General features: G+C 44.1%; 2 protein-coding genes, 1 non-coding gene and 1 pseudogene across 5 annotated transcripts; 3 read left to right on the top strand and 1 right to left on the bottom strand.

Moving 5' to 3' along the window:
• Nucleotides 1–18,789: 18,789 nt before the first annotated feature.
• LOC111590975 (U2 spliceosomal RNA) lies at nt 18,790–18,990 on the bottom strand. The gene has a single exon (XR_004856750.1). It is a non-coding gene; the product is annotated as a U2 spliceosomal RNA (small nuclear RNA).
• A 4,961-nt stretch (nt 18,991–23,951) lies between these two features.
• On the top strand, nt 23,952–27,892 carry LOC100216620 (Ribonuclease H2 subunit B). 2 transcript variants are annotated; one of them, XM_008669100.4, is made up of 10 exons: nt 23,952–24,218; nt 24,652–24,708; nt 24,868–24,969; nt 25,319–25,395; nt 25,481–25,604; nt 25,844–25,908; nt 26,422–26,491; nt 27,159–27,234; nt 27,322–27,418; nt 27,484–27,892. In XM_008669100.4, exons 1-10 carry the CDS (start codon nt 24,107–24,109, stop codon nt 27,622–27,624), a joined length of 921 nt encoding a protein of 306 aa, XP_008667322.1. In that variant the 5' UTR covers nt 23,952–24,106; the 3' UTR covers nt 27,625–27,892. The 2 variants fall into 2 exon arrangements, with proteins under 2 accessions (XP_008667322.1, NP_001136505.1); NM_001143033.1 differs by having other exon boundaries at nt 24,008–24,218; nt 27,496–27,854.
• Nucleotides 27,893–28,153: 261 nt separating this feature from the next.
• Nucleotides 28,154–37,907, top strand: LOC103648572 (uncharacterized; annotated as a pseudogene).
• A 4,983-nt stretch (nt 37,908–42,890) lies between these two features.
• LOC100284348 (Bowman-Birk type bran trypsin inhibitor) lies at nt 42,891–44,002 on the top strand. 2 transcript variants are annotated; one of them, NM_001157243.2, is made up of 2 exons: nt 42,891–42,950; nt 43,127–43,982. In NM_001157243.2, the coding sequence occupies exon 2, from the start codon at nt 43,166–43,168 to the stop codon at nt 43,703–43,705; it is 540 nt and encodes a 179-aa protein (NP_001150715.1). In that variant the 5' UTR covers nt 42,891–42,950; nt 43,127–43,165; the 3' UTR covers nt 43,706–43,982. The 2 variants fall into 2 exon arrangements, with proteins under 2 accessions (NP_001150715.1, NP_001371084.1); NM_001384155.1 differs by lacking the exon at nt 42,891–42,950 and having other exon boundaries at nt 43,076–44,002.
• The last annotated feature ends 19,001 nt before the right edge of the window (nt 44,003–63,003 follow it).

The following is a 63,003-nucleotide window of genomic DNA, read 5'->3' as shown; positions in this document are numbered from 1 at the left end:
ATTGAGTAGGGTATACCTCATGGTCAAAATCTGAGCTCTATTCTTGCAAAAAGGTAGCCGTTGAGATAGTGATTGAAAATGCTAGAGAGTTGCTTGTGTTGGGGACCTTCGGAGTCCGAAGGTCCTCAAAAACAAGGATTTAACAGTATTTCTGTAGTGCAATGTGTGAACAGGTACCCTCGGACTAAAGTCGGCATTGCAGTAGACTGGAATAATACGAAGCTTGCTACAGAGCCGAAGGTGTTGAGCAGGAAAGCTTCGGCGTGGTTGCAGAAAATGAAACCGACTTAAAGATGAAAAGGCTATTCAGACCTTGATACATTACCATAGAATTATTATCAAATGTAAAGGGCATGAATGTAATTTTATATGGGTTGCGTCCCGTGCCTATAAATAGGTGAACAGTACTCCCGTACCGTTCACGCTGACTTGGCATTTGCTTTCTACGTCTCGCTTGTACTATCATTTCCTTTCGATTGAAGGTACACTTATAATTCAATGATATTTTTGTTTATGTTCAGTAATAATAAATGATTGTTCATGTTTTCTCTTACATTCTTTATATTTTATCCTTCGTCATTGTTTGATGAATTTATGAAGGTATGTCTTTCATAACCTTCGTCCACAAGTTATTATATCCTAAGGGAAATAATGCTTCGGAGGACGAAGGACGTCAACAATTAACATTTTCTATGTTGCCTTGTTCTTAACTCTTAGCACTTGAGAACAAGTCCCCAACATTGGCGCCCACCTCCGGTGAACTCACTTCCATTTCTTGAGCTTTTCAACATCTTCGACAAGCATTACCTTCGTCATGCCGCCGAAGAAAGCTTCAGCACCAGGGGCTGGCACGCTGCAGCCGCTGGACCCTAATCAAGACGTCCTTTCTCTTAGAGAGGCACGAAGCCAGAAGAGGAAGGCTACCAGTCCAACACCTCCGGAGGATGATCTAGATCAGGAGATTCAAAATCTGGAAATCCTTCAGCAACAGGTTCAACGCAAGAAAGAAAAGATGGCCAGGGTAGCTGAACTGCAGAGGCAGATAGACGAAGCCTCTGAAGAAGTTCGTCATCTTGCTCAGGACGAGCAACATCGAAGGCCTCAGCATCAAGATCTTCATCAGGAGGGTTTTCCCAACGAAGATGATTGGTATGACAATTTCCATCATGGGAATTTTGTTTTTGATGATGCTTCTCCTCTGTCCGCTGAGCTGCAGGCTACACCTTGGCCCCCGTCCTACAAGCCGCCTCAGCTCCCTGTATTCGATGGCCATTCAGACCCGAAGCAGTTTTTGATGAGCTACGAAGCAACAGTTTCTTCGTATGGTGGCAATGCTTCAGTCATGGCCAAATCTTTCGTTATGGCTGTCAGAAGTGTTGCTCAAACCTGGTATTCCTCCCTTCGACCAGGCACGATCACTTCATGGCAGAAGCTGAAGGATTTGTTGTTAACCAGCTTTCAAGGATTTCAGACGAAGCCGGTCACTGCTCAGGCTCTGTTCCAGTGCACTCAGGACCACGAAGAATACCTTCAGGCATATGTCCGAAGGTTCTTGCGTCTGAGGGCACAGGCACCAGCGGTGCCCAATGAAATTGTCATCGAGGCCATGATCAAGGGGCTTCGGCCAGGTCCGTCAGCTCAGTACTTCGCCAGGAAGCCTCCTCAAACTTTGGAGAAGCTTCTCCAGAAAATGGATGAATACATTCGGGCCGACAATGATTTTCGCCAAAGAAGGGAGGAGGCTTTCAGGTTTTCTGAAATGACCAGGGGCTTCGGAGGGAGGTTTTACCCGAGGCATGTGCGATCAATTCACAATTCTACACAAAATGATGACAGAGGAAGCCAACAGCAAAAGCCACAATACTCCTCACAGGCTTCTGGACAACAGCAAAGCTCCTTCCGGCCACCAGCTCCAAGAGGCAGAGGCGCCAGGGGCTTCGGAGGAAGATTTGGCGATCAACCGAGAAGAATCTTTTGCTTATTCTGCGGTGAGAACAAAGGCCATACTACCAGGATGTGCCATGTTACTATACAGAAGCAAAAGGAAATAGCTGAAGCAGCAGCACAACAAGCCCAGCCGAAGCAGGTCATGCATACAGCTTCGTATCATTCGCCCTACATCCCAGAATATGTGGGCAACCATCCTGCAGTCTCTGCTGCTTCGGCGAGTCAGCCTCAAGCTTCCTGGCAACAGCCTCCGCCTCCACCTCCGTTGCAACAAGGCCAGCAGCCAGAAGGGAGCCAATATGCTCCGCACCAAAGGGACTTCAGAGAACAGTCCGAAGCTCGCACGGTCAATAGCACAGTGCCAGAATCAAAGCACATCTATTGACAAATATCCTACCTTAATAGCAATCTTTTTCATTCAGTTTTATTTTCTGTAATAAAGGACATTGTTTAGGTTTCATGTAATTAGTTTCGTTGATTCCTACAAGAAAAATATGTTTTCTCCATAGGCTTGTGATAATAAAAAGGACCTTCGGACTGTCGAAAATTCTTCGAAACAACAAAAAGTCGTTCTGCGGAACGCAGAGTAAGTTTGACGAAGTCACAAAAAGTCGTTCCGAAGCAAGCGCAGTGTAAGTTTTCTGCTCCAAAGTCGTTCCAAAAGGAATGCAGAGCATACAGCGAAAAGTCAACGCTGATACCGCCTAAGTAAAAGGCGAAGAAGCTCCAAAGACGTTCCTAAGGGAATGCAGAGCTTATACCGCCTAAGTAAAAGGCGAAGAAGCTCCAAAGACGTTCCTAAGGGAATGCAGAGCTTACAGCGAAAAGTCAACGCTGATTCCGCTGAAGTAAAAGGCGAAGAAGCTCCTAAGGGAGGCTTATAGCGAAAAGACAATGCTGATTCACAAAAAGATTGTGTTTTATCGCGCAAATATGCGTGTATCTTCGGAATATCACCTTACATAGCATAACATCATCACATCATCCTTGCATAACATAAGCATCATACATCATAATGCATGTGGCATAAGAAAGAGATATGACATTAATCTTCGGAAAAACGCTTTGAAAAAGGGGCAAATCATGCCAAGTCATAAGGAGAAACAATATTGATTTCTGAAGTATAGCCTTGAAGATTGTTTCTACGAAGCTTCAGCACTTTTCCATGATACTTCGGATATTGTTGTGATAAATGGTAATTCTTCTTCACGAAGCATGAAAAGAAGGGAAGGTGTTTTTTCGCCAAAGACTCAAAAACGGTATGTATGTAAAGTTTCATGCATCGTAAAGAATTGAATAACAAAAATAGATATATTACATTCAGGGTTACAAAATGTTACATTATATTACATTTCAGAAGTTTTTTACAAAAATGCTTAATCCTCTCTCAAAACGACTTCTGCAGCTTCATTCAGGAGCCGATTCACGACTTTGTCCATAATATCTTCGGCCATCTTTTTAATTTCGTCGTCCCCCTTCGGCTGGGGGTCCGAAGGCGCTTTAGTCGGATCTGAAGCAGGACACGGCTACATTGCTATTACAAATCGCAAGCAGATCTTAAAGCCTAAAGATTACAACACGATAAAAACCATTATTTAGTACCTAGTTGATCTTCGGCTTCTGTGCTCTTGTCAGCAGCCTCAGCTACTGCTCTAGCATCGTGAATGCCCTTCTCACTTCTTCGAATAATTTCTCCGGCCATTTCTCGACCACCATTATCCCAGATATCGGTAAAAAACTTTCCACCAATTATGCTAGCTTCGGCCGTAGGATCTCTTGTATCTTCAAAGGACAAGGCAGCTTCGGACTGTGCTAGAATTTTTACATGTTCACAGCCCTTCTTCTCTAAGATAGTGGCAATCCCTCTGACGCCAGAGAAGGCACATATATCTCCTCGGCTATTTAAAATTTCTTCGAAGGCTTCAGCTTCGTGGTCAATCCATTCAATGACACCTTCGGGATTGCCTCTCGAAAAGTTTTCCTCACTTGAGAATGCGTCGACCTTGGCGAAGCTAGCCTTTAATTTTTTAACACAATCTATAGATTTGTTGTAGCATCTATTTTTGGATGAACGAAGCTCTTCAACAGTCACTTCTAGGTGATCTGCCCATTGATCGCTGAGTTCACGCTTTGTTTCTTGAAGTATACGTTCTTCTTTGGCTCTGGCCAGTTGTTTCCGAAGGTCTTCAATTTCGCGTTTCTGAGCTTCAGCTTGACTTTTAAAAGCAGCTTCGTTCTCCTTTATTTTATCTATCAATGAGTATAATATTTTGTCTTTTTCGAGACCTTCGTTCCTCAGTTCAATCACTTCGGAACGAAGGTTGCTCAGGGCTATAGTACATCCTTCGTCCTCAGCATCTTTCTGTGCCCTGAGGGCATTGCTGAGTATCAGGCCCTGCAAACAGGAATATGTCTGTGTCAATAGTTTTAAACAAACGAAAAATTTTTTGAACTCAACAAAAAACACGAGAATTCCATTTCTCGCACCTTTAAACTGTTGTAAGCTAGGCTGTCAGCCAGATCGTTCTTTGACAACACCGAAAGTCCGTCTTCTAAAGTTGGGAATCCGAAGCTTCAAAGCTAAAAGCTTAGCAAAACACAGTGCACAAGAGCTAAAAATTGAGTGAGCGGGAGTGGTTGGCCAGAAAACGTGCAAAATGAGTTTGCGGTATGGCCGTACATATACGCTCGGTGCGTTGAAAATTGAAAGACCCCACTTGTCATTGAATGTTGCTATTCTAGCAAAGGGAAGGTGTTTTTTCGGACCTTCGGCGTAAAAGCCTTCATCCATATCGCAATCTAAATTTATTATTTCAAACAAATTAATATTGCGAGGGGCTACTGTTGGGGACCTTCGGAGTCCGAAGGTCCTCAAAAACAAGGATTTAACAGTATTTCTGTAGTGCAATGTGTGAACAGGTACCCTCGGACTAAAGTCGGCATTGCAGTAGACTGGAATAATACGAAGCTTGCTACAGAGCTGAAGGTGTTGAGCAGGAAAGCTTCGGCGTGGTTGCAGAAAATGAAACCGACTTAAAGATGAAAAGGCTATTCAGACCTTGATACATTACCATAGAATTATTATCAAATGTAAAGGGCATGAATGTAATTTTGTATGGGTTGCGTCCCGTGCCTATAAATAGGTGAACAGTACCCCCGTACCGTTCACGCTGACTTGGCATTTGCTTTCTACGTCACGCTTGTACTATCATTTCCTTTCGATTGAAGGTACACTTATAATTCAATGATATTTTTGTTTATGTTCAGTAATAATAAATGATTGTTCATGTTTTCTCTTACATTCTTTATATTTTATCCTTCGTCATTGTTTGATGAATTTATGAAGGTATGTCTTTCATAACCTTCGTCCACAAGTTATTATATCCTAAGGGAAATAATGCTTCGGAGGACGAAGGACGTCAACAATTAACATTTTCTATGTTGCCTTGTTCTTAACTCTTAGCACTTGAGAACAAGTCCCCAACAGCTTGTATGTGATGGAAAATTCTTTCATGTTAGATGTGCAAATCATATATTGAATCTAGTTGCTAGAGATGGATTATCATGCCTTGGAAATGTCATTGGAAACATTAGACAATTTGTAACAATTATCAAAAGGTCACCTTTGCAGTTGGAGGCATTTGAGAAATGTGCTAAAGAATGTGGTCTAGACCCTAAAAAGGCTCTTTCCTTGGATGTTGCCACTAGATGGAACTCTACATATATCATGATTAGAGATGTCATTTACTATAAGAATGTTTTTGATCGTCTGGCTAAAAAAGATAAGGACAAATATGGTCACATCAATCCTTCAAGCACTGATTGGTTGAATGCAACAAATATTAGCAAGTGTTTGAAAAAATTCTATGATGTCACATTGCTTTTTTTCTGGCACTTCATATCCTACTGCAAATCATTTCTTTCGGAAGTTTTCTGAGATTAAGATGGCTATTGCAAGATGGTGTGATAGTAGTGATCTGGTAATTTGCACAATGGCATTTTCTATGAGACACAAGTTTGATAAATATTGGGAAATGAACAATTTAGCTTTGGCAGTGGGAGCATTTCTTGATCCTAGATACAAACATAGGATGATTGAGCTATATATGTCTAAGATGTATGGCAGTGATAAAGTCGAGTTAGAGAAATTGGTATTCATGAATGTTATCAATGAATTATTTGCATATTATTCAGCAGTCATCAATGCAAAATCAACTACAAAAGGTTCTAGTTCAAGAGAGAGTGAGTTTGTTCCACATAAAAATACTTGTTTGGTGGATGAGGAGGAGGATGAGGTTGATATTGATGAGTTGTATGCAACAACAAGCAATGACAAGAAGGTGTCAGAGTTAGATTTGTACATGAGCGAGGACCTAGTGAAGGTCAATGACAATGAAGCAACGTTTGATATCCTATCATGGTGGAAAGGGCAAGTCACAAATTTTCCTATTCTTTCTACCCTTGCTCGTGATGTGTTGTCTATGCAAGTGTCTACTGTTGCTTCAGAGTCTGCATTTAGTTCGGGTGGACGCATTGTTGATGCATTCCGTTCAAGACTCAAACCAGAAATTATTGAGGCATTGGTTTGTTGTAAAGATTGGAAGATTGCTTCGAAGAAAGGTATTGTTATATTTATAGCTTTATGATTCACATCATCATTCATTACTAATAATATGTTTTCTATTAATTTCATATTTGGAGATTGAAATTAAAACCTTAAGTGAAGCTATGAATGACGTTGACTTGGAGGATGATGCTGCAATTGGAACTTGAGAAGTTAAAGTTCAAGTTACCATGGATGATGTTGAACTTGTTACTTATTGTTGTAATATTGTGGAGCGGAGGCTTGCTGGTTGTTTGGTTGTTGCAACTATATTTTCTTATTTGCACTTCTTCACTTGAACATGTTAATTAATGTCAACTATCTACTATCTGTTATATATTTGTGGATTTGTGGATTATGCCTAAATAGGGGATATGCTGCCGAATTTTTTTAATATTAGTAAATTTGAACTGCATGATGTTAATTTTATAGGTTTCTTTTCCTACATTTGATCTATCATATACATGCTTATGTATTGCTTAATTTATATGTTTGTTGGATGGTTGGGCAATTAATGTCATCGGTACGAACTATCCGACAACTATCCGGTACCTACCCGCGTAGTATCCGTTATCCGTTTCTTACCCGCCCGGATTATTACCCGGTCCCGTCCTGTATCCGTCCCGAATCTTAACTATCCGTATCCGGTCCCGTATCCGAAAAAAATGCATTAGGGTAGGATACGGGATAGCCCTCTATCCGGCTGTATTCGTCCCGTTTTCATCCCTAGCAGGGGACATGAACCCATGTGTAGGTCCACCCTCGGACTCAGTGGCTTAGGCCCTGCCCAGTTAGGTCGGATTGAGACCATAAACTATTCTAGACAATCAATATCAGTACTAATAAAATTATCATTCTAGCCGGAACAGTTCCAGAGTAAACGAACAAGCTCACTTTGAACAGTTCCAGAGTAAACGAACAACCTCACTTTGGAGTGACAGTGAAAGGGCGCCATTTGGTGTGTGACAAGATAACATCATCTTCTAGCCGATCGGATCACTGGGCCAGTCTGAAAATTCTACTCGTTATATGAAAATTTTGTCACGAGCAATTTCATAACGAATTTAAACAATACGCCAATTTTAGCATGGGCAATTCCATAACGAATTTAAGCAATTATGTGCCTAAAGGTGTTTTGTTTTCCTACCGAACTGTAATATGAAATTCTTTTGCACTGACCATGATTTTTTTATGCCTATACATGTGGTGCAAATATCCTTCTTCAATTTTAAAGTTTCTGTTTTCATTTTTTAGGACACTAAGAGCGTGTTTGGCATGACTCTGGTCCACTATAGAGCAACTTCATTTCAAAACTCTGGGTGAAATAACTCTACTCTAGAGTTTAAATTGTTTTCTCATAACCAGCGGCAGTGGCAGTGACGGGTAAATAACTCCAGACTCCACATCTGGGTTGTTTTAAGAGTTTTCGGAGCAGCATAAGAGGTAGTCTAAAAAATGTACTACAGCCCTAAAAACTCCATGAATTTTGTAACTCTAGAGTCATGGTGTTTGGCAGGCTCTTACCAGCTCCTCCTTAGAGTTCTGCTCTAAAACCATGCCAAACATGCCCTAACACTCACGAAGCATCACCATCTCTAAGCTTTGTCTTCCTCCTCTGACCTCACTCCCACCACTGAGCGGGTTGTGAGACAAAAATGATACGAGAGGGGGAACTAATCTTCCTACTCCATCACTATGTTAGTGTTTCTTTTTCTTCCTCCTTTGTGGCTCTACCTTACGGTTGATAGTGGCACATGCTAGACCGGCAATTGGTGACCACGTGACAGCATGGTGGACACATGCGGTAGCGCCACGGAAGATGACGACCACAAATTGATTCGACTTTTTTTCCTAGTCATCTAGGGATAGAGGCTCGATGTACATCGATGCAAGGTTGTCATTAGACCAATAACAACAACATTCCCTCTATGGAGGTGTTAGTAGATAACATCATTTCCTTAATACTAAGGTCTTGTAAGTGAAAACCTTATCTATGATACACAATCTAAGATGATGTTGTAGCATCGTGCCTGTAACACCCAAATTTCATTTTTGAATATGGGAGAAAAGATCTCCAAAGGTTATGAATAAATATAATAATAAAAATAATTATTAGACAAATACAGATATGTGAATCCCATGCTGGGACTTCTCATTTGTGAATTAAAACTTGAACTTAAGTTTAAAATCAGATTTGAATTCAAATTGTAGGAAGAAAAATAGAAAACAACAAAGAAAATAGAAACCAGAAAACTCCTTCTCAGCTTTTGGGCCGAATTGCTCTGGCCCATGTACTCCTGCGGTCACGGCTCCTTCCTCCTTCTCCTGTATCGCGCGCGCGCCTGGTGACTTCCATGCGGGTCCCAGTCGCCAGCCACCCAGGTCTTTCCACCAGCGCCGTGTAGTCTCTGTTGCGTGGGCCAACGTGTCAGCTCTCACCTTCCTCCCCACGCGCGCCGGCTCTGCGGAACTCCAACGAACCGCGCGCGGAATCCGGGGTACGGGGAGGTTGTTGCGGGCGTCTCCTACCTCTTGGCTGCGACTCGAACTCATGGCTGGCAACGGAATCCGCGGATCTCGCGCGGCCGTGAACGCAGGGTCTTTGTCCTCGTTCGTCGCTGGCGGAGCTCAACAAACCAGGGAGTAAAATCCGCGCGGGGATCTCGCTGCTGCTCCGCTCGGACTTCCTTGCCCCCTATAAGGCCCGCCTGAACAGCCATGGGGCTCGACCGCGGAGGTGGTCCGTCTTCTATCGCGAGCCGGGCAGGGCGCCGTTGCAGGGGCTTTGATTTTGGTCGGGTAGCTTCGCAGCGTCGCTTGGTTGATGTGCGCGCCCTCACCTGGCGGAACCTGTGGCTGGGGCAAGCGAATTTCCTCGCCGTCGTCAACACTCCGCCGCGGTCGGCACTTCACCGTGGCCAGCCCGCTTGGACCTCGACGCCGGTAAGTACATTGATCCAATGGGTTTGCTCGATGCTCTACACCGTCTAGTGATTGTCATTCTAAGCTGAGGGCCTCGGTGTGGGCCACGCGCTTCGCGCCGGCGACGTCGCGCCGCCATTACCCGTGGCCAGACCTGCTGTCGCCGTGAACCAAGGTGAGAGCCCCTCCATCGTGTCCGTCGTACCTCCCACGTCGTGTAGCACTCGTCGCGTTCAGATTTATACAGAGAAGAAGGATTGGGGGGTTGCCGGCGGGAGCACATCGGCGCTTCACCGCCGTCGGTCTCGCCCAGCTCCGTATGGAGGATGACGACACCTATGTCGTGGATCTCATATTGGACGGTCGGAATTAGGCGATGGTTTACCGTTTCGCGTGAGTAAATCCGGGGCATCCATTTGTTGATGTGCGGTGTAGATTGGAAGATTGGGTGAGTAGATCCGGGCCGTAGATCCTCAATCCGAGGGCGGTCATCGTGTACTGGTTGATGATACCTAGATCTAATCGTGGCCCTCGATTCGCGATCGGGCGGCCAGAAACCGTGCATACCCCTTCGGGGGTACACTTTATAAAAGAGACCCTGTCTTTTATATATATCAACCCGCCGTCCACGCCAGAAACTCCCTGAGTCTGTGGAATTCTTGCACCGTAGCCCTTGCTATTCTCTGTTATTGAGGCCCAATCCAGAGAGCATTGAAAATTAGAAATTAATATCAGAAATCAATTTTTAGTGCATAAATAAATCTAGAAACTTGTTTAATTCATAGAAAATGCATATGAACTCCAAATTGGTCCATTCCAGTTTCTAAATTTTTATAATATTATTGTCTAACCATTTGTGCCTCTGTTTTGGCATGAAAGACTCATTTAAATTTATCTAATACTTAATCTTGTATTAAGTACATAAAAGCTTCATAAATTCATAACTTAAACTATATAACTCCAAATTTAATGATTCCAGTTCCTGTGATCTTATTTTAATGTCTAGATTATTACTGTGTATTTTATTTACATGCTTGGTGTAATGTTAATTTTGCCTATACAATGTTTGTTTGTATTGCTACGACTAGAGCGAGGACACGTGTCATCTGAAAAGCAAGTTGGTACCTGGAATCTCAAGTGCCAGGCAAGTTGTGCCCTTGATCACTTCTTTTTACCCAGCCATGTTCTGATTAATCATAATGATCTGCATAGGTTAATTTTGATGGGACCCAATAGGTTACCCTAGTTTGATTATCTTTATACCTTGTTACCACTGAACTTATTGGGTAGTACTTGCTAGTGCTTTATGTGGTTTTGGGTATGAAGATACATTATTCATGATCACACTTTTATTATCTGTTTATTATTAATGTTCATGATAAGATCATTATGTTAATTGGAACATGGAGCGACCACCCGGGAAAACAGTGCTACCACAAGGGTTTAATGGGACGCCCTTGGCTGATTAATTAGGAAAGCTAGTGGAGGACTACCTTACCCGAAAGGGGCAAGGGCAGTAGGGGAGTGGTCAGTGTAGGGAGGCCCTCGGGAGGATTTTGCTGTGATGGCGGTCCTGCAAGGGATTCCTGGGAAGGCCCTCGGGAGGATTTTGCTGTGATGGCGGTCCTGCAAGGGATTCCTGGGGAGGCCCTCGGGAGGATTTCGCTGTGATGGCGGTCCTGCAAGGGATTCCTGCATTGGAGCTTCCTATAAACTGTAGCGGGTTTTCTGAAGCTAGTGGAACTTTGTAAAGGCCTCGTAGTGTTACCCTGCCTCGCCTCCTCGGTAGAGGTGTATGGGAAGTCGCGATCCCTTGGCAGATGGGTAACACGACTTGTGGGTAAAGATGCGCAACCTCTGCAGAGTGTAAAACTGGTATACTAGCCGTGCTCACGGTCAAGAGCGGCTCGGACCCTCACATGATTAAATTATGGAACTTAAACTCAATTTGTCATATGCATTGCATCGCAGGTGAGGTTGTTACTTTTGTTCTACTATTTAATTGGGTTGGTATTTACTTATACTTAGTAATTGCTAATAAAATTTTGACCAACTTTAAAAGCAATGCTCAGCTCTAACCATCCTCTTTGGTAAGCCTTACACTTCACATGAACTCCCACCTTTGGCGAGTTCATTCACATTATTCCCCACAACTTGTTGAGCGATGAACGTATGTGAGCTCACTCTTGCTGTCTCACACCCCCCCCCCCCACAGGTCAAGAACAGGTACCGCAGGATGAGGCGCATGGAGGATGCTGCGATGAGTTCGTGAGAGATCTAGGTCGTCGTCTCCCAGTCAACGTTGCGTTGCTGGACCGTTGTCTCCTTATAATGTAATTATCTATTTATTTTGTATAGAACTCCTGTTATATAGTAAAGATGTGACATTCGATCCTGTGCCATGATTCATCATATGTGTGAGACTTGGTCCCAGCACACCTGGTGATTATGTTTACGCCCGGGCTTTGGACCCCTAAAACCCGGGTGTTACAGAAGTGGTATCAGAGGAATGTTGACTGTAGGACGAAACCTAGATAGAACTGGACAACCAATACTTACTTACCTTTGCTACTCTGATTCTTTTCTAAACTTTTCTTAATCTTTCCTCATCTATTTCCGCTCTACTCTGATTATTCTTATCTTTTTCTTCTAAAGACAAATGTGGATTTCACACTTTGAAATCCTGCACCTAAAGTGACTTTTAGGAATAGGAGACCTACTTTTAGGAAAAAAAAACAAAACCATTTTTTTGTATCTATATGCTTGAATGCTTGTTCTTATGATACTTGTTTGATTTGGATCTTTAATTGAGTGTGATGAGTTGTGGAGTAATGTCCACAATTGCATCTGCATATACACATATGTGTAAAAAAATATTTATAAAATAACTAGACAACCTAGATTATCCCCATTGGAATATATCTAGCTTAAGAGATTTATCTTATCCTAAAAGATCTCATTCTAACCAATTCATCTTATCTTAATAAGATTCTCTCTTATCTTAATAGATTCATCTTATCTTAAAAAGATTTTATCTCATCCTAATAGATCTAACTAATCTCAAAAGATTCTATTTCATCTTATCCTAATAAGCATACTTATCCACCATAATTTAACCACCATGATCTAATGCAAATTAATTAGATCTTATCTAGTCAAACTAGTCACACCAATCTAACCTAGATCTGATCTAATCTAAAGTGACTTATCAAACATGTTAGATAATACTGATGAAATAGATTAGACTCTACTCCTATAGAACATGTCTTAACTTAGTTCACCCTGCACTAAATTGAGAATGATAGATCGATTTGGCCATATGCAACTACCTTAACCATCCAATAGTTGCATAACCCCACAATTTTAACCTAGCAAGAGATTCTAAGCTACCTACACCATACAATCCATCCTACTCACATATGTCCTTAACTCGGATGACAACTCCAAGAAATAAAGGCCAAAGAAGACCAACCATGTCAAAAAAGGATAAGCATCAACTCAAGTCTTCAAAGATCAAGTTGAATCGCCAGCGGAATCAATATCCACAGTTCTGGATGAAGTCTTTCCTTATTATACCCTTGCGACAACCTCTACTTGCCATAACCATACCTGACCTAATGAATATCTAGACATACAATATTCATGTCATCTACTAACTGTTAAAAAAAAACTTGAACAAAACTTTGATTCCCAAAACCAAATGAGAAACTAAAATTCTAGACCAAACCTATTATATCCCTTTTCTTACAAATCTCGAGGACGAGATTTTTGTTAAGGGGGGTAGGATTTGTAACACCCAAATTTCATTTTTGAATATGGGAGAAAAGATCTCCAAAGGTTATGAATAAATATAATAATAAAAATAATTATTAGACAAATACAGATATGTGAATCCCATGCTGGGACTTCTCATTTGTGAATTAAAACTTGAACTTAAGTTTAAAATCAGATTTGAATTCAAATTGTAGGAAGAAAAATAGAAAACAACAAAGAAAATAGAAACCAGAAAACTCCTTCTCAGCTTTTGGGCCGAATTGCTCTGGCCCATGTACTCCTGCGGTCACGGCTCCTTCCTCCTTCTCCTGTATCGCGCGCGCGCCTGGTGACTTCCATGCGGGTCCCGGTCGCCAGCCACCCAGGTCTTTCCACCAGCGCCGTGTAGTCTCTGTTGCGTGGGCCAACGTGTCAGCTCTCACCTTCCTCCCCACGCGCGCCGGCTCTGCGGAACTCCAACGAACCGCGCGCGGAATCCGGGGTACGGGGAGGTTGTTGCGGGCGTCTCCTACCTCTTGGCTGCGACTCGAACTCATGGCTGGCAACGGAATCCGCGGATCTCGCGCGGCCGTGAACGCAGGGTCTTTGTCCTCGTTCGTCGCTGGCGGAGCTCAACAAACCAGGGAGTAAAATCCGCGCGGGGATCTCGCTGCTGCTCCGCTCGGACTTCCTTGCCCCCTATAAGGCCCGCCTGAACAGCCATGGGGCTCGACCGCGGAGGTGGTCCGTCTTCTATCGCGAGCCGGGCAGGGCGCCGTTGCAGGGGCTTTGATTTTGGTCGGGTAGCTTCGCAGCGTCGCTTGGTTGATGTGCGCGCCCTCACCTGGCGGAACCTGTGGCTGGGGCAAGCGAATTTCCTCGCCGTCGTCAACACTCCGCCGCGGTCGGCACTTCACCGTGGCCAGCCCGCTTGGACCTCGACGCCGGTAAGTACATTGATCCAATGGGTTTGCTCGATGCTCTACACCGTCTAGTGATTGTCATTCTAAGCTGAGGGCCTCGGTGTGGGCCACGCGCTTCGCGCCGGCGACGTCGCGCCGCCATTACCCGTGGCCAGACCTGCTGTCGCCGTGAACCAAGGTGAGAGCCCCTCCATCGTGTCCGTCGTACCTCCCACGTCGTGTAGCACTCGTCGCGTTCAGATTTATACAGAGAAGAAGGATTGGGGGGTTGCCGGCGGGAGCACATCGGCGCTTCACCGCCGTCGGTCTCGCCCAGCTCCGTATGGAGGATGACGACACCTATGTCGTGGATCTCATATTGGACGGTCGGAATTAGGCGATGGTTTACCGTTTCGCGTGAGTAAATCCGGGGCATCCATTTGTTGATGTGCGGTGTAGATTGGAAGATTGGGTGAGTAGATCCGGGCCGTAGATCCTCAATCCGAGGGCGGTCATCGTGTACTGGTTGATGATACCTAGATCTAATCGTGGCCCTCGATTCGCGATCGGGCGGCCAGAAACCGTGCATACCCCTTCGGGGGTACACTTTATAAAAGAGACCCTGTCTTTTATATATATCAACCCGCCGTCCACGCCAGAAACTCCCTGAGTCTGTGGAATTCTTGCACCGTAGCCCTTGCTATTCTCTGTTATTGAGGCCCAATCCAGAGAGCATTGAAAATTAGAAATTAATATCAGAAATCAATTTTTAGTGCATAAATAAATCTAGAAACTTGTTTAATTCATAGAAAATGCATATGAACTCCAAATTGGTCCATTCCAGTTTCTAAATTTTTATAATATTATTGTCTAACCATTTGTGCCTCTGTTTTGGCATGAAAGACTCATTTAAATTTATCTAATACTTAATCTTGTATTAAGTACATAAAAGCTTCATAAATTCATAACTTAAACTATATAACTCCAAATTTAATGATTCCAGTTCCTGTGATCTTATTTTAATGTCTAGATTATTACTGTGTATTTTATTTACATGCTTGGTGTAATGTTAATTTTGCCTATACAATGTTTGTTTGTATTGCTACGACTAGAGCGAGGACACGTGTCATCTGAAAAGCAAGTTGGTACCTGGAATCTCAAGTGCCAGGCAAGTTGTGCCCTTGATCACTTCTTTTTACCCAGCCATGTTCTGATTAATCATAATGATCTGCATAGGTTAATTTTGATGGGACCCAATAGGTTACCCTAGTTTGATTATCTTTATACCTTGTTACCACTGAACTTATTGGGTAGTACTTGCTAGTGCTTGATGTGGTTTTGGGTATGAAGATACATTATTCATGATCACACTTTTATTATCTGTTTATTATTAATGTTCATGATAAGATCATTATGTTAATTGGAACATGGAGCGACCACCCGGGAAAACAGTGCTACCACAAGGGTTTAATGGGACGCCCTTGGCTGATTAATTAGGAAAGCTAGTGGAGGACTACCTTACCCGAAAGGGGCAAGGGCAGTAGGGGAGTGGTCAGTGTAGGGAGGCCCTCGGGAGGATTTTGCTGTGATGGCGGTCCTGCAAGGGATTCCTGGGAAGGCCCTCGGGAGGATTTTGCTGTGATGGCGGTCCTGCAAGGGATTCCTGGGGAGGCCCTCGGGAGGATTTCGCTGTGATGGCGGTCCTGCAAGGGATTCCTGCATTGGAGCTTCCTATAAACTGTAGCGGGTTTTCTGAAGCTAGTGGAACTTTGTAAAGGCCTCGTAGTGTTACCCTGCCTCGCCTCCTCGGTAGAGGTGTATGGGAAGTCGCGATCCCTTGGCAGATGGGTAACACGACTTGTGGGTAAAGATGCGCAACCTCTGCAGAGTGTAAAACTGGTATACTAGCCGTGCTCACGGTCAAGAGCGGCTCGGACCCTCACATGATTAAATTATGGAACTTAAACTCAATTTGTCATATGCATTGCATCGCAGGTGAGGTTGTTACTTTTGTTCTACTATTTAATTGGGTTGGTATTTACTTATACTTAGTAATTGCTAATAAAATTTTGACCAACTTTAAAAGCAATGCTCAGCTCTAACCATCCTCTTTGGTAAGCCTTACACTTCACATGAACTCCCACCTTTGGCGAGTTCATTCACATTATTCCCCACAACTTGTTGAGCGATGAACGTATGTGAGCTCACTCTTGCTGTCTCACACCCCCCCCCACAGGTCAAGAACAGGTACCGCAGGATGAGGCGCATGGAGGATGCTGCGATGAGTTCGTGAGAGATCTAGGTCGTCGTCTCCCAGTCAACGTTGCGTTGCTGGACCGTTGTCTCCTTATAATGTAATTATCTATTTATTTTGTATAGAACTCCTGTTATATAGTAAAGATGTGACATTCGATCCTGTGCCATGATTCATCATATGTGTGAGACTTGGTCCCAGCACACCTGGTGATTATGTTTACGCCCGGGCTTTGGACCCCTAAAACCCGGGTGTTACAGTGCCCTTGCTTATAGATGTCGTTTTGAAAGATCTCATGCTTCCATGTTGTAGTAGGAGAATGGATGTTCCAACCAATGTAGCTTATCATCATGGCACAACACAGGGGTACCGAACATATCCAAAATATGAAAAAATATTATGGATAGAGTAGGGGTGTAGGTTGGATGTAAGTTAAACATGGGTGCAGCCTAGTACCACCACAAAGGCAGTTTAGAGAGGTTTAGTCCTTGGAGCATATAATACTCAATGTTCTTTTGTGTATCATGGATTGAAAATGCAAAGGTGAATAAAAATGCAAGCTCAAGTATCATATGAGCACCATGACCTCCTAGCTCTACCATATGTTTTTTGGTGAGAGTTCTAGCATAATGGTCCCTACCTCACCTTTATGTCTGTCCATATAACTTGGTTGGATTGGCCTCATTCATTTTTTTCTCTACACTACTCTATTCCTCTCTTTTATAGAACAAGGGAGGAGACAAGGTTAGATGTCGGATAGACTATGAGTCCCACTTAGCAAAGACCCAACAACTTGTCATGGTTATGGAGTCGTACATGGTGGCATGCCTTGGTCGTGCTACAATGTTAGGGTCGTCTTGCTACAACGATAGATATGACATGTTGTAGAAGTAGGCATGGTCTATTGTATCAACGAGTACTAGAGTCCACACCATGAGGTACGACACAATTGGAAATCGATATAGTAGTTTGTACTTCATAATACTTCGTGGTACTCTAGTATACTCAAGCATGGCTAGAGGGACAATAGTATGTATCATATACTGGTCTTGAGTACGATTGAGGCTTATGTCACGGTACTAGTGTGTCTATCAGATCGTAATGTCACACTTCACATTTAATGTGAAATACAGAGCCTTACAAATAGTTCTAGGACCATGATGTCGACGACAACAAACTTTGGATGTAGTGCCATACATTTAGGCATAAGTCTGCCCTTGGGGCATGGACCAATTATATTCTTTGATCTTTCATGTGCTCCTATACTTAGTCGTTTTGGGAGCCCTTTTGTCCTTGTGAAGGACCTCGAGTCCCAAGAGGCCCTTGGGACGTCTATTGGGAATAACCAAGGTTGAGGGCCTAGAGGTATAAAGGATCGTAGATGGGCCCATGTGGCTGAGAAAATAAATCCAAAACCACACTATAATCTAGAGCCCCAAGGCCTTGAGGGCTAGGTTTTAGGCTACTGTTACGAATGATGGTGATTAGAACAACCTTATAGCTTTGGTAGGACCTCAATATCAAGCTCTCTGGTATAGTGGACTCCTATGTTTGCGAGAACCAAGGTAGATCCCTAAGACATGGGGCCTTATGGACACATGAGGCAGGCGCAAAGGTGGGCGTATGCACAAGAGTCAAGCTAGAGTAAGAGGAGAGAAAGGAAGGAATCCAATATAAATTGGCTAATACTTCCTCCGTCCTAAATTAAAATTCGTTTTACCCCTTTACTAGATTCATATAATGATTAATATATATATATATATATATATATATATATATATATATATATATATTTATAATCATCTATATAAATATAGACATAAAAATAAAGAGCTAAAACAACTACTATTTTGGCACATACAAAATATCGATTGCTATAAGACAATCGATATAAATTAGCTAATTTTGTTGGTTGTTCTATATGCAACAAAAATGTCCAATCTTCGTGGGCTGATATAAAAATACAAAAAAATATTTTGGCTCATAAAAGTTTTTATTTTATTGCAGCAGCCGCACTCGAGATACATAGGTCATATAGGTGCACCGTGCACGAGCACGACTGCTGACGGCACGTCCGTCCCTGTCGATCTCGGTGCTCCGTTACGCCCTTCCTCAAATATAAGTGACTAGTGACAAGGGATCATATAGATACATGTAATGGGTAAGATCGAATCTAGGACCAGTTCTTCGTTCGACGTCCATACTAGCTCGTTTTTTATATCTCCTCGGCTACTAGAGATATATTTGTTTCTCTTTTTTTAGGTGACGTGAACGTCAGATTTAATATATTACTTTATTATCTACAAGTGCATGCATGAGTGGGGTGGTTAAGAGGTTTTTGAAAAAAGAAAAAGAAAATGGTGTACACAAACGTGCAACAAGCACTCCTATCTATAAAAACTAGTATAATGTTGTGTGTTACGACGACACACAAATATACAACAATGCAATGGGTGACAACACGTCAGAGTCTAGTGATAAGCTAGTGTGGTGGACTTTACACACAAAAAAAATAATTTAACATGGACATATGATCCTCCACATACCAAATGTTAAACTGCTAAGAACAAATACTATACTTTATCTTAATCAAAAGACAAGATAGATACGAGTTGAGAAAGTGCACTGCTCTTTTTTTAATAACCCACTTAGTCGCTTCTCCTCCATTAGTTAGTGGAGTGGTTGTTGGGACGAGGAACGATCCATATCTTGATCACTGTTAACTACTAGGAAACTACTTGATCACACACATGTATCGAAGTGGCCCCCTCGGCAAGAGGCGACATGACCAACGAAGGCAGATGGGAACTGGTCCACCACGAAGGCCCATCAAACGCCAAGCAAAGACACATCCACTCATAGCATCCATCAAACAGAGCACGAAGGCAATTGACCCCCCTCGTGGGCTGAGTTAGAGCAGACGTTGACCCCTCGTCATCGGCAACCCTTCGCCAAGAATATGAGCGAATACTACCAGAACGAGGGGGACGTGGGACTTTCCCCGTGGCAAGTCGGCCCCTGTTTACGGAGTGGGCCGTGCCGACCCCACCAATCGGCCTCCTAAGAGGTTGTAACGTGTGGTGTAATAGGAAATAGGGTGGCACTGTATTGTAGTTACCCGTTGTACAATATATTTTAGGAATATAGTAGGTAACCATGGTATAAGTGTATTTTAAGCCCATGACCCGTCTGAATCCTAGACGAGACATGCTTGACAAAATATCTAGCAACTCAACTTCTTATTTTGTCATACACCCTTTCTCTCACTTACCTATTCCTGAATGCTTGGGCCCATAAGTCTAGACCCAACGGTGGTAATATTTGGAAGCGATACCTGAGTGAGTGGGGCTTGGTGCCATGTTGGATTTAGGTGATTTATTACGGTTTATATAGGACGTAACGGTCTATTAATAGCAATGATGAGCGGGGATGACCTATGAGCTTCTTGAATGACGCACGACCTAGTGCTTTAAATGTGGGTAGAGAAGAGAAAAAAGAAGCATGGCGAGCGAGGAACGTGCTGGATCTCCTAGTGGATGGTCGTGCAAGCTGATGCGACCGACGTCAAATCGCATTCCATTCCTGGAAAGACCAAAGCGACGTCCTCCAAAAATAAAAAAGAGTTCAATCATGTTTGCATTGCAGCTGGCTTATAACCTTTTGAGAGGCTAACTAATAGTATTAATATTATGTTCAGAATGGAGTCCTACTAGCTCAATGCTCATGCTCTGGATGAGGACGACACGCACGGTCCACTTGACCGCATGATTGATCCCACGCACGCACGCACGCACGCAACGCATGTCACGTCGGAATCCAATGCCCCCCCGCCGCCGTCACCAACAATGGCAAGGAGCCAAGGACCAAGGTAGCAGAGGCGTTGAGTCCCTTTTTCCAATCTAAAAGCTCAGCTGCTAGTGCGCTTCGTCGTCGTCTGTCATCAGGGCCATGCATGCATTTCTATGCGCTGCGCCTGCGCCTGCGCCTGCGCTCCGTCGTCCGTCCATCCACAATTTCTACTAGTGTAGTGACTAGTGAGTGTTGTCCCGTCGCCCATCGGCCGGGGCAAGCACTGATCAGCAGAAAAAGCGCTGCTGGTGCCTGGTGCGCTAGTACGTAGCTGCGGCTAATTAAACCGACCATTAAGGTTAGGGCTGTCATTTGCCAAGTCGTGGTCACGGCGTGCGCCAATCCTGATGCTCATAAGTAGCGCCAGCACTGCGCTCGTGATGTACAGCGGGGATGCGTCAACTCACTCTATATCCCAGATCATAAAAGTCAATGTATATATCACTCTCCTCCCATCAGCGTTTATGCTTTGGCCGGCCTGAAGCTAGCATGGCGTCATTTTTTATCACCTAAGGCTGACTCGACCGCACCGTCTAAAGAATTTGTAGAAGATTCTCTTTTCTACCGTCCCACGATATCCGGTAAAGCGTATATAGAGGATACTCTTATATCTTCTATATAGAGAGATTCAATTTCTCTCTGCTACGTTTATTATATACTCCGTCCGTCTTATAATATAAGGCATAATCCATTTTTATTCTTGTCCCCACAATATAAGACATGCTCTCTCTGTACGTACGTATATGTATGCAGTGGTATTAAGAGAATTAAATATATTTCTTGATCTTTGAACCACAGGCGGTTACGCCTTATATACTGAGAGTATCATATAAATAGGTATTGAGATATTTATTTAAATATAATTATTATTTATTTCTAAACACTAAGTTACGTGTGGTCTCTTGGTTAGTTCCAAATTTCTGGAGCAGAGGGTGTTGGTTCGAGTGCTCGCTCTACACTATTTTTGCGTGGTGCGGTAGGCGGATCCAGAGTGTCAGCGCAAAGTGTAAAGTCGTGGTAGCAGGGTAAGACAAATCCGTGCGTACACAGATATGAAGCAAATTATATCTTTAATATAGGTTTTTGACGTATAGATCACGAGATATAGAGGATATAATCCGTTCAAAGAGTTTATAAATGTCGGATATAGAGGATATAGTTGGAGACAGTTTAAGGGTGTGTTTGTTTGGCTTTTGACTTTGACTTTTGCCCCCTAAAAGACAAAGGTCAAACCAAAGGACCGAATCTGGAAAGCAACTTTTTCTAAAAGGCTACTTTCTTGTAGTGCAAAACTGAAAGCACCTTTAGACCTGCTTTTAGTAGCTTTCAGATGGAACTGTGAAAAAATATATATATAAGAATTTTAGCGGTTTTTAGTGGTTTCCACTAAACGATTTTTAGCTTTTTAGCAGTTCACAGCCCACAACAACTTTTTTCACAAATCACATGTCACAACAGCTTTTTACATAGCCACAGCCCAACCAAACAGACCCTAAGTCCTTTGGGCCCTTCATCGACGCTCCAAGCATGGTGTGGTGTGATGTTCTGGGCTTGGCTCATTTACTTTAAAAAAACTTCACAATAAATCTCAAAGACCCACTCATACACGGTGCAAGTAGAGTGGTGAAATTTAGGACCACCGTGTAAAGTGGAAGGGAGATAAAGTCAACATAAATTGTTTGTCTCTTATCAATCTTTGAAAGTAAATACAAGAAAAATGGAGCTAAAGCCACCATGTAAAGTGAAAAGGGAGATAAAGTCAACATAAATAGTTTGTTTCACATTTTTTCGTATGACCTAGTCAGGGTCTTCAGGGGGAATTTTCAGGGCACGTACGTACACCCGGGAAACTCTTGGGATCTCCGAAGCTGCCGGCAAAAACAAGTTGAGAGCCTCCACGAGTACATTCACCGGTTCTCGAAGCAGCGCACCGAGCTCCCCAACATCACCGACTCCGACGTCATCGGAGCATTCCTTGCTAGTACCTCTTGCCGAGATTTGGTCAGCAAGCTGGGTCGGAAGACCCCAACCAAAGCTAACGAGTTGATGGACATCGCCACAAAATTCGCTTCGGGTCAGGAGGCGATCGAGGCCCTCTTTCACATGGATAAGGTCAAGAGGAAGCGAAAGGAGGATACCCCCAAGGCATCCACCCAACGCAACCCCAGGAAGGGCAAGAAGAAGAAGGTGCAGCAGGGCCCACGCGAGACCCTCGCCACCGAGCTTGTTGTCGCTGTTGAAAAGCGCAACCCCGAGCCCCAAGGGGGGCTGGGCGTCTTCGACATAATGTTCGAAAGAATTCTGCCCTTACCATAAGGGCCCCGTCAAACATATCCTTGGCGAAAGCGACATGCTCTGGCGTTTTTACAACAAGCCCAGCCCATCGGTGGGGGAAGGCAGTAAGAAAGGTCCGGGCGATGGAGAAGACGGCAAGGGCGACGGGTTCCTCGACGTACATAGCTGCTACATAATATTTGGGGGCCCACCACCAACTTGTCCTCGAGGCAGCGAAAGCAGGAGCGCCGGGAGGTTTTTTTTGGTCGAGGTAGTGGCACCGGTCTACTTATATTGGTCCGACCGTGCCATCACATTCGACAGGGATGACCACCCGGATTACATCCCAAATCCCGAGAAGTATCCGCTCGTTGTCGATCCCATCATCGGCAACACTCGCCTCACCAAGGTGCTCATATATGGAGGCAGCAACCTCAACATCATCTACGCGAAAACCTTGGAGCTCATGGGGATCGAAAGATCCCAGGTTCAGGCTGGGGCTGCGCCATTTCACGGCATCACCCCTGGCAAAAAAGTGCATCCCCTCGGGCGGATTAATCTTACCGTATGTTTCGGGACTCCCGCCAACTTTAGAAAGGAGGCCCTCACCTTCGAGGTGGTGGGGTTTCGAGGCACCTACCACGCCGTGCTCGGGAGGCCGTGCTACGACAAATTTATGGCCGTCCTGAACTACACCTACCTGAAGTTGAAGATGTTGGGGTCAGCAGACATCATTACCGTCGGCCTAACGTACCGCCACACCTACGAGTGCGACGTCGAGTGCGTCGAGTACGTCGAGACGCTTATTGTCGACTTGGAGAACCTCGCCGGGGAGGTTCCCGACCCCAAGAAGCATGTCGACAACTTCGAGCCGGTGGAAGCAACGAAGATCGTCCCTCTCGACCCCAGCGGCTCCGGCGAAAAGATATTGCGGATCGGCTCCCAGCTCAAGCCCAAATAGAAATCAGTGCTCGTCGACTTTCTCCGCGCAAACGCTGAAGTATTGTGTACTGCTCTGGTGTGCACTCTATTTGGCTGAATTGCTCATTGTATTTTGTTCTTGCTAATTGCATACTGCTCTGCACTATATTTGGCTGAATTGTGTACTGCTATGGTGTGCACTCTATTTGGCTGAATTTATCATTGTATTTTGTTCTTGCTAATTGCGTACTGCTCTGCAATCTAGTTGTGAAGCAGCGATGATCTGAAAACTGAATTTTACTTCTCTGTGTTCTATTTGGCTGAACAAAGTGGGCTGGCTGCGTGGGGAGCTGTGGCCAGTGGCCTGCAGGCGCATCTGAAATGAAGTGGGCTGGGATTTCTATACTGGGCCGTTCTGTGCGTTAGTGAAGGAGAAGGGCGGCACATCACCGTTGGATCGGAGATCGACGACGAGCGCACGGCAGCGTGCCGTAAGGCAGCCGATCTGGTTGTGCAGTCGTGCTGGCCTGGCACCCGCCTTTTCGGGCGGCAAAACCCTACGACTGCAGGACTACGCCCACTGACTTCCCGCGCGCGCGCTCCCGCTCCCGCTGCCGGGCCGGTTTCAGCCCCATCAGGCAATCCCCTCTCCCCCTCCGCCCCCCAGCCGAAGCAGACCCAATGTCCTGCGGTAGAGGCAGCACCGGCGAAGTCGAAGGAGGCAAATCGGTCGCCGCGATGACGCCGTGGCACGACAGCTTGGCGCCGCCGCCTCGCGTCCTCATTTCCCACCGTGAGCACCCACCCGCACCCTCGACCTTCCGTTTGTGCCCTATACTGCTCTAGTTCGAACTAGGGATTTTGGCCGCGGGATGAGTGTTAGGGTAGAGCACAGGCCATCAACTGATTCTACTGTTCCGGATTTGTGTCATTTGGGTTTCTGTTGCACTTTGCGGTTTCGGATTTTGAACTCATACCTTGAATTTTTTTCTTCCCGCGGACGTGCTCAGGCGGTCAGGCCTCAGCATGTATTTGTTACTTTGAGTTCCAATCGAACGCCAGCTGGTTCTAACTGTTCAAATTGCGCAGGTGCCATTGGGTTTTGAAGATTGATTTTTTTTTGTGGGGAGACGTTGCTGATGACAGTTTATTGAAGATTTTTTTGTATGAATTGAGCTCGGCGTTTTTAGTCAGACCCACAATTCATATTCCTTTGCGCGTTGCAGGCCCTTCTGATGCCAGCGGTCAAGGGATTGTTCTGTCACTTCAACATCCAAGATCAGGTGAAGTGATGGACCTATGTGTGCATACCTAGTGTTTTCCAGTATGAGCTTCTGATCCAGAAATCTAGACAAATACGATATGATATGCGATTGCCATCTTGGCGCTTGCGAATAGTCGGTCAACATCTCGAACTTGACCTTTGTCTTGTCATGAACCAGGAGATGAAGTAGGGTATCTATTTATTGATGGCCAACTACAAGAGATCAACTGGTTTAAGGAGCGTTATGGTGCTTGGTTCTTGGGAGATTATGTTTGTGAAGGTATGTACAATAGTGAAATATCTATACACATGTACAGTTTCCCATTACCTCTCAAATGTGTATGTTTCCCCACTTTGTGTTAATCATGCCACTTATCACCGTGTAGCAATGAATAGACATTTTCATGACACACACACGGTTTTCTTCCCTACCACTTCAAACCATCTTGTTAAATCTATCTAAAAAGGAATATTATAAGATAATGAGATGAGTTTTTTTATACCATATATGGCACATTTACATTCCGAGTGCCGAGTAGTATAATGCTTGAAATAAAACATTTCTGAGCAGATATCAGACTGCATTCTGCTTCAGTGCCTCATTTAGCATTCAATGCTCTCCCTTATAGATGGTGGCCTTTATTATTGCACCCCTGTTGATCCCATCTTCATTTTCCTACCAACTTTTGAAGCTGCACGTATGTCGGTATGCCAATTGATGTTTTTTTCTTTTAAAGTTACATGGTTTGTGTTTAACCTAAACCTTATTACTCTATCATCCATTCTTGCAGAACGATAAGGATCCAGGAAAATTCAGACAATTGGATGAAATATTGTATGTTGAGGGATATCCTGGTTATCAGCAGCTAATGAATGTAGCTAACCACCATATGGAATTGGTTTGTGAAGTAAAAGGTATATGTTTAAATGTTTCACTGTAATATACCATGTCAAGCTGCTGCCACATTATAAACACTAGATCTTCTATGCTGCATATCTGATCTGGCATCTTTTCATTTTCTTGATTGAAATAATTGATGATTTCCGTTACATTGTGATTGTCATTCCGTCCCGTGTTCCTTTTTTCTGTTGTTGCAAATAGTTCACAGAACTAGTTATTTACTTATTTCATATGGACATTACCTTTGCTGCAGAAGTATCTAACATGAAGTTCTTTAGGCTGGACAACTCCAAGGTCTTATCTTGGTTGTGCTGCAAGGTAGTGTTTTCCTGCTCTTACTTTTCTTTACTCTCTATGCTTAGGCAATGCCTTTTACTTCTGTTCGTTGCTGTACAAAAGCAATGACTTTTAACCTGCCTGCAGACTGTAGCTAGTTGATGCGTGTTGTACTGATTTACATAACACATAATTGTTTTCTGACAAATTGAAACATTTTTCCTATTTTTTTCCACCTCATTTTCTTCAAGGGATGTAGGTGACCATTCAACACAGCATTAAGGTTTCTAGTGTGATGAATCATATTTGACTCTGGACCCTTTGTCAGTTTTTTTTTGCTTATGTGGATTATCAATGAAACATCATTCTTTTAAGTTCACTTTGTTCTGAATATGATCTTCGGGGAGTAAATCCTAAAAGATACATTATGTACTTTAGTCATCTTTGTTGTACAGAGGTGCACAACATCCAGTTACATATGCAAATTCTAAATCATGTTAATTTGACTTCGTCTCACTATTCTGGACTTCGAATATATCTTTGAATCTCTTGCAGGTATACGACCTAAAGGAGGTCTTCCCCAAGTTGGGTAAAAATTATGCCGCCCAAACAGAAAAAGAAAAATGTATGTCCTAGATAATCTTCATTTTATTCAGTATATAGTACTTGGGTAGTTTACTATGGCCGGTGTTAATCTCCATTTATTCAGTATATAGTACTTGGGTAGTTTAATATGGCAGGAAGTATGTAGATTCTTGTTTGCTGTTTATGTTTTCAAAAAGGATTTGTGATCATCACACTTGTGCATCTAACCAAACTGTTGAATATTGCCAACTCAATTCTATAGTCAAACTGTTGATTCTTTATGTTGCAGTGCATTCCTTATACAATAAGCTAAAATGCCTTAAACTACACCAACCAGTACTTGCATACAGTGAATTATAGAAGAATTGTTTGATTGAAGGTAGCAATGGTTGGTAATTTGGATTTGTGCCTGGTACTAGGACAGACTATAATTTCATATTTCAAGGGGAGAGAGGTACAATAGACACCTTGTATTTTTTTCTACTTTTTTTTTGTGAGGGAACTTGTATTTATGCATGAGATTGTTCTACTTTGTTTTTGCCATTGTTTCTTGGAGACTTGTTGTGTAGCTTGGTACTAGCAGCAACCAAAGAAGAATAGAGTCAATGATCCGATATATGAATGAAAGGCAGTATCCTGATTATGTATGTGTGCGCACAAATGTTCCTGATAGGGCTGCTTGCCTGCTTCTATTGTTTCGTCTACAGTGAAGGAGGCTGTCCAAATGATCCGTGAATATCTGAAGGACGAACCATGGTTAGCATTACTATGCAAGAAGCTGCAGTAAGATTTCCTTCTTCACCCTTTATTTTTACATAAAAAGTGTTTCTAGTTGTCTGCTCAAGCTCCAAACAATCCATTTCGCTGCAGGCTGGATATCAATGCGATCACTGTTGATGCGACCACCAAAACTGCTGAAGCTTCGGTTTATGCGGACAGTTGTCCGGCACCTGCCCTCCCCTCTGAGGTGAGCCCCTTGATAACACTTGACCTCTTCTCAGTGCCCATATATAACCTCTAATCTCTTGTAAGATGACCATACAGAGTAAGACTGCGAATGGTGGTGCCAAGTCAAGCAAAGGGAGGCCAGCGAAGAAAGCAAAGACAGAGGTAGGATCCAAGAACATCAAAGATATGTTCCGAAGGGTCACGAGGAGTGGATCAGGATCATGATGCCTTCCTGGAACTTTCGTGTGACTGACGCCTGTTTTGATGCATTTGGTCCAGCATTCCCTTGTTGAAAATCTATGTATCTGAGTTGCTGTGTCTAACAACAGATTGGGATTATATTGTAGCGTTAATTGTTGATTCAGGCAGTGAACTCTGCTAGTGTACAACCCTCCCTCCCGTCCCGGATGTATTTGTACCACAGTTGCTTGTAGTGCCGTTGTCTGCAGTAGTCTATCCAAAGTTTATTAAAAAACATCTGTTCTACATTTTAGACTGCACTGTTCGGAGAGTATAAGCTGCTGAAGATGACCTAAGCGGCTTGTATTGCTTGAGTCGAGACCAAATGGGAGAGCATCTCTGAGAAAATTCTCTTTTCCTATATCTCTACTGCTCCTTAAGGCCTAGCCGTCCACATTATATCGTGGTGCACGGTTCTGCTTCGCCTCGGCGCCTTCGGCCTCCACCCGCGCGTCCCTGCGTCCCAAAATCTCGCATCCGCCCCGATGCCCCCTCCGCGCACGCCTCAGCCTCCATGACCCTCGCGCCGCCGGCAATCTCGCTCCGTGACCCCCACCCCCACTCCTCTGGCAGTCCCCAGGAAAATCTCGCTGCCTCGGCGGGGACTACTTCGAGTTCGACCTCTCCGGGGACGCCTAGAAGTCGCGGCCCCCATCGTGGACCACGGCGACGGCTCCTACTCCTTCCGCCTCCAGGTCGCACCGCGCTTCGCCGCGAGGGAGTTCCGCCTCACCATCGTCATCCTCTACCGCAGCTGGGAGGGGCTCAAGTTCTCCTCCTCGAGGTTCAAGTACCGCGCCGAGCTGCGCCGCATCCCCTCCTGTTTCGGCCGAACAATAACGCGCCCCTTTCGACGCTGGAGACGTGCCGCGCCGCGGACTTCTCTCGCGATGCCTGGTCGGGATGGTGGACGCGGCTCGCCAAGAACGACAACTGCGAGGACGTCGACGCAGCGGGGCGGTACATCCGCGAGATCCACCTCCGCGGGATCCCCAACCCCATCCGCACAACAGAGTCAAGGCACCACCCGGGGCTTCTCCCGCGCCAGCACCACCACCCCCGTCGCGCGATGCCACCCCCAGCGTATCTTCCCCTCGGACACGCTGGAGCGACGGAGCTGCGGTATCAGGACGTGGAGGTGGACACGAGGCGGTGCGATGTGCGGAACTGGAGTGGTCGGCAGTGCGAGGCGCTGGTGCCACGTGCGCGCTGCGGGAGAAGGAGGCGGAGCTAGAGGCGGCCCGACTACACGTTGTGGAGCTGGAGGAGTGGCTGTAGCTGGCGGCCTCCAATACGCAAGCGTGGTGCGGCCTGGCGCGAAGCAACGAGGCCACCACACGCCATGCTCGACAGCCTGCTGCAGTATGATAAAATTATTGTGAAATAGTTTGGAGCATGATATCCATGATTTAGATGATAGTGCTGATGAACTCCAGCATCCAGATGGAGCCGGAGGAGTCGTCGCCAGCCAGGACACATGGAGGTATGTCTTTCTTCTGCTCTGTTCTGCTCCCGGAATTGAATCGAATTGAGCTCTAGGGTTTCTAATGGAAATCCGTTGAGCCATGAAAAGACGTTGTTCAGGCTGTCTACTTTTTCATTCTTGTTGAGCCATGTAAATAGCTCTAACAAATTCGTTGTCGTGTGTTCTTGATGATTGAATTTGCCTGTCTTAGAAAAATTCAATCATTCTTTGTAGGTATGATTACTCTGATTATGGGCAGTCATCAGGCAAGGTATTTATCCCAGAAGCAATGAACGCCGACCGGATCAGCTAATCTATAGAAAACCACACTCTTCCACATCGACTTGAATAACACCCTCTAAATCTACCAACTTCAGTTTGCATCCGGTTCACCACAATGCTTCGGATCGAATCGATTTTCTTGTGTAGTCTAGCATAAATCTATTCTTACAAATATGTGTATTCTTAGTACCCTCCAAATCTACCAACTTCACTTTTGTGCGGATTGGGTTCACCACAATCCGTTTGTTCCTCGGATCGAATCGATTTTCTTGGGAAAATTCTTGCTATGAGTGAGTATAATCTTCTTTGGGGTTCTCAATCTGGCGTTCATTTGGAAATTCCTAGATGGCAAATCGGAAGTGAAGGCCGCCAAGGGGGAAGAGAAGCCTGTCCTTGTGGGCGACAAGGAGGCGTCCGGTTCCGACTAGAAGGCAGTGGCCGCGGCAAACATGCCGTGCATGGATCGGCTCCGGGAGGAGCTCTCTTGCGCGGCAAGGGTGCTTCTTTTCTTTTTCTTTACATGATCTGAGGTTTTATCTGTGATTTCATACTAGATGCTACTGCGGATTGATTTGGGAGTTTTTTTGGCAGATTTGCCTGGACATCTGCTTTGAGCCGACCACTACGCCTTGTGGACACAGGTAATTTATTGTTTCCTTTTTTAAAAAATGTGGTTGCTCGAATTCTGCATGCAAAAATAAGAGATAAAAAAATTCCTTGGTTGATTCTGTTTGCGCCCGTGTGCAACCGTAGGATTCCAGTTGCTTTCTGTGAGTGGCACAATTCATTTTGTATGCTGATTGGCTATCGAAAGTGATTTCTTGCGTTGTCGAAAGTGCAGTTTAACGAGTGTTCCTGGAATTTGGTAAAATTTTGTTGGTTAGTGCCTGTTAATTACCCACGGGGAAATGGACCACAAAAGCTTCTTTGCATTGTACATGCCCACTCCTTGTACATCTGCAATTCCTTTATTTTCCTGATTTTGTTTATATACAAGACTGGGACTGCCATGATCTTCGTTGCTACTTTGACTGCTCTGAGTAAAAAAGGTTACTGAAAGCATGTGTCTGGCAGGGAACACAGCAAGAATTACTGTATAGTTCATTTTAGTTCCTGTAACCATACAATGCAGTTGCTTTCTCAACGTATTTTGTTCAACTATTTGAAGTGTACATTCTTGCTTCAAAGTTCAAACAAGGATTAGGCTGTCAGTTACACGGCAAAATTTGGGCCACTGAAACCTTGTTTACTGTGTAGACGGTCAGTTCACAAATCTTTGTTTTTTATTATATATATAGAACTATGGGAACACTATTCTCATTGTTAGGTTGGAGTGGAAAGAAATTACTATGGACACAGCCTTGTATGGTTACACTGGTGTTACCTGAAGTTTTTTTTTGAATTGGTCATTCTTTGAGGCAGTTATGTTATTGACAATTTTAAATCAAACATTTCTGAAACTCACATTACTGCTACTCTGTTTAACAGCTTCTGCATGAGATGCTTAAGACATGCTGCAGCCAAGTGTGGGAAACGGTGTCCCAAATGCAGGCAGTTCATCAGGTAAGACGGTTCTTGGAAGTTGTGCAATCTCGACAAAAAGATGTGTGTTTGGTGAACAGACTCTAGAGGCTTTGTTGTCTAAATGATTGGCGCACTCTGTAGCAGCAGCTCGAAATCGTGCACCGTCAACACTGTGCTCTGGAACACCATTCAGCTCTTATTTCCCAGTGAGTTTGAGGCAAGAAAGGGTTTGGGCTCATCACCTTCACCATGCGACAAGGACGATGTGAGAGCTAATAGGTTCTCACAAGGTGGCTCCGGTATGAGAACTAGGAGCAGGAGCAGCGGCAGCGGCTTCATCAGCAGCGAGGGTAGGACAAGAAGCAGCTTCATCGAACCCGGCGCCAGTGCGAACTGTAAGGAAAATGGACCCCGGGCCATTTGGCTAATTGAGTTTTGGTGTTTGATGAACAACACAATCCGTGAACTAATAAGTTTTCTAGTGTTTGTGTTTGTAGTTCACAGGATGCAAAGAGAATTGGACCAAGGCAATGAGGATGCAACACCTCAAAAGAAGACATAAAAAGATGCATAGGAGTCCAACACTCAAGAACAAAGAAGCCCGAAGAAATCAGCGAAGAAATCCAAGATAAGGGCTGTCAGCCAGCGCCTGGTGGCGCACCGGACAGTCTGCGCAGAGAGGCCGCAGACAGACGCTCTCTGGCTGTAGCACCGGACTGTCCGGTGTGCCAACGGGCAGACGACAACGGTCGGATCCAACGGTCGACTGCTACAGGCGCCAACGGTCGGCTGACGTGGCGTGCACCGGACATCTACTGTGCAGTGTCCGGTGGTGCACCGGACTGTCCGGTGCACCCGACGATAGAAAGCTGCTGCTTTCTGTCCAACGGCTAGTTGGGGGTGTGGAGGCTATAAATACCACCCCAACCGGCCATTCTCATGTGTGGGAGCCCAAGCAACATACCAAGGCATATTGTAGACATTTCCAAGTGCTCAAACACCTAAGTGCTTAATAGAATCACTCGGTGATTAGCGTAGGTGCTTTGCGAAGTGCTTAGGTTAGTTAGACCGCTTTAGCGCTTGCTCTAGGTGAACCCTAGATTGTTGAGTGAGTTTAGATAAACCTCACAACCCCTCGGCTCTTGCGTGAGCCATTGTAATTGTACCGAGTGGGGCGAGAGTCTTGCGAGACCGTGACAACCGCGTTTGTGTCACGGCCGCCACCGTGTACCGGAGGGAACGAGGCCCGCGACGTTTCGGCCGGAAGCTCGATAGTGGAGACGGCGGGGAGCGTCCGAGAGGAGCCGGAAGCGGAGCACCACTTGCGTGTGGAGAAGGCCCGCGACTCTCTACGGAGTTACTCGACCGAGGTGCTTGGCCCTCGCGTGGGCTTCCCTTCACGTAGGGGCACCAACGAGGATTAGTCGGGACCTTGCACGGTTCCGGATACCTCGGTAAAAATACCGGCGTCATCCACGAGAGTTTGCTTCTCTACTTTGCTCTTTAAGTTTCCGCATTTATATTAAGCATTTAAGTTTCAATCTTGTATTCATACATATCTAGTGTAGATTGAAACTTAGCCTTTGCGGTAGAGATAGCAATACTTAGACAAAACCTAGTTTGCACATTCTAGTTTGACTATTTGCATAGGTTTTGCTCTAGGGATTTAATTGTGGCCTAGTTTAGTGAAAGTTTTAGAAGTCCTAATTCACCCCCCTCTTAGGCGTCACCCGTTTCCTACAAGTGGTATCAGAGCCCAGTTTGGCTCATTTGAAACGCTTTAGCTTCACCGCTAAAAGAGCCGACACTTTTTGGAGGAAGGGATGGATACCCATAGGCCACCACACTTCGACGGCACTAACTTCCCATATTATAGTGCTAGAATGGCTTGTTACCTAGAGGCTGTTGATCTAGGTGTTTGGAGAGTCACTCGTGACGGGATGAAACCCCTCAAGAATCCCGAGAAACCCACCACGAGTGAGGAAAAAGAAATTCATTTAAATGTTAGAGCCAAAAATTGCTTGTATGAATCTCTTAGCATGGATATTTTTAATCAAGTATTTACCTTAAAAACTGCTAATGAGATTTGGCTAAAATTGCATGAGCTCCATGACGGCACATCCAATGTCCGTGAGCAAAAACATTGCCTTGTCTTAAATGATTATAATTCTTTTGCTATGAAAGATGATGAGCTTGTTAGATACATGTATTCTCGTTTGAATCTAATTATCAATGAGCTCAATTCGATTGGCATTAATAAGCTAGGTGATGCGAACATTGTGAGGAAGATTATTTCCCTGCTACCACAACAAAGATATGGGAGCATCATCACCATCCTTCACAACATGGAGGACTTGAGCAACATGACCCCGACCATTGTAATTGGCAAAATCACGGCTTTTGAGATGTCGCGAAAAATGAGTCGGGGAGAGGAGCCAACATCCTCAAGACCATATGCTTTTGCATGTGATGAAAGGAAGGGCAAAAAGAAGGCTCCCACTCCAAGTTCCTCAAGCGAAGAAGAGGAAGAAGAAGAAAGTGATGATGATGAAGATAATCAGCCATGCACATCATCCTCCGAGGACGAAGAAACAATCCGACGCGTCGGAAAGGTAATGAGGATGATCCGCAAGATTAATCTAATGGGTGTGCCCCTGCAGGTCGAGGATCTTCTCTTTAACATTGACAGGAAAAAGCAAAGGAAGAGAGGATGCTTCGCATGTGGGGAGAAGGGCCACTTCAGGGACAACTGTCCAAATATGGCCAAACCCAAAAAGGAGAGGAGCAAAGGCAAGGCGCTAACAAGTGTTAGAACTTGGAATGATTCTTCAAGTGAAGATGAACATCCAAGGACGCGTAGCCACCGGTCCTCATCACGCTCATCACACAAATGCCTTATGGCAAGAGGTAACAAAAGCATTCCATCCTCTAGTGATGAAAGTAGTAGTGATGATGAAGGTGAGGGAAAGCCCTCTGTAGATGAGCTTGCGGAAGCCGTAGAATTTTTCCAGGATGTTTGCACTAAGCAAAAAGCTCAACTTAAAACTTTGAAAAATAAGTTGATTAGCTCCCAAAATGATTATAAAGGTTTGCTAGAAAATTTTGAAACTTTTGCAAACTTAAATTGTGAGCTGTCAACTAAAATTGAGCTATTAGAATCTAGTGCTCCATCCACTGCTACCGATGATAGCCTTATTAAAAAGAATGAAAAACTTAAGGCTAAGTTAGCTAGCTCCCAAGAAGCTATTGAAAATTTGCTAGAGAAAATGGAAATTCTTAGCATACACAATAATGAGCTAACTACTAAGCTAGAAAACATTGGTAGCACCCCAGCAGCATCTTTAGTTGAAATACCTGAAATAATTAAGAAAGATGCTTCTACTTCCTGCTTTGATTTAATTGATGATTCTAACTCCTGCAACCAAGTCGTTGTTGAGAATATTGTTGTAGAGAAATGTTCGGATGAGGTTGCAAAGGAAAATGAACAATTAAAGCAAGAAGTGGCTCGCCTTGGAAAGGCTTTGTATGACAAGAAAGGCAAAGCCAAACAAATCCGACCTCCACAGGATAACACCACTGCGGGAGTGAACAAGCCTGTAGAGGGAGAAACTGTGATTTGTAGGCTATGCCACATGGAAGGCCACAAGTCTTTCCAATGCAAGGTGATGACCAGGGATAATCAAAGGCAAAAGCTCAAGCAAAAGCCATCAAGCAAAATCTCCAGCACCTACATCAAAAAGGTGAACAAAAAGGATGTTACACCATATTTGATCAAGAAAAAAAAGAATGGAAAGGTGATAGCAATCAAGGCCAACAAGCAAGGCAACAAAGGAAAGGGGGCCAAACGCATCTGGGTGCCAAAGGAAATAATTTCAACCATGAAAAGCACCAAGAAGGTTTGGATCCCAAAAGGGAAGTGAGTGGACCGAAGGTCTGCGGGAAATTTGGAGACTTGGCAAAGTTGGGATGTATATCATGGGATACATCATATTGGATCAAGGTTATTGCCAAGTGGGTTAGTGAAAATTTTTGGACCCAAATTTCCCACCCATAACTAAGGTAACTAGTTTTATTATATTTCTCGTTTTTAGATATGCGTATCTTTTTATCTTTTATCTAGTTTACCTTTCTTGCCTAGTATTACATTTGTTATGTACTTTTGTTTAAAATCATGCATACTAGGTAAATCATATGGTAGGATTGCTTGTTTTTGATTCATATACTTAAGCAAACCTACATGGCTTAAAATGTTTATTTAAGCACGGCACATAGCTTCTATATCACTCCATAGTAAATGATGCATCAATTGAAAATTTTGATTTCTACAAGTGTATCATTTAACTTATATGTGCCAAAGTTTGGATTATGGATAATTTGCCCCTCTTGATATCAAATCAAAGTGCATGTCTCCTACAAGTATTCAAAACTTGTATGCACACCTTTAGGGGGAGGTTACTCTATAATCTAACACCTTGAGACTAACATCTTTTCAAGTCTATTTCATGTGATAGTCTCATTGTAAGGAAAATGAAGTCCCCGGAGAAAGACAACAATCTTCCACTGCAAAATCTCCAAGAACTCTCATGTCTCTCAAGCTCACCATTGACTTTCAATTGGTATCTTTTGAGACTAAATTTAGTATCATTTACATGTCTTCTCCAATATTTGATTAGACTATATTTCATATCATATGCTTCCATGTTGCTATAAATGCATAAGTAGTTAACTCATATTCTGTTACCTATGCATAAGGGAAGTTAGTCTTTTCAAATCATGTCGTGCTCCTCTAGTTTTTCACATGCTTTTTCCTAAGTAGAGGATCTCTGTCAGGGGGAGTATTTCTTCATCTCTAAAGGGGGAGAAAAACTCTTTCTAAAGGAGAATACTCATTTAGGGGGAGTAATCTTTTGAGGACTCCTTCAAGTGGTATCATTCACATAGTTTAATTTAATATCCTTCTAGTGATATCATTTGATACAATTCTTGATAAGGGCAAGCTTTTATTTACTTCCTACATGCTTTTAATATCTTCCTTTTCGGTGGTTGATGCCAAAGGGGGAGAAGTTTAGGGACCAAAGCAATGAAAACTATATCAAACACCAAACACCACCAACTTAAAATTTTATCTACAAATGGCTTTTCAAGTGGTTTTGGTTATTTGGTCCAAAAATAGGAAGTAAGTGAATTATGGAGTTAGGGGGAGGCTTAAGTCCATAATATCACTTTGTGGGGACAATCATGCATCTTAGCAAGTAGATTGCATATTTTCACTCAAATACTTGTATTATTTGCTTGCTTTGGTTGTGTTGTCATCAATCACCAAAAAGGGGGAGATTGTAAGGAAAATGGACCCCGGGCCATTTGGCTAATTGAGTTTTGGTGTTTGATGAACAACACAATCCGTGAACTAATAAGTTTTCTAGTGTTTGTGTTTGTAGTTCACAGGATGCAAAGAGAATTGGACCAAGGCAATGAGGATGCAACACCTCAAAAAAGACATAAAAAGATGCATAGGAGTCCAACACTCAAGAACAAAGAAGCCCGAAGAAATCAGCGAAGAAATCCAAGATAAGGGCTGTCAGCCAGCGCCTGGTGGCGCACCGGACATTGGTGTCCGGTGTGCACCGGACTGTCCGGTGAGGCACCGGACAGTCTGCGCAGAGAGGCCGCAGACAGACGCTCTCTGGCTGTAGCACCGGACTGTCCGGTGTGCCAACGGGCAGACGGCAACGGTCGGATCCAACGGTCGACTGCTACAGGCGCCAACGGTCGGCTGACGTGGCGTGCACCGGACATCTACTGTGCAGTGTCCGGTGGTGCACCGGACTGTCCGGTGCACCCGACGACAGAAAGCTGCTGCTTTCTGTCCAACGGCTAGTTGGGGGTGTGGAGGCTATAAATACCACCCCAACCGGCCATTCTCATGTGTGGGAGCCCAAGCAACATACCAAGGCATATTGTAGACATTTCCAAGTGCTCAAACACCCAAGTGCTTAATAGAATCACTCGGTGATTAGCGTAGGTGCTTTGCGAAGTGCTTAGGTTAGTTAGACCGCTTTAGCGCTTGCTCTAGGTGAACCCTAGATTGTTGAGTGAGTTTAGATAAACCTCACAACCCCTCGGCTCTTGCGTGAGCCATTGTAATTGTACCGAGTGGGGCGAGAGTCTTGCGAGACCGTGACAACCGCGTTTGTGTCACGGCCGCCACCGTGTACCGGAGGGAACGAGGCCCGCGGCGTTTCGGCCGGAAGCTCGATAGTGGAGACGGCGGGGAGCGTCCGAGAGGAGCCGGAAGCGGAGCACCACTTGCATGTGGAGAAGGCCCGCGGCTCTCTACAGAGTTACTCGACCGAGGTGCTTGGCCCTCGCGTGGGCTTCCCTTCGCGTAGGGGCACCAACGAGGATTAGTCGGGACCTTGCACGGTTCCGGATACCTCGGTAAAAATACCGGCGTCATCCACGAGAGTTTGCTTCTCTACTTTGCTCTTTAAGTTTCCTCATTTATATTAAGCATTTAAGTTTCAATCTTGTATTCATACATATCTAGTGTAGATTGAAACTTAGCCTTTGCGGTAGAGATAGCAACACTTAGACAAAACCTAGTTTGCACATTCTAGTTTGACTATTTGCATAGGTTTTGCTCTAGGGATTTAATTGTGGCCTAGTTTAGCGAAAGTTTTAGAAGTCCTAATTCACCCCCTCTTAGGCGTCACTCGTTTCCTACACGAACTTCATCGTCAGCACACATGGCAGCACAAGAAACAGTAACAACAGGAGGGGCTTCATCCCTGCCTCGCAGCTGCTGTTGACAAGATTAGAGCAATCTGAAGATGCCGCAGCGTTGGCGTACATGTTGCAACAGGAGGAGTTCGTGAATGCCTTTGAGGAGCCTGAGCAGGAGAGGCAGCCACGCGACGCCGTGTCCACAGCACGAGACACCCTGAGAGCCATGGCCTCCCGGGCCGTCCGCCTCCGTGCTAGAGGCTGGCCTTTTTAGTACTACTGCTGCTCTCCTCTGCATGGAAGTTGAGACCTCTGAACATATAGGCGTCGGTGGGGTTGATAGCTCTCGAGTTCACTAGGGACTCTAGAAGATGTCTGCCCCATGATTGTTCACGGGAAGGCCCAGCGACAGCTATGAGCTCCCACCTAGAATCCTGCCCACGATTGTTCACGGGAATATATAGAGCTTGAAGAATGGGAGGTCTCGCTCTCTAAGTTTCCAGACATAGCGGCTCAATGTCGCCAAACACATAGCGAGGCATTAGAGTTGTCAAATGCGAGTCATGGAGCACATAAGACTAAGGATATGTTTGGTTGGGCTGTGGCTGTGAAAAAAGTTGTGAGCTGTGAAAAAGTTGTTGTTGGTTGTGAGTTGTTAAAAAGCTAAAAACCGTTTGGTGGAAACCACTAAAAATCGTTAAAAGTTCTTCGATATATTGAAAGTCGCCTAGGGGGGGGGGGGTGAATAGGCAAAACCTGAAAATTAAAACTTTATCCCCCAACTAGATCCCTTGATTAGTGGTTAGAACAAGATATACAAATATAGGAGTATACAAACTAAGTTCTTGCTTGAAAAGAGTATTGCTAAATAATGCGGGAGTGATAAATCAATACAACTAATAAGTTATAGAATAACAAAGCAAGAAACCTTAGATAAGAAGAGCACTAGGACAAGTTCTTTCTTGCAACGTGTTGCTTCACTAAATGGGAATTGAACTTGAAGCAACACCTAATGATATTAGCAAATAATGGTGCAAGAAAACTTAGAGCAAAGGAAAACAAGCAAATCACAAGCAATAAACACAATGGACACGGGTGATTTGTTTTACCGAGGTTCGACCCTCGAAGGCCTAGTCCCCGTTGAGGAGTCCACTTAAGGACGGGTCTTTTTCAACCCTTTCCCTCTCTCCCCCGATCACACAAGGATCGGCGAGCTCTTCTTCTTCTCAAGGATCACTCTCGATCCCACAAGGACCACCACACTCTTTGGTGTCTCTTGCTAGCTTTTACAAACCTCCAAAACTTTGGAGGAAGTTCGATGGGAGTCAATACTCCACGCGCAAATGAACACAAAGATGAAGCACACACTATCTCTCGATGAATCTCACAAGGCACTAGTGCTAAACTCAAATGAGTAGCTCTCTTTTGCTTGCTCTCTCTTTTGTGGCACTTGTGTTGGTTGTAGTGGTCTAAATCTTGTGTATAAGATGGATCAATGAATATATGTGGTTGGGAGGGCTTAAGTATGTCAACTAGATGACTTGGAATGTTGCTTGGGCTCCCTCGCCTTGAAGTGGCCGGTTGGGGTGGTATTTATAGCCCTCAACCACCCATATAGCCGTTGGGGCGCATCTGCCAGAAATTGCACTGGCGGACGGTCCGCGGCTAGGGCCCGGACGGTCCGCGACCCTCCAACGGTCGATTCTGACATCTTCAACGGATACTTCTGATAGATCAATGGTTAGATCAACGGCTATCTGCCTCGGTGACACCACGCGGACGGTCTGCCCTTGGTCCCGGACGGTCCGCGCCAGCTATATAATTCCTTTTGCTCAACTTGTCACCTTCGGGCTGAACCAGGTCTTCACTTGCGGACTGTCCGTGAATTATAGCCGGACGGTCCGCGCATTGTAGCTGGACGGTCCGCGGTTTAGTCGGACTATCCCTGATTTGTAGTTCCTGGTCGAAGTCAAAGTAGTGTCGCGGACGGTCCGCCGCAAGGGCCCGGACGGTCCGCTCTTGGCCTGATTTTCCAAAAAGTTTCTCCTGTCCGGAATAATCTACGGTATTCCGGACAGTCGATTTAGTATAGTTGTAGATGAACCTTTGGCACCTGTAGAGCATATAATCTAGAGCAAACTAGTTAGTCCAATTATTTGTGTTGGGCAATTCAACCACCAAAATCATTTAGGAAAAGGTTTGAGCCTATTTCCCTTTCATATATGTTTTCATAATTCCATCTGAAAGCCAATAAAAGCAGGTCTAGGAGTGCTTTTACTTTTACATTGTGAGAAAGACAACTTTTAGAAAAAGCTACTTCCTGGATCAAACCTTTTGGTTTGGCTTTTGACTTTTAGGGGCAAAATCCAAATCCAAAAACCAAACCAAACACACACTAATAGTGTAGACCTTCTCTATGTTGGCATCGATCCTCGGCGAGACACCACGAAACTAAGGAACTTGTCTGAAGATACCCTGTAGCTATACTTCTCTATTGAGCATCAGGCAGGTTTGATGAAGACACTAAAAACGCCAGTCAGGTCATAGAGGATTGAAGCACTATGACAGGACTTAACCATGATATCATATGTATTATACTAGGTGTGTGCCCGTGCGTTGCAACGGAAACATATAATACCATGGGTAACTTATGTAAGCTGGGGATGAGCATCGACGCATATTTGACCGGATCTTTTTCTTCCTTGGGGATCTGGGAGTGTTGCAACGGGAACATATAATATCATTGGTAACTTATTTATCAATTTAGGTGGGGCAGCAGGCTGCTGCGCTCTTGGGAGAGCAGCCCGTCTACCACGCCGTATAGCGTACCATTGGCTGCGGGGCCGCCATGCCCTCAGTGGCGCTGCCCGGCAAGGAGGGTGGGTATTTGGGGGAGTATCGGCGAAGTATTACTCAGATCATCTAACCAACTCAGCTAAGTTCCAGTGAACACAACTGAAGCCGCGTGTATTCCGTTTCATCATCGATCATATGCATTATTATATACAAGTTAATGCAGTATATATACTACTTTCTACCCACCCAATTCTCCTAATAATATGCATTCACAGTAAATACAACAATCTCCTAGCAACAAAAACCTTAAAAACGGATGTATTCCTGAGCGCGTCACTTGTAGGCGTGGATGTAGTCTTGGAAGTAGAAGTTCTGGATGAAGTTGGCAAGCCAGCGGGAGGCAGCGAAGCACAACACGGCTGCCAACACGACCGCGGCCCTCTGAACAGTCGACGTGAGGACCGTTCCCTTGGCGACGGCAAGGAACCCGACGACGGCGACCGAGGCCACCTGCAGGGCAGCCTCGAGCGCCTTCATGGCCTTGAGCGCCGCGTTGCAGCTCCTGCACTGCACCACGCGCGACCAGTACCTGCCATGAGCGTTCACAGTTATATGTTTCCGTTGCAACGTATGGGCGCACACCTAGTTCAGTGATAAAAATGATTCGGGAGAAAAAAAGCTCCAGCATATCCGCTTTCTAAGTCTTATTTCGTTTTTAATTTTCCCTTGAAACCCCTTGATTACGTGGGACCCAAACTGTTATGATAATATATATTGAGATGCGAAAGTATTAATTGTCATTCCATGCTCTTAATAGCATCTTTTATAGACTCTTGTTCTATGCTCTTGCTAGCACTAATTGAGACAAATTATTCGATAAAATATTTGTGCACAATGATTCGAATAACACATATATTATCATAGACTTCAATATCTCACAAATTATGTCAACAACCAATCTCTACTACAAAGCATCACTTTACACATGCTGTGGTGGAACTCATAAGTTCGTTTCACAATCAGAATAGCATTACCTAAAATCCGATTCTTACGATGGCTGATGGTATAAAGTTACAAAAGTTTAGAGGGAAACAGAGGCTCCACGGTAGTGTTAGGCACGAAGTTTAAGATAGCCTTCTGAACAGACCTCACATGCAGGGCTACAAATCTTACTGGAAAAACAAGAGTTTGCTACAAATCATATATGCTACTGTAGCAAATTATTAAAGGTCGACCACACATGTATGATGTATGCCACCCACCCACCCGTCCATGCATATGCACACCGACAATTTATGCCAATCGCGTAATTTTGGAAGAACATGATGACTTGTGCTCTCAAATCCTTGGTCCTTGCTGTTCTTAAGTATAGAACTATAGTTCACTTCTGTATTCTCATTTCTCTGTTAGGATTGGGGAACAATTGAAAGATCGTACCGCAAGTGCATCTATCGTACTACAAAATACCTAGCATGATTCATGATCTATGATTACTACCTTAGCTAAGTTCTTATCTCCTCTACGAAGACATTAGTACTACTACTAAGTAGGATTTGAGCTTGCTAGGCATCATGCGTCCATCCACAATATTTCTAGATGAAATAGATGCCATTACACTAGTATAGAGAAGCTCTATAGTGGCGATAGTGAATCTATTTTCACTGGCGTTTTTTAAACCACCGGTGCTAGAGACCAGTATAAGTCATCATTTTTACAAGCGGGTAACTGAGGACCGTCAGTGGAAATCGATTTCCACTGACGGTTGAGCTAAGAAAACCGCCAGTAAAAATCGATTTCTACTTGCGGTCGACGTAATAAAATCGTAAGTGAAAATTATTTTCAAAAAAATAAAACAGGTTTTAAAAACAATAAAAATAGCATAGACGGTTGATAACCGGATTCGTCTGTAAAAATATACCGTACCACATGCTTTGAGCCTTTTTTTCTACTAGTGTTATCAGTCAGCTGCGTGTGTCACACACACTCTGGGTTATGTTTTTATTGTATTTCATGTTGCTTGTGGTCTAATTGCTCTCGCAAATGTAGATTTTATTGTAATTCTAAAATGATGTTAACACTGTTTAATATTTTTTAATTTAATAAGCTATGAACTGTATATTGTTGTAATATTTATATTTTATATGGTTCAAATATATAGGCCAGACTTAATTCGCCACGCCAACGAAGTCACAACATATTTTAAGTCCGAACTGCATTACTGTTTCTACTCTTTAAGCTGATATGACATAACTTAAAAGTTTTTTAGTCTTCTTAGTCTAAGGGGGTGTTTGGTTTCTAGGGACTAATGTTTAGTCCCTTTATTTTATTCCATTTTAATCTATAATTTTAGAACTAAAATTGAATAAAATGTAGGGACTAAACATTAGTCCCTAAAAACCAAACACCCCCTAAATCTATTTAGTCCAAATCACGATGGATCTGGCCTGGACCGGCCCGTCCTGGCCCGATTCCCAGCTGCGAGCTGGACTGACCAGGAACCACACATGCAACCAAACCACTCGTATGTACTCGTACAGTCGTACTCTATATGTTACTGTAGCAAATTATTAAAGGTTGAGCACACACATGAATGCCACCCGTCCATACATATCCACTAGGGCGGTAGGGCCACACGTATGGATGGGTGTATTTATTTCCATGCGCCTGCGAATGAATAATCATCAGCAACAACTTCAGGCTTGGAGAAAGAAGAAAGGCATAGCAGCGGGCAGCGGCATGGGCACCAGCCCCGTCATCCCTGCGACGATGCTCTTCGTCGCTCTTCTTGTCGCTGTCTGCTTCGGCGCCACCGCCGCCAGGTCCAGCCACGCCCGCCACACCGACGCCGACGACGCGATTCGTCTCCCCAGCAGCTTTGGCGCTGGTGGTCGACCGTGGAATTGCTGCGACTCCGCTATCAAGGACGCCTCCCTGCCGGCGTGGCGCTGCAACGACGTGGTGGACAAGTGCTCCGCCGACTGCCAGGACTGCGAGGCGTCGCCGGCCGGCGACGGCTTCGTCTGCGGTGACTTTATCTTAAGCCTGACCGAGCCCCCGGTCTGCACACCGAGGCCGTGGGACTGCTGCGACAGCGTGGCCTGCACAAGGGACTACATCCCCAACTGCATGTGCCTGGACAAGGTGGAGTCGTGCTCGAGCAACTGCGAACGGTGCGAGTTTCTGTATCATTCGGACCCTCCTCGCTTCCAATGCCGAGACATCTTCCACGGCTATCCTGGTCCCAAGTGCAGGACATGGATCAGTACGAGCAACTAGCTCAGCTCAGCTACTTGCTAAAAGTAGCGTAGCGCAGCGCGCGCGGCTACTTGCTAGTATACGTACGTCCACAAATAAAAATAAAAGTGGCTAGCGTACAAAGCTAACATCTGGTTGTTCGTCCCGACATGGACGATTAGCCTAGCTCGATCGCTAGCTGCTGCCACTCTCGTTCGATTTAATTTCATCCCCATGTGTGGCGGTGTAGGGAGTGTGGATATGATCATCCAATAAAGTAGTCTACTGAAAATGAATAGTCGTTGATCATATTAATATACATCCATCTCATTTTGTTCACTATGTTATTCGAAAATAATACTCCCTCCATTTCATTTTAGTTGTCGTTGGATAGTGCAAATTGAACTATCCAGCGACAACTAAAAAAACGGAGGGAGTAATTTTTTCGTTGTTCCAGGATCAGCTCAGCGTTGAGGGTGTTTATTACTAGTTCGGAACCGACTATAGAGCCAATTAGTGCACGTAAAACCTGAAACTGCTGCACGGTACTCTAAATATAAGATACAATTAAAATACAATATAATATAGTGGATGTGTGTAATATCCAATTTGTAAACAATAAGAAAAGAGTTGATCTCATCATATGTTTTGCCCTCTACTTATTGGAACATATGAACAACCATATTTAAAGCGAATAATTAACTAATGATATAAAAAATAATACATGCATCATGCTAGAGTTTATATGTTTGTGCATCTATAAATAATAATAATATTAATAAAAACATATTAGTGCCAAATTGGGATGTAAGACCAAACTTGCCATTTAGAAATTGAAAATGATATAAAGAATAAGGGAAATACTATATAAATATAAGGAATATATATATATATATATATATATATATATATATATATATATATATATATATATATATATATATATATATATATATATATATATATATATATATATATATATATACACACACACACACACCTGTTCATTCTGGTAGGTAAATTTGTCTATTTTCTAAATATGAACTCCACAACAAAATTTGAAACCTAAAAATAGAAAAGAAAGGAAAAAGAAGAAAGAAAATAAGAAAAACCTGCCTAGGCCGCGTACCCCCATTTCGGCCCACTATACCAATTCCACCGCGCGGCCCAGTACTTCAGCCGGGCGCCGACACCCCGGACCCACACGTCGCCTACTCGGATCACCAGCCCGTCGTGCTGCGTGCACCGATCCCTATCTCATGGGCCCTCAACGTCAAGCGGCCTGGCCTCGGTTGCTCACGCGCGCGGTATTTATGCCTGGCGAACGGGTCCCGCAGGTTAGCACTCCGCCCTCCCATCGCCTATACTCAGTGCACCGCGGTCCCACTTGGCAGCCGGACTCGGGTGATCGTTTCCGACGCGCCCGCGACCGATGCGGCAAACGCGGGCTCGCGCCAATCTCACGAAGGTTGAAACCACCCGCGAGCTGACCACGCCTTGCGCCCGACGGCTGTGGACGGAACCACCCCCTCCGTGAGTCATGGGGTCTGGACTATTTAGACATGATGGGGGGGGGGGGGCTCATTGTTCTGTTTTCCCCTCTGCGCCGCCAGTGTGTCCAAGGATTGGGGAAGAGAGCCTCGCCTCATAGCTAGCCACCATAGTCGCCGCCCTGAGTCCAGTATTCGATCGTGGTGTTGTTGTGCAGTGGCGCGTTCACCGTCGCAAGGAGAACCCCGCGGATCCACCGTGCATCGGTGCCAGTGTGTCTGCGTGTCAGACGCCTGTGAGATTTAAGTCCTCTGTGTCCCTTTCCTCCCCTTGATCGTATTCCATCAAGTCGGACTCGTAGACACCCAAACCGTGGCCCGGAATTGGTCATCGGACACGCGATTCCTGAAAGGGAAATGGTTAAAAACATTTACTATAATCGATTTTGGTGTTTGACGCCTATCACAAACCACGTGGACTAACTAGTTTGCCTAGTTATCATTTCTCTCAGGTGCATAAAGTTCAACATAAACCAACAAAAAAATTAAGTTGGGGACTCAAGAAAGATTGGAGCAAAGACTAGCAATAGTGCTGCCAGTGGCGCACCAGACACTGTCCGGTGCCCAGGCTGAGCACTCCACAAACTGGCCACTCTCGGATTTCACTGGGAGTCGCTCCGCTATAATTCATCGGACTGTCTGGTGTGCACCAGACATGTCTAGTGAGCCAACGGAGCAACGGTCAACTGCGTCAACAGTAAAAAGCGCACAATGCAGAAGTCAGAAGTCAGAGCTGCGAAGTCAGAACGCACCGGACAGTCCGGTGGCACACCGGACTTGTCCGGTGCAGCAAGAGGACAAAAGACTTCAACGGTCAACCGCTCCAAACCACAACGGTCTGCTGACGTGGCAGGCACCGGACAGTGAACAGTACCCTGTCCGGTACGCCACCGGACTGTCCGATGCGCCCGTCGACAGCAGATTCAGCCAAGGACTGAATTGGTGGGTGGGGGCTATAAATACCCCTCAACCACCACCATTCAAGCCATCCAAGCCTCCTACACTTCTCATTCAATACAAGAGCAAAGGCAAACACTCCAAAGACACAATCAAAGCATTCAATCCAGTCCGAGCTCTAAAATCAACTCAATTGCTTAGAGACTTGAGAGAGGATCATTTGTGTTCTTTTGTTGCTCTTGTTGCTTGGATTGCATTTCCCCTTCTCATTCTTATTCTTCTAAGTGCTTTGTAAAGCTAGCAAGAGACACCTAAGTGTGTGGTGATCCTTGCGGTCTCTTAGTGACCCAAGTGATTAAGGAGAAGCCTCGACCGGTCTGTGTGACCGTTTGAGAGAGGAAAAGAGTTGGAATAGACCCGGCCTTTGTGGCCTCCTCAACAGGGACTAGGTTCTTTGGAACCGAACCTCGGTAAACAAATCACCGTGTTCACTTGTGTTGATCTCCACTTGATTTGTTTTCCCCTCTTTCGTCTCTTTCTCTAATGAAGTACCGGGCTCTGATACCAATTGAAAGTCGCCTAGAGGGGGGGGGGGTGAATAGGCAAATCTAAAATTTATAAACTTTAAGCACAACTACAAGCCGGAGTTAGCGTTAGAAATAAAGTTAAGTCCAAAAGAGAGGGCGAAAACAAATCACAAGCAAATGAAGAGTGAGACACGGTGATTTGTTTTACCGATGTTTGGTTCTTGCAAACCTACTCCCCGTTGAGGTGGTCACAAAGACCGGGTCTTTTTCAACCCTTTCCCTCTCTCAAACGGTCACTTAGACCGAGTGAGCTTTTCTCCTCAATCAATTGGGACACTTAGTCCTCACAAGAACCACCACACAATTGGTGTCTCTTGCTTTGATTACAAAGATGTTGAGAACAAGAATTGGGAAGAAGAAAAGCGATCCAAGCGCAAGAGCTCAAAGAACACGACAAAACTCTCTCTTCTAGTCACTATTGCTTTGAGTGGAATTGGGGCTTGGAGAGATTTTGATTCACTCTATTTGTGTCTTGTATTGAATGCACTAGCTCTTGTATTGAATGAGTTGTCTGAAAACTTGGATGCCTTGAAGTGTGGTGGTTGGGGGGTATTTATAGCCCCAACCACCAAAGTGGCCGTTAGGGAAGGCTGAAGTCGACGGGCGCACCGGATAGTTCGGTGCGCCACCGGACACTATCCCGTGCGCCAGCCACGTCACCCAACCGTTAGGGTTCGACTGTTGGAGCTCTGACATGTGGGGCCACCGGACAGGTCCTGTTCACTGTCCGGTGCGCCTTCTAGCGCCTGCTCTGACTCTGCGCATGCAGTCGTGCACTGTTCACTGTTCCTGTAGCTTTTGCAGACGACCGTTGGCGCAGTTAGCCGTTGCTCCTCATGGCACACCGGACAGTCGATGCTACACCGGACAGTCCGGTGAATTATAGCAAAGTGGCTCCCCGAAAACCCGAAGCTAGCAAGTTGGAGTTGATCCACCCTGGTGCACTGGACACTGTCCGGTGGCACACCGGATAGTCCGGTGCGCCAGACTAGGGCTGCCTTCGGTTTCTTTTGCTCCTTTTTATTTGAACCCTTTCTTGGACTTTTTATTGGTTTGTGTTGAACCTTTGGCACCTGTAGAACTTATAATCTAGAGCAAACTAGTTAGTCCAATTATTTGTGTTGGACAATTCAACCACCAAAATCATTTGGGAAAAGGTTTGACCCTATTTCCCTTTCAATCTCCCCCTTTTTGGTGATTGATGCCAACACAAACCAAAGCAAATATATAAGTGCAGAATTGAACTAGTTTGCATAAGGTAAGTGCAAAGATTGCTTGGAATTAAACCAATTTACATTTTCATAAGATATGCATGGACGCTTTCTTCATTTTAACATTTTGGACCATACTTGCACCACTTGTTTTGTTTTTGCAAATTCTTTTGGAAATTCTTTTCAAAGTCTTTTTGCAAATAGTCAAAGGTATATGAATAAGATTTCGAGAAGCATTTTAAGATTTGAATTTTTCTCCCCCTGTTTCAAATGCTTTTCCTTTGACTTCAACAAAACTCCCCCTTAATGAAATTCTCCTCTTAGTGTTCAAGAGGGTTTTTCGAATTGAAAGAAGATCAAGTATTTTAGATACCAATTGAGATAGAATTTTTTAGAGGAAAACTACTTTCAAAAGATACCAATTTTTGAAATAACACAAATACAATACCAATTGAAAACAACATTTAAAACTTTTGAAATTGGCATGGTGGTGCGGTCCTTTTGCTTTGGGCTAATACTCTCTCCCCCTTTGGCATGAATCGCCAAAAACGGAGTCATTAGAGCCCTTTTCAAACTTTCTCCCCCTTTGGCAAATAATACATGAGTGAAGGATTATACCAAAGTTGGAGAGCGATAATGCGGAGTGACGGCGAAGTAGAAATAATACGATGGAGTGGAGTGGAAGCCTTGACTTCGCCGAAGACTCCATTTCCTCTTCAATCTATGACTTAGCATAAAATACACTTGAAAACCACATTAGTCATAGCACATGAAAGAGATATGATCAAAGGTATATAGATGAGCTATGTGTGCAAAATATCAATCAAAATTCCTAGAATCGAGAATGTTTAGCTCATGCCTAAGTTTGGTAAATGTTTTCTCATCTAATGGCTTGGTAAAGATATCGGCTAATTGTTCTTTGGTGCTAACATATGCAATCTCGATATCTCCCTTTGTTGGTGATCCCTCAGAAAGTGATACCAAATGGCTATGTGATTAGTGCGGTTGTGCTCAACGGGATTATCCGCCATGCGGATTGCACTCTCATTATCACATAGGAGAGGAACTTTGGTTAATTTGTAACCATAGTCCCTAAGGGTTTGCCTCGTCCAAAGCAATTGCACGCAACAATGGCCTACGACAATGTACTCGGCTTCGGCGGTAGAAAGAGCTACTGAATTTTGTTTCTTTGAAGCCCAAGACACCAGGGATCTTCCCAAGAACTGACAAGTCCCTGATGTGCTCTTTCTATCAATTTTACACCCTGCCCAATCAGCATCTGAATAACCTATTAAATCAAAGGTGGATCCCTTGGGGGTACCAAAGACCAAACTTGGGCGTATAAACTAAATATCTCAAGATTCGTTTCACGGCCCTAAGGTGAACTTCCTTAGGATCGGCTTGGAATCTTGCACACATGCATACGGAAAGCATATTATCCGGTCGAGATGCACATAAATAGAGTAAAGATCCTATCATCGACCGGTATACCTTTTGATCTACGGATTTACCTCCCGTGTTGAGGTCGAGATGCCCATTGGTTCCCATGGGTGTCTTGATGGGCTTGGCATCCTTCATCCCAAACTTGGTGAGTATGTCTTGAATGTACTTCGTTTGGCTGATGAAGGTGCCCTCTTGGAGTTGTTTGACTTGAAATCCTAGGAAATACTTTAACTCCCCCATCATAGACATCTCGAATTTCTGTACCATGATCCTACTAAACTCTTCACATGTAGATTTGTTAGTAGACCCAAATATGATATCATCAACATAAATTTGGCATACAAACAAATCATTTGCAATTGTTTTAGTAAAGAGTGTAGGATCGACTTTTCTAACTTTGAAGCCATTAGCGATAAGAAAATCTCTTAGGCATTCATACCATGCTCTTGGGGCTTGCTTGAGCCCATAAAGCGCCTTAGAGAGTTTATAGACATGGTTAGGGTACTCACTATCTTCAAAGCCGGGAGGTTGCTCAACATAGATCTCCTCCTTGATTGGTCCATTGAGGAAGGCACTTTTCACGTCCATTTGATAGAGCTTAAAGCCATGGTAAGTAGCGTAGGCAAGTAATATACGAATTGACTCAAGCCTAGCTACGGGTGCATAGGTTTCACCGAAGTCCAAACCTTCGACTTGTGAATATCCCTTGGCCACAAGTCAGGCTTTGTTCCTTGTCACCACACCATGCTCATCTTGCTTGTTGGAGAAGACCCATTTAGTTCCTACAACATTTTGGTTAGGACGTGAAACAAGATGCCATACCTCATTCCTCGTGAAGTTGTTGAGTTCCTCTTGCATTGCCAACACCCAATCCGAATCCCTTAATGCGTCTTCCACCCTGTATGGCTCAATAGAAGACACAAAAGAGTAATGTTCACAAAAATGAGCAACACGAGATCGAGTGGTTACCCCCTTATGAATATCACCGAGAATGGAGTTCACGGGGTGATCTCGTTGTATCGCTTGGTGGACTCTTGGGTGAGGCGGTCTTGGACCCTCATCATCTTCCTTGTCTTGATCATTGGCATATCCCCCTTGATCATTGTCCTCCTCTTGAGGTGGCTCCTCTTGATCTTCATTTTCATCATTTTGAGCTTGATCCTCATCTTGGGTTGGTGGAGATGCTTGCATGGAGGAAGATGGTTGATCTTGTGCTTGTGGAGGCTCTTCGGATTCCTTAGGACACACATCCCCGATGGACATGTTCCTTAGTGCGACGCATGGAGCCTCTTCATCATCTAGCTCATCAAGATCAACTTGCTCTACTTGAGAGCCGTTAGTCCCATCAAACAAAATGTCACAAGAAACTTCAACTAGTCCAGTGGACTTGTTAAAGACTCTATGTGCCCTTGTGTTTGAGTCATAACCAAGTAAAAAGCCTTTTACAGCCTTAGGAGCAAATTTAGATTTTATACCTCTTTAAACAAGAATAAAGCATTTGCTACCAAAGACTCTAAAATATGAAACATTGGGCTTTTTACCGGTTAGGAGTTCATAGGATGTCTTTTTGAGGATTCGGTGAAGGCGGAGACGGTTGATGGCGTAGCAAGCAGTGTTGATTGCTTCCGCCCAAAACCGGTCCGAAGTCTTGTACTCATCAAGCATGGTCCTCGCCATGTCAAGTAGAGTTCTATTATTCCTCTCTACTACACCATTTTGTTGTGGCGTGTAGGGAGAGGAGAACTCATGCTTGATCCCCTCATCCTCAAGAAAGCCTTCTATTTGAGAGTTCTTTAACTCCGTTCCATTGTCGCTTATAATCTTTTTGATTCTTAAGCCGAACTCATTTTGAGCCCGTCTCAAGAATCCCTTTAGGGTCTCTTGGGTTTGAGATTTATCCTGCAAAAAGAATGAAAGGGAAATAGGCTTTAAACCTTTTCCTAAATGATTTTGGTGGTTGAATGTCCAACACAAACAATTGGACTAATTAGTTTGCTCTAGATTACATGTTCTACAGGTGCCAAAGATTCAACTCAAAACCAATAAAAAGAACAAGACAAGGTTCAAAAGAAAGGAGCAAAGAGAAACCGAAGCGCTCCCTGGTATGGCGCACCGGACTGTCCGGTGTGCCACCGGACCGTGTCCGGTGCACCAGGGAGGATTGCCTTCAAACTATTCACCTTCGGGTTTCTCAGGCGCAGCCCACTATAATTCACCGGACTGTCCGGTGCACCACCGGACAGTGTCCGGTGCTCCAGAGTGAAGCGGCTCTGAACTGGCCAGCTTCAGGAAAGTGGGAGGTCGCTCCGCTAAAATTCACCGGACTGTCCGGTGTACACCGGACTGTCCGGTGTGCCAGCGGAGCAACGGTCATCTGCGCGCAACGGTCGACTCTGCAAAGTGTACAGTTGAATTCAGAGTGTCAGAGCAGAAGTCAGAGGGGCACCGGACTGTCCGGTGCCACATGAGGACAAAGCCTCCAACGGTCGACCAGCTCCAATCTCAACGGATAGGATGACGTGGCTGGCGCACCGGACATGTCCGGTGTGCCAGCAGCTTCTCCAACGGCTACAAAATTGGATGGTGGCTATAAATACCACCCCAACCGGCCACTTCAAGGTGTGGGAGTCCAAGCAACATTCCAAGTCATCTAGTTGACATACTCAAGCCCTCCCAACCACCTATATTCATTGATACATCCTATACACAAGATCTAGCCCACTACAACCAACACAAGTGCCACAAAAGAGAGAGCGAGCAATTGAGAGCTACTCAATTGAGTTTAGCCCTAGTGCCTTGTGAGATACATTGAGAGATAGTGTGTGCTTCATCCTTGTGTTCATTTGCGCGTGGAGTTTTGACTCCCATTCAAACTTCCTCCAAAGTGTTGGAGGCTTGTATCAGCTAGCAAGAGACACCAAAGAGTGTGGTGGTCCTTGCGGGATCGAGAGTGATCCTTGAGAAGAAGAAGAGCTCACCGATCCTTGTGTGATCGGTGGAGAGAGGGAAAGGGTTGAAAAAGACCCGTCCTTGAGTGGACTCCTCAACGGGGACTAGGCCTTCGAGGGCCGAACCTCGGTAAAACAAATCACCCGTGTTCATTGTGTTTCTTGCTTGTGATTTGTTTGCTTTCCCTTCTCTAAGTTTTCTTGCGCCATTCTCCGCTAACATCTTTTGGTGTTGCTTCAAGTTTAATTCTCATTTGGTGGAGCAACCCTTCGCAAGAAAGAACTTTACTTATTGCTCTTCTCATCTAAGCCTTCTTGCTTTACTATCCATATATCTAGTAGTTGTATTGTTTATCAATTCCGCATTATTTCATAGCAACTTTGGTTACAAGCAAAGGACTTAGTTCTTATACTCCGATAATCATATTTCTTGTTCTAACCACTAATCAAAGGATCTAGTTGGGGATAAAGTTTTAATCTACAGGCTTCGCCTATTCACCCCCCTTCTAGGCGACTTTCAATTGGTATCAGAGCTAGTCACTTCATCTTGAGTCTAACAACTCGAAGTGATGGCTCGTAGACGATCCCAAAAGAACAAGAAGACCCAGGAGAACTCAACTCGGAAGGAGGTAACTCTTGAGATTTTATTTGATGATTGTTCTAACTATGATTCATGGTCTACTAGTGTGCTAAATGCTTTTAGAACAGTAGATCCACGATTAGAACAAATTATAGACAAGAGTATCTTCACTTCTAGTTATAATAAAGAAATTATTTCCGAGGAGGATCAAAGATGTTTTCGCTTAAACTATCTAGCATTTGACATCTTAAGCAATTCTCTTAGCAAAGAATATTATCATGCCTTCATATCAAACTATGACGAATCCATTCATGATGCGCATGATATTTGGACTAGAATTAGAAGCAAATTTGATGAGTCCAAACATGATAGTTCATTTGATGCTTCTACTTCCTTTAGTTCTTGTGATACTAACCCTTGCAAGGTGTTGGGGACTTGTTCTCAAATGCTAAGAGTTAAGAACAAGGCAACATAAAAAGTGTTAAGTGTTAAAGTCCTTCGTCCTTCGAAGCATTATGTCCCTTCGGGAAATAATGAGTTTCGGACGAAGGTCATAAGAGACATACCTTCGTAAACATAACAAGTAATGACGAAGGATTCATATAAAGCATGAAATATAATATAAGCATCATCATAGAATCGTTTCTATTTTATTAACATGGAAAAATAGAAATGATTTCAAATTACAAATGTACCTTCGGTCCTGAGAGAAGGTAAAAAGTACAAGCGTGACGCAAAAGCAAATGCCAAGTCAGCGTGAACAGTACGGGGGTACTGTTCACCTATTTATAGGCACGGGATACAACCCATACAAAATTACATACATGCCCTTTACATTTGGTGATAATTCCATAGCAATCTATCGAGGTCTAAATGGCCTTTTCATCTTTAAGTCGGTTCCCTTTTCTGCGAACATGCCGAAGCTTTCCTGCTTCACAGCTTCGGCACTGCCAACCTTCGTATCTTTTGAGGTTCTCCCTCTTTGATATATGTCCGAAGGTACCTGTTCACACATTACACTCTAGAAACACTGTTAAATCATGTTTTTGAGGACCTTCGGAAGCCGAAGGCCCCCAACAGTAGCCCCTCGCAATATTAATTTGTTTGAAATAATAAATTCAGATTGCGATATGAACGAAGGCTTTATGCCGAAGGTCCGAAAAAACACCTTCCCTTTGCTAGAATAGCAACATTCAATGACAAGTGGGGTCTTTCAACTTTCAACGCATCAAGCGTATAAATACGGCCATACCGCAAACTTATTTTGCACGCTTTCTGGCCAACCACTCCTGCTCACTCATCTTTTAGCTCTTGTGCACTGTGATCTGCTAAGTTTTTAGCTTTGAAGCTTCGGCTTTTAAAAAACAGTTTTTTAGTGTTTCCGAAGATGTCTGAAGCTGCTAAGAAGGCTGCTGCTGAGATGAAGCTGAGTCTTGATGAAGAGAAGAACTTAGGGTTTCTTATAGCAATGTCGAAGACCAACACAGAAAAGATCACCAGGGAAATTCTGGAAGGGCTGTCTGAAGATACTGGTGACAGTGAAAGTTATGATGTGGACAGCGGTGGCGAAGACTCCGAAGATCGCCCCTGGCGACCAAGCCATTCAGTTTATGGTAAATCAACTATCAAAGAGAATCATCTTGTTAATATGAAAGGAAGGTATTTCCGGGACCTGTCCATTGTGAGGGCGGACGAAGGGGAAAAAACTTGTCCACACCCTGAAGAAAATGAAGTTGTGGTGTATCGAAGCTTTTTGAAAGCTGGATTGCGATTCCCCTTGAGCAGCTTCGTCGTGGAGGTGTTGAAAATCTTCGAAGTTTATCTCCATCAACTTACTCCCGAGGCAATTATAAGGCTAAATATCTTCGTGTGGGCCGCGAGAAGCCAAGGTCTGAAGCCTGACGCAAGAAGCTTCTGTAATGTTCATGAATTATTATATGAAACAAAGCCTTGGGGCAAAGAACAGTACCATAACAACTTTGGCTACTACAGCTTCGTCTCTCGGTCCGGGGCAAGCTGTCCCGTACCAACCTTTCGGAAGAGATGGCCCGGGGATTGGATGACAGAATGGTTTTATGTGAAGAATGACTTATCAGCACGAGAAGACATCAAAGGTATAATTATGCGTCCTATTTGGCAAAGCTTCGGCCTTCGGAGGCCGAAAGTTGAAATGAACGAAGCCGCCGAAGAGTGCCAAAGAGCCTTCGGCGTTGTCTGCTCTTTTATAGGAACAAGGGACTTAGTACAAGAGCATATTGCCTTCAGGGTGTGGCCGCTTGCGGAGAAATGGGAAATGCCACAAGAAACCATTAAAGAGGCCGACGAAGGTGGACTTGTCAGGTTTAAGTACACTTTTAAATTTGGAGATAAATTTATTGAGCCAGATGATGAGTGGTTGAAAAGCATTGACAATTTAAGTGATGAGCTGCTTGGGACATACTCGAAGGCCGAAGATGCTGCAATGTCAGCAGCCTTCGGAGGCCGAAAAAAGAAAAGGCTGAATCGGGTATTTGATGCCATCGGGTTTGTCTACCCTGACTATTGCTACCCCATTCGAAGGCAGAAGAGAAAAAATACAACCTCTGCAAAAGAAGAAACTGCAGCTGCTCCTAGCGAGCCAGAACCGAAAAGGAAGAAGATAAAGGTTCTTTCTTATCGACCGCGTTATATTGAACCAGCTTCGGTGCCTGAGTTTACCGGAGAGACTTCTTCGGCCACCGAAGCTGAAAAACCAGCCGAGCCAACTTTGCTGCCAGAAGTCACAGAAACAGCCGAAATACCAACGAAGACAAAATTGGAGCAATCAAAAATTTTGTTACCAGAAACGAAAGAGAAGGCCGAAGCGCCATTCACAGAAAAAATGGAAGAGGTAAAGGAAGCAAGCGAGGACTCCGAAACATCAGGAGTTTTGAGTCCTGTGGCAAACATTGAAACAGTAAGAAATCAAAAAGTGCCAGCAGTGACTCCGAAAAGAAGGAGAATGGCTAATGTGCTAGATGTGCTGGAAACGATCAAATCTTCAAGCACCCCTCCGAAGAAGGCTGCCGTCACTCCTGAAACAACAGTCGAAGCTTCGGGTTCTAAAGCTCCAGAGCAAGATACTGAAGCCGAAGCTGGGCCCTCAGAGCCCTCAAAGGCAAAAACCTTGGAAAGTGAGGCAGAAAAAATAACAAAGCCAACTTTTGCTGAAGGAACTGGTGTTGTTACCCCCGAAGCATCCGAAATTCGCGATTATATTTTTCGTCATGCTTCGGGGAAAAAATTAACAGAAAAAGAAGAACAAGAGGCCCAACACTACGCCCAAAAGTTGAAATATCCAAAGGGGGCGTTGATATTTAATGGCAGTGGAGAAGAAGATTTCTTGTATTGCCTCCCCGACAGCAAGGAAATTTCTGTCTGTCGGGAGATGAGCAGAAGCTTCGGATTTCCAACTTTAGAAGACGGACTTTCGGTGCTGTCAAAGAACGATCTGGCTGACAGCCTAGCTTACAACAGTTTAAAGGTGCGACAAATGGAATTCTTATATTTTTGTTGAATTCAAAATTTTTCGTTTGTTTAAAACTATTGACACAGACATATTCCTGTCTGCAGGGCCTGATACTCAGCAATGCCCTCAGAGCACAGAAAGATGCTGAGGACGAAGGATGTACTATAGCCCTGAGCAACCTTCGTTCCGAAGTAATTGAACTGAGGAACGAAGGTCTCGAAAAAGACAAAATATTATACTCATTGATAGATAAAATAAAGGAGGACGAAGCTGCTTTCAAAAGTCAAGCTGAAGCTCAGAAACGCGAAATTGAAGACCTTCGGAAACAACTGGCCAGAGCCAAAGAAGAACGTATACTTGAAGAAACAAAGCGTGAACTCAGCGATCAATGGGCAGATCATCTAGAAGTGACTGTTGAAGAGCTTCGTTCGTCCAAAAAGAAATGCTACAATAAATCTGTAGATTGTGTTAAAAAATTAAAGGCTAGCTTCGCCAAGGTCGGCGCATTCTCAAGTGAAGAAAATTTTTTGAGGGGCAATCCCGAAAGTGTCATTGAATGGATTGACCACGAAGCTGAAGCCTTCGAAGAAATTTTAAATAGCCGAGGAGATATATGTGCCTTCTCTGGCGCCAGAGGGATTGCCACCATTTTAGAGAAGAAGGGCTGTGAGCATGTGAAAATTTTAGCACAGTCCGAAGCTGCTTTGTCCTTTGAAGACACAAAAGATCCTTCGGCCGAAGCTAGCATAATTGGTGGAAAGTTTTTTACTGATATCTGGGATAACGGTGGCCGAGAAATGGCAAGAGAAATTATTCAGAGAAGTGAAAAGGGCATCCATGATGCTAGAGAAGTGGCAGAAGTTGCCGAAGGGCAAATAGGTATTAATTAGTCGCACTTATTGTGTTGTAATTTTTATTTCAAACTTTACTCGCAGTTTGTAATAGTAATACAAAAATATTCTGTTTCCTCAGAACCTACTGGATCGTCTATTGACCCTCACATCAAAGGGGATGACGAAATCAAACAAATGGCCGAAGCTATCATGGATAAAGTTGTTGAACAACTTCTAAATGAGGCTGCCGAAGTAGTATTAAGAGAAGACTAGATGTTATTAGAAAAAACATTTGAAGTGTGATCTATGTAATATTTTGTACATTTGAATGTAATATATAAGTCCCTTTTCATTATTCAATTCTTTACGATGCATGAAATTCTACATACATACCATTTTTGAGCCTTCGGCGAAAAAAAAACACCTTCCCTTCTTTTCATGCTTCGTGAAGAAGACATTCTCCGAAGCTGTACAATTTCGATATTACTCTGATGAGGCTCATCCATGCTTCGTAAAAACATTCTCCGAAGCTGTATTCCGAAGATTATCATTGTATTTCCTCATGACTTTACACAATTTTCACTTTCTCAAAGCGTCCTTTCAAAGGTTGATACGGTGTCCCCTTCTTTTGCCATATGCAACATGATGTATGATGCTTATGCTATGCAAAATGGTGTGATGATGTTATGTTATGCAAATGACGTTTGTTCCGAAGATACACACAAAATATCTCTGTAAACTCTGCATTCCCTTAGGAACGTCTTTGGAGTTTCTTCGCCTTTTACTTAGGCGGTATCAGCGTTGACTTTTCGCTGTAAGCCTCCCTTAGGAGCTTCTTCGCCTTTTACTTAGGCGGTATCAGCATTGACTTTTCGCTGTAAGCCTCCCTTAGGAGCTTCTTCGCCTTTTACTTAGGCGGTATCAGCGTTGACTTTTCGCTGTAAGCTCTGCATTCCCGTAGGAACGACTTTTGAGCAGAAAACTTACACTGCGCTCCCTTTGGAACGGCTTTTTGTGACTTCATCAACTTACTCTGCGTTCCTTAGAACGACTTTCTGTTGCTTCGAAGGATTTTTAATAATTCGAAGGTCCTCCTTGTTAGCTTCAGGGACTTAAGCCTGTGAAGAAAATGGGTTTTCCTCGTGGGAAACAACGAAATTATTACATGAAAACTAATAATGTTCTTTGTTTCACAGAAAATAAAACTGAATAGAAAAGACTGCTATCAAAGGTAGGATATGTGTCAATAAATGTGCTTCGACTCTGGCATAGTGCTGTTGACTGTGCGAGCTTCGGATTGTTCTCTGAAGTCCCTTTGGTGTGGGGCATATTGACTCCCTTCTGGCTGTTGACCCTGTTGCAGTGGAGGTGGAGGCGGAGGCTGCTGCCAGGAAGCTTGAGGTTGACTTGCCGAAGCTACAGAAGCTGCAGGGTGGTTGTCTATGTATTGTGGGATGTAGGGTGGATGATACGAAGCAGTGTGCATGACCTGCTTCGGCTGAGCTTGTTGAGATGCAGCTTCGGCTATTTCCTTTTGCTTCTGGATTGTAATATGGCACGTCCTGGTGGTATGGCCCTTGCTTTCTCCACAGAACAAGCAAAACAGTTTCCTTGGTTGATCTCCGAATCTTCCACCGAAGCCCCTGGCGCCTCTGCCTCTTGGAGCTGGTGGCCGGAAGAAAGTTTGTTGTTGCCCCGAAGCCTGTGAGGAGCACTGCGGTCTGTTCTGCTGACTCCCCTTATCATCATTCTGAGTGGAGTTATGGATGGACCTGACATGCCTCGGATGGGATCTTCCTCCGAAGCCCCTGGTCATTTCAGAAAATCTGAAGGCCTCCTCCCTTCTTTGGCGAAAGTCATTGTCAGCACGAATGTACTCGTCCATCTTTTGGAGCAGCTTCTCCAGGGTCTGAGGAGGCTTCCTAGCAAAGTATTGAGCAGCAGGTCCAGGACGAAGCCCCTTGATCATGGCTTCGATGACAATTTCATTGGGCACCGTTGGTGCCTGCGCCCTCAAACGCAAGAACCTTCTGACATACGCCTGAAGGTATTCTTCATGATCCTGAGTGCACTGGAACAAGGCTTGAGCAGTGACCGGCTTCGTCTGAAATCCTTGAAAGCTGGTCAATAACATATCCTTCAGCTTCTGCCATGAAGTGATCGTTCCTGGCCGAAGGGAGGAATACCAGGTCTGAGCAACACTCCTGACGGCCATAACGAAAGACTTTGCCATTACTGCAGCATTGCCACCATACGAAGACACTGTTGCTTCGTAACTCATCAAGAACTGCTTCGGGTCCGAATGGCCATCGAACATGGGAAGCTGGGGTGGCTTATAGGACGGAGGCCAAGGTGTAGCCTGCAGCTCAGCGGACAGAGGAGAAGCATCGTCGAAAACAAAATTTCCATGATGAAAATTGTCATACCAGTCATCTTCATTGAAGAAGCCCTCCTGATGAAGGTCTTTTTGTTGAGGCCTTCGGTTCTGCTCATCGTGGGTAAGATGACGGACTTCTTCAGAAGCTTCGTCTATCTGCCTCTGCAGCTCAGCTAGCCTGGCCATCTTCTCCTTCTTCCTCTGCACCTGTTGATGTAGCATCTCCATGTCCCTGATCTCTTGGTCTAGTTCATCCTCCTGAATCGTTGGGCTGACAGCCTTCCTCTTCTGGTTTCGGGCCTCCCGAAGAGAGACGGTCTCCTGGTTGGGGTCCAGCGGTTGCAGTGCTGCAGCCCCAGTCGCTGAAGCTTTCTTCGGCGCCATAGCGAGGGTCTATAGCTTCCGAAGGTGTTCAAAAAAAACTCGAAGTGGAAGTGAGTTCACCGGAGGTGGGCGCCAATGTTGGGGACTTGTTCTCAAATGCTAAGAGTTAAGAACAAGGCAACATAAAAAGTGTTAAGTGTTAAAGTCCTTCGTCCTTCGAAGCATTATGTCCCTTCGGGAAATAATGAGTTTCGGACGAAGGTCATAAGAGACATACCTTCGTAAACATAACAAGTAATGACGAAGGATTCATATAAAGCATGAAATATAATATAAGCATCATCATAGAATCGTTTCTATTTTATTAACATGGAAAAATAGAAATGATTTCAAATTACAAATGTACCTTCGGTCCTGAGAGAAGGTAAAAAGTACAAGCGTGACGCAAAAGCAAATGCCAAGTCAGCGTGAACAGTACGAGGGTACTGTTCACCTATTTATAGGCACGGGATACAACCCATACAAAATTACATACATGCCCTTTACATTTGGTGATAATTCCATAGCAATCTATCGAGGTCTAAATGGCCTTTTCATCTTTAAGTCGGTTCCCTTTTCTGCGAACATGCCGAAGCTTTCCTGCTTCACAGCTTCGGCACTGCCAACCTTCGTATCTTTTGAGGTTCTCCCTCTTTGATATATGTCCGAAGGTACCTGTTCACACATTACACTCTAGAAACACTGTTAAATCATGTTTTTGAGGACCTTCGGAAGCCGAAGGCCCCCAACACAAGGAAGAAGAAGAAAATGAACGATGGAGACCAAACGATGAATCCACCTCTCCAAAAGGTTTGTCTTCCCATTTCGATTCCCACATGTGTTGTGTGGCTAATGAAAATGATAGCGGAAGCACAAATGGGGATGAGGAGGAAGAAAGAAGCTTTGTGCAACTCTACGCTCGCCTAAGCCAAGAAGATAAAGCGGTCATGCTCAAACTTCTAGAAAGAGCGAAAGAGCAAAGCGAAGCTCGTCAAAGGTTAGAAGATATTCTCTCCATGAAAATGCTACACTTTGACGAGTTGACTAAAGAACATGAGGAGCTAAAGTGCTCTCATGTTGATTTGGTCCAAAGGTATGAAACTATTTCAATTGAGCAAGATAACGCTTTACATTGTATAGCTCAATTAGTAAATAGGAATACCTTGCTTAAGGACCAAGTAGAAAAGCTAAAAGTTGAAAATCTAGTTTTTCAAGAAAAATATGATATGCTCCTATGCTCTCATGAAAATCTTATGGATGACCATATCATACTAAACATTGCTCATGAGGTTGTGATAGAAAGTTTAAAATTCCAACAACCTCACTCGTGCACATGTATTCAAATTGATACTATATTACCATGTGCTAATGCTTGTTGTCCGTCGACAAGCATATCTTCTTTTGAGCTAGAACTTGCAGGAACAAAAGATGATACATATCAAAAGCTCAAAGAAGAGATTGAGAGGCTAAAGATGAGCTTGACACAACTAAAAGGGAAATGCATTGCCCAACCTTCTCAAGATAACCGTGATCACATGGTGAAGAAGCTTGAGACGGGAACAACCGTGGCATGCACTACATTCCTTAAAGAAAATGTCAAGGATTTGAGGATTGCCAAGAGGAAGAAACAAAAGATGAAATTCAACACCTCCTCCAAAAGCCTCAACCACGCCTCCACAAAAGGTAACATCCAAGGTAATGATCAAGCCACACTTCACATTAAGAGGTGTAGTGAATGCTTTGAAGAGGGGCACTTGATTAGGTCATGTCCCTACATTAAAAATGGCTTGATTATTAACAAGGATGATAGACTTTGTTTTAAATGCTCCAAGAAGGGACACTTGCTTAGATCTTGTCCCCATTTAAAACAAAAAGGCATAAGGTTAGAAAAGAAAGTTTTTACTAACCATGTAGCAAGCAACAAACAAGGAAAGAAGAAAACTTCAAAACTTGAAAAACGCCTATGCTACACATGCCGAAAGAAGGGACATCAATGCAAGGATTGTCCCATTGGTAACAATTCCACTCCTAACTTGTCAATTGATTTTCATGTAACTAGGCAACCCAAAATTGCAACTTGTGCTAGAAAGGTAGTGAGTTTACCTAGTGCTAACACAAAGGACTTTTGGGTTCCTAGATCTTTGTTGACTAACCGTGATGGACCCATCAAGCGATGGGTACCAAAATATGCTTGACAAGCTTTGCAGGGGGAGGAGATGATATGATGCCTTGGGGTGCCTGAGCGAGTCATTTCAATTCTTATCAACTCAAGCTATCAATCTTCAATGATCTATATCTGTGATTGACCCAAGGTTATTCTTCAAAATTACTATGTCTTAAACTCATATCATCTTGAGGAAGACATTGATGTTGTAGGAAATAAAAGAAGTATCATATGTGAAAAATCAAGGCCTACAACATGGAGGAAAGTCAAAGGATGGCAACTTCTATGCTTTTAAGTGCAAGAATTTTAAATTATCATTTCTTAGGTGTCTTGTGTAGTCACATAAAAATGTGTAGCACTTCAAATGTCTTTAAATTTATATTACCATTCTTTGAAGAATTTCCTCTCATATGGTAGATTGCATACTCATCATTTCCATCCTATGGCAATCTACATGCTTTAAAATGTTGCAAGTATCTCATGGCATGTTTTTCACTAAGTTGTTTTATTATTGCCATGATTCTAGATATAGAGAGAATAGGTTTCTCTTTGGAAAAGCATGAGATCTAACATGAAAAGAAAAATCAATCCAATGTTTTATGTTGTATTTCTACTTGCTCATATTGATATGATTCTTTCACATTTATCGCTTTCCAAATCATGAATTAGATTTATTCCTATAATATCAAAGGATTATTTATGCTTGTTTTATGAGTTAAAATTGAGCATAACATCATCTATGGATAATCTAGTTCATGCTATGAAGTTTCCATGTTTTAGTAATCTAGCTTTTCATTCCTTATCAAAAATGGTTACAAAAATGGAAACTAGTGCTTGTGTTACTAACAAAGTATCTCTTGAGCCTACTTATGAATATCTACAAAAAGAAAGTGCACAAGC

The sequence above is a fragment of the Zea mays genome, chromosome 2 (assembly GCF_902167145.1).
Source record: "Zea mays cultivar B73 chromosome 2, Zm-B73-REFERENCE-NAM-5.0, whole genome shotgun sequence".
Classification (NCBI taxonomy): Eukaryota; Viridiplantae; Streptophyta; class Magnoliopsida; order Poales; family Poaceae; genus Zea; species Zea mays.
This window is presented reverse-complemented; position numbering and strand designations above follow the sequence as displayed.

What these genes read in the sequence shown, in the direction of transcription:
- LOC100216620 (XM_008669100.4), top strand. Translation starts at nt 24,107, where the DNA reads ATGTCCTGCGGTAGAGGCAGCACCGGCGAAGTCGAAGGAGGCAAATCG. An exon ending in TTGAAGCTGCACGTATGTCG is followed by an intron (nt 25,396 to 25,480) that starts GTATGCCAATTG and finishes CCATTCTTGCAG; the next exon opens with AACGATAAGGATCCAGGAAA. An exon ending in CCAAACAGAAAAAGAAAAAT is followed by an intron (nt 26,492 to 27,158) that starts GTATGTCCTAGA and finishes TTTCGTCTACAG; the next exon opens with TGAAGGAGGCTGTCCAAATG.
- LOC100284348 (NM_001384155.1), top strand. Translation starts at nt 43,088, where the DNA reads ATGCGCCTGCGAATGAATAATCATCAGCAACAACTTCAGGCTTGGAGA.